We start from the raw sequence: 72,089 nt of genomic DNA, 5'->3' as shown, positions 1-72,089 counted from the left end.
CTCAGTACTAATAATCAAGTTTGAAACATGGCTTCCAAGAATAAAATTTTACTGCAATTAAAAGTACAAGAAAAAAAATGATTTCATTTCTTAGTGAAGTATTTTCCTTTTATCAAGGAATATCTTAAATACATCTCTGAATATGCTTGATAAGTTTTGGCACTCAAAATATGTCTTACAGTATTTTTATAATGGTTTTCCATAGACAAGTTGGACATAGCATCAGGAGCTATGTATTTGAAAGTTAAGGAACATCAAAATCATCTGATTTCTTGGCAATGCTCCTGATCCTGAGGTAGATCCATGAGTATTAAATAGCCGTTGGCACTTAAATAACAAAGTCAAGGAGCATATTTTTCCTTTTCCTAACTAAAAAGATTTTAGAAAAACAATCTCCAAGAAAATATTATTTTTTTCCTTCTTCAAATTTCTCTAGGGTAAATTAGTTACATATTTAGAACAAAATATCACTTCCATCAAAAGGAAGACAGTTAAAGAAACTAACAGATCATATCAAGGTATATACAGGAAGGTCAAGAAAATTATAGTAAATTTGCCATGAGAGGGTGGCAGTTGGAAAAACAAAGAGGGGCCTATCTAAGAAATATCTTGAAGTGAAAAATCAGTAAACTTTGTGATGTATTAGATTTGAGAAGCTAAAGAGTCAGTTTAACAGCAATACTTCTAGCATTGGCCCCTTGGAAGCACTGCTGATTATAGAAAGCAATACTCATTGCATGCATAAAAGTTGCCTCAGACAGATTTCTTCCTGTCTCACCCTCTGCCATATTTATTCAGTCACCAAACTAGGTTGTTAAATCATCTCTCTCAAACTTGTCCCTAACTTTCCACCTTTACAACCAACACATGAAATAGCCTTTGAACGAGTCTCCCTCTTGTAGACTGGCTGAAGTTTCACAACCATGTTAGAGATATTCCAACTGAGAAAATACAGAACTGTCATATAATTGCAATGGCTTCCCTGGACTGTCAGGACAAAATCAATCTGTTTTCTCTAACAACAAAATTACCCTTCAGAAGCTCTATCTGCCTTCTTCCTTCTCCAACTGCTTGCACTTCTCCAGATACATACAGGGATTTCATATCTCTGTCCTCTTCCATATGTGGCTAACTCTTGACACTCCTTCCCTAGTCTTCTCCTGTCAGTTTCTAATTATCTTTAGGTTTTGTTTCCACCATTCAAGAACCACCATCCCTGGGAGTCCTTCCTCTGCATTTCTCTATCTTAATCACTGATATTGCACTGAGTACAGGTAAAGATTCTAAGTATTTTCAAGATAATGAGCTCTTTGAAAATAAAGAGTGTATTTTTGTATTTTGTAAACCCAAACAGGAGTCAGACCCAATGTTTGGTGAAAAGTGAGTGTTCAAAATATATATTTAATGTACTCATTAATGAATGGGTCAAGTAATAATTATAAGAAAGTTTAAGTCAGAGACAATGTGTATGAACTTTTAAATGTCTTTGCAAAGCTTGGAGGCCATATTGAGCATATAGGTGTTCTGTAATCAGTGACATGAACAGAAGGTATATTCTGGAGATACAAGTTAGGTTTACCTGACATTTTCAGCTTGGAAGTTTGCATTTATATATACCAAAAAAAAGTTATCAACCTGTCCTGTATCTAACCCTCTGATTCTTTAAATTGTTCTCAGAAGGCCACTTAATTGTTCAATGCTTCATGTTTTCCTTTTTGGGAAAGCATACTGATAGTTCCAGATCTCTATTTCCTTAAAATGGTGTAATTAACAAATTATGCAGTCTGGTTTTCTTTTTTACTTTTTTTTTTTTTAAGATTTTATTTATTTTGACAGAGAGAGAGAAAGAAATCACAAGTAGGGAGAGAGGCAGGCAGAGAGAGAGAGAGAGAGGATGAAGCAGGCTCCCCTCGGAGCAGAGAGCCTGACGTGGGTGGGGCTCGATCCCAGGATCCTGGGATCATGACCCGAGCCAAAGGCAGAGGCTTTAACCCACTGAGCCACCCAGGCACCCCTGCAGTCTGGTTTTCTGAGAAATGAAGCAACACATCCTATATATTTATATATTTTTATATACAACATGTACTTATGTAGAACTAAATAGCAATGCAGTGTTTTCTATTTTCCGTCATACACCTAATATTTCAGAATTTCAACCAATCTCGATTGTTGCCAATATTTCTGATATCAGGAAGGAGCACTGCCGTCCATGAAGTTGCCCGCCTAACTAAATGCCATGATTTTTATTCCTCCTTCTTCATTATTTGTTTATATTTATTCACCAACTCTCATACATCCCATATCCTAAACCATGCCCATTGCCAACCTGGGCCACCATTAGTGTTCAGCCAAACTGTTGGAACAGACTTCTAGTTAACTCCCATTCTCTCAGTCATGCTCTTTTCTAAAATATTCTTGAAACTGTAGCCAGAATGATTTTCCAGTGCTCACATCTTACCATGTTATTCCTCTATTTAAAACCGTTCAATGCGGTCAGTGGCTTCCATTTTTTTAACTTAGCTTTTAAGGTTTAAGCTTTGTCTGTGACATCTCCTCACCTTGTACTCTGTACTCTTATTGTATGAAAGTTATTTTTCCTTCCTTGAATTTTCTGCTCTGTCTGGAGAATGGACTTGGGCAGGTGTTGTTGTTTCTTAGTCCTAATGCCCTCTTCTCCATCTCTTCTTGGGGTAACTTCCACTCATCATTTAGTTAAAAGTTCAAACTTTACCTTTTCCTTGAGGCCTTCCTGGTTGCTTGACTTTTTTTTTTTTTTAAGATTTTATTTATTTATTTGACAGACAGAGATCACAAGTAGGCAGAGAGGCAGGCAGAGAGAGAGAGGAGGAAGCAGGCTCCCTGCGGAGCAGAGAACCTGATGTGGGGCTCAATCCCAGGACCCTGGGATCATGACCTGAGCTGAAGGCAGAGGCTTTAACCCACTGAGCCATCCAGGCACCCCATGGTTGCTTACTTTTAGCCACCCAATCTCAGAGAACATCATACTTTCATTTTTAACACTTAGTACATTTCGTTACTTTTGTTTGTTTGATATCTTATTCTTTCCAGACGGGCAATAAGATCCATAAGGACAATGCTTTTGCTCAGTGCCTTGCAAAATGCCTGACACACAGGATATACTCAATGAAGGTTTTTATAATACAGTTAATTGATTCTGGATACACAAGACATTTTTTCTCTGCATGCAGCTGATCTAAGCAGTTGTTTCTGATAACTTTATTTACTTGAAAAATAAACATGAAAATTTTACTTAATTAATCTCTGCAAAATTCTTCATTTCTTGTTTGGAATAAAATATAAAAATATGAAATAAATTAACAGAACTCGAGTCCCCATTGCTTAAAATTTTAAGTAACCAAAAAGATGGTATTTAAGAAAACTAAAAGGAGAGCTACAAATATTACTTTAATTATTTAAAAGTGACCTAGCTCTTGTCATTTACTTTTTTTTCTTTAATTTTTTATTTTATTTTTTTTCTTTTCTTTTTTTTATTAATTTTTTATTTTTTATAAACATATATTTTTATCCCCAGGGGTACAGGTCTGTGAATCGCCAGGTTTACACACTTCACAGCACTCACCAAAGCACATACCCTCCCCAATGTCCATAACCCCACCCCCCTTCTCCCAATCCCCCTCCCCCCAGCAACCCAGACCAAATGACAGAGAATAAAGAAGCTGAGCAAAAGAGGGACAAACAGCTACTGGATCTTGTCATTTACTTTTGTCAGTCTTTTTGTTTGTCCATTTTTGTTTGTATACCTTGTAAATCTTACCTTTGGGACTCATTCTGGCTGGGTCTTCTCTTTTTTTTCTGTCTCCCTCTTTCTCTCTCCCTTCTTTTCTCTTTTTTCTTTTTTCTTTGGTGGTGACTTCCAATTGCTCGAAGCATTCCAGGGAGCACCTTGCCTGGATCACAGTTGATATATTCAGCTACAAATCCCCTCAACCACCTCTCACCAAAATGAATAGGAGGAGGAATGCCCAACAGAGGAAAAATCCACACACTGTGCCCTCTCCATGACAGCTATTGGATATGGGCATAAAGAGTATGCCAGAAAGGGAATTCAGGGTAACAATTATCCAGGCAATGGCTAGGTTGGAGAAAACCATTAATTACAACATGGAATCAATTAGGCCAGAAGTGAAAGCCACCTGGGAAGAAGTTAAAAATGTTATCAATGAGATCCAATCTAATCTAAACTCTCTAACAGCTAGAGTAACGGAGGCAGAAGATAGAATTAGTGATCTAGAGGATAAAATGATAGAGAAAAAGGATCAGGAGGAGGCCTGGAACAAATAGCTTTTAGAAACCATGAAAACAGAATTAGGGAAATAAATGACACAATGAAGCATTCCAATACCATAGTTTTGGGGTCCCTGAAAGGGAGGAGAAAGAAAAAAGGCTAGAAGATATGGTTGAACAAATTCTCTATGAAAATTTTCCCAATCTGGGGAATGGAACCAGTGTTCATGTCCTAAAGACATAAAGATCACCCCACAAGATCATAGAATCTAGAAAGACATTGAGATACCTGATTGTGAAACTGTTGAATCATAATTTAAGACAGAAGCTCTTGAGGGCAGCTAGGAGGAAGAGATTCCTTATGTACAGAGGAAGGTCCACCAGAATAATGGCACACCTGTCCACAGAAACCTGGAAAGCCAGAAAGGGCTGGAAATACATATTCAGAGCACTAAATGAGAAGAACATGCAGCCAAGAATCCAGCAAGGCTGACATTCAAAATGGATGGAGCGATAGAGCTTCCAAGACTGGCGAGGTTTAAAAGAGTATGTGACCACCAAGCCAGCACTACAAGAAATATTAAGGGGGGTTCTACAAAAGAAGAAAGAACCCAGAGGTGTCATAGAACAGAAATGTACAGAGACAATCTATAGAAACAAGGACTTCACAGCCAACATGATGTCAATAAAAACATATCTTTCAATGATCACTCTCAACATGAATGGCCTAAATGCCCCCATAAAATGGCACAAGGTTGCAGATTGGATAAAACAACAGGATCTGACAATATGTTGTCTACAAGAGACCCATTTTGAACCTAAGGATACATCCAAACTAAAAGTGAAGGGATGGAGAAGCATCTTTCATGCCAATGGGCTTCAAAAGAAAGCTGGGGTAGTGATTCTCATATCAGATAAATTAGATTTTAAACTAAAGACTGTAGTCAGAGATAAAGAAGGACACTACATCATTCTTAAAGAGTCTATCCACCAAGAATATCTAATAATTGTAAATATTTATACTCCAATACAGGAGCAGCCAACTACATAAGACACTGTTAATCAAGATAGAGTCATATTGATATCAACACATTAATAGTAGGGGATCTTAACATGCCACTCTCAGTAATAGATCTTCCAAGCAGAAAATCAATAAAGAAACAAGAACATTGAATGATATATTGGATCAGATGGGCCTCATAGTTATATAAAGAACATTCTACCCTGAAACAACAGAATACTCATTCTTCTTGAGTGCACATGGAACTTTCTCCAGAATAGACCACATACTGTGTCACAAACCAGAGCTCAAATGATACCAAAAGATTGAGATTATTCCCTGCATATTCTCAGAACACAATGCTTTGAAACTGGAATTCAAATACAAGAAAAAGTTTGGAAGGAATTCAAACACTTGGAAGCTAAAGACCACCTTCCTTAAGAATGCTTGCATCAACCAGGAAATCAAAGAACTTAAACACTTCATGGAAACCAATGAGAATGAAGACACTTTGGTCTAAAGCCTATGGGATATAGCAAAAGTTGTCCTAAGGGGGAAGTATATAGCCATCCACGCCTCCTTCAAAAGAACTGAAAAATCCAGAATATTCCAGCTCTCTTTAAACCTTAAAGAACTGGAGAATCAACAACAGATTAAGCCAACCCCACACACAAGAAGGGAAATAATATTAGAGCAGAGATCAATGAAATAGAAACTAGAGATACAGTAGAACACATCAACAAAACTAAAAGCCAGTTTTTTGAAAGAATCAATAAGAACGATAACCATTGGCCAAACTGGAAAAAAAAAAAAAGAGAGAGAGAGAGAGAGAGACAGGACCCCGAAACTAATAAAATTTTGAATGAAGAGAGATCACGACTAATACCAAGGAAATAGAAACAATCATCAGAAATTATTATCAAGGGCGCCTGTGTGGCTCAGTGGGTTAAGTCTCTGCCTTCAGCTCAGGTCATGATCTCAGGGTCCTGGGATCGAGTCCTGCATTGGGCTCTCCGCTCAGCAGGGAGCCTGCTTCCCCCCCTCTCTCTCTCTGTCTGCCTCTCTGTCTACTTGTGATCTCTCTCTATCAAATAAATAAAATCTTTTTAAAAAATAATAAAATAAAATTTAAAAAAGGAAATTATTGTCAACAGTTATATGCCAATAAGTTAAGCAACCTAGATGAAATGGATACATTCCTGGAAACCTATAAACTTCCAAAACTGAATCAGGAAGAAATGGACAACGTGAATAGGTCAATATCTAGTAATAAAATTGAAGCAGTGATCAAAAACTTCCCAAAAAACAAGAGTCTAGAACCTGATGGATTCCGTGGAGAATTCTATCAAACATTCAAAGAAGAAATAATATCTATTCTCTTAAAGATATTTAAAAATAGAAACAGAAGGAAAACTTCCAGACTCTTTATGAAGCCAGCATTACCCTGATGCCCATACAAGGCAAATGATGCCCCTCCAAAAAGGAGAATTTCAGACCAATATCCATGATGAATATGGATACTAAGATTCTCCACAAGACCCTAGCTAATAGGATCCAACAGTACATTAAAAAGTTTATCCACAGTGACCAGATGGGATTTATCCATGGGATGCAAGGGTGGTTCAACATTCACGAATAAATCAGTGTGATAGAACAAATCAATAAGAGAAGAGAGAAGAACCACATGGTCCTCTCAATTGATGCAGAAAAAGCATTTGACAAGATACAGCATCTGTTCCTGATTAAAACGCTTCAAAGTATAAGGATAGAGGAAACATTCCTCAACTTCATAAAATCTATCAATGAAAAACCCACAGTGAATATCATCTTCAATGGGGAAAAGCTGACAGCTTTCCCTTTGAGATCAGGAACACGACAAGGATGCCCACTCTCACCACTCTTGTTCAACATAGTACTAGAAGTCCTAGCAACAGTAATCAGACAACAAAAATAAATAAAAGGTATTCAAATTGGCAAAGAAGAAGTCAAACTCTCTCTTTTCGCAGATGACATGACACTTTATATGGAAAACCCAAAAGACTCCACCCCCAAACTACTAGAACTCATACAGCCATTCAGTAATGTGGCAGGATACAAAATTAATGTACAGAAATCAGTTGCTTTCTTATACACTAACAATGAAAATATAGAAAGGGAAATTAGAGAATCGATTCCATTTACTATAGCACCAAGAACCATAGGATACCTGGGAATAAACCTAACCAAGGAAGTAAAGGATCTGTACTTGAGGAACTACAGAACACTCATGAAAGAAATTAAAGAAGACAAAAAAGATGGAAGACAAGTCCATGGTCATGGGTCAGAAGAATAAACATTGTTAAAATGTCTATACTGCCTAGAGCAATCTATACTTTCAATGCCATTCCAATCAAAATTCCACCAGCATTTTGCACCAGCATTTTTCAAAGAGTTGAAACAAACAATCCTAAAATTTGTATGGAAACAGAAGAAACCCCAAATTGCTAAGGAAATGTTGAAAAAGGAAAACAAAACTGGGGGCATCACATTGCCTGATTTCAAGCTTTACTACAAACTAGTGATCACCAAGACATCATGGCACTGGCACAAAAACAGGCACATAGACCAGTGGAACAGAGTAGAGACCCCAGATATGGACCCTCAACTCTATGGTCAAATAATCTTCAACATAGCAGAAAAAAATATACATTGGAAAAAAGACAGTCTCTTCAATAAATGGTGCTGGGAAAATTGGAGAGCTATATGTAGAAGAATGAAACTCAACCATTCTCTTACCCCGTACACAAAGATAAACTCAAAATGGATAAAAGACCTCAACTTGAGACAGGAATCTATCAAAATTCTAGAGGATAATATAGGCAGTGACCTCTTTGACATCAGCCACAGCAATTTCTTTCAAGATATGTCTCCAAAAGCAAAGGAAACAAAAGGGAAAATGAACTTTTGGGACTTCATCAAGATCAAAAGCTTCTGCACAGCAATGAAAACTGTCAATAAAACAAAGAGGCAACCACAGAATGAGAGAAGATACTCGCAAATGACACTACAGACAAAGGGCTGATATCCAAGATCTATAAAGAACTCCTCAAGCTCAACACACACAAAGCAGATAACCATGTCAAAAAACAGGCAGAAGACATGAACAGACACTTCTCCAAAAAAGACATACAAATGGCTAACAGGCACATGAAAAAATGTTCATCATCATTAGCCATCAGAGAGATTCAAATAAAAACCAAAATTGAGATACCACCTTATGCCAGTTGGAATGGCCAAAATTAACAAGAAAGTAAACAACAAGTGTTGGAGAGGATGTGGAGAAAGAGGAACCCTCCCCTTCCCACTGTTGGTGGGAATGCAAGTTTGTGCAGCCACTTTGGAAAACAGTGTGGAGATTCCTTAAAAAGTTAAAAATAGAGCTACCCTATGACCCTGCAATTGCACTACTGAGTATTTACCCCAAAGATACAGATATAATGAAAAGAAGGGCTACCTGTACCCCAATGTTCATAGGAGTAATGTCCACAGTTGCCAAACTTTGGAAAGATGCCCTCCAACAGATGAATGGATAAAGAGGATATGGTCCATATATACAATGGAGTATTATGCCTCCATCAGGAATGATGAATACCCAATTATTATATCCACATGGACAGGACTAGAAGAGATTATGCTGAGTGAAATAAGTCAAGCAGAGAGAGTCAATTATCATATGGTTTCGCTTATTTGTGGAGCATAAGGAATAACACAGAGGACATTGAGAGATGGAGAGGAGAAGTGACTTGGGGGAAATCAGAGGGGGAGACAAACCATGAAAGACTGTGGACTCTGAGAAACAAACTGAGGGTTTTAGATGGGAGGAGGGTAGGGGGTTGGGGGAGCCTGGCGGTGGGTATAATGGAGGGCACGTATTGCATGGAGCACTGGGTGTGGAGCATAAACAATGAGTTTTGGAACCATAAAAAGAAATAAAATAAAGTGAAATAAAAAGGAAAAAAAAAATAAAAATGAAAGTGACCCAGCTCTCAAATTTGGAAGGCGAATTACATATAAAATCACTTAACCCTTTAACTTTAAGTGTAGCTTACACTTCCTTGCTACTTTTTCATCCCAGTGCAGTGAGCTGGTTTCCTTTTTCTAATGGAGTTTTTTTTTTTTTTTTTTTTTTTAAGGTGAACTTAAATTATGTCAAATTATGGTTGGTGCTTGAATCCTTTCCAGGAGTCTCCTTAAAATCCTTTCTTACTGGGTTTCAATCTTGTTTCAATCCCTTTGACTGGAGTGACTGCAAATTACAGTTTGAAAACCACTGACCTCTTTCTCCCTGCTAATATTGTTAGAATGAAGCTACAATGGCACCTATCAGGATAACCAAATTAGAGCAGTTCACATAAGGCAGACATGCATACAAATGTACTTTATTTACCAGATGTATCCCGCAACAGGAAAATGACAGCCATTCAGATAAAATGCTTTTATTATTTACTTTCAACAAGTATCTATAGCTGTGGCATGACTATTGTTGAATCATTTCAATAATCTTGTTATAGGGCTGGTAATAAAAGAAAAAGCACTTCAGCAGAGAGAAATGACCTGCCTCCTGACATCTTCTGAGGTACCGGATGACAGTGATATGTAGATTACTTTTCTGTTCAAACCAGCAAGAGCATTGCCAGACCTTTTTTTAGCCCAGTTTATTTCCTCAAAGCACTGATGTACGATTGACAAGAAAGACAGGAGGCACCCCTGCAATTTCACCATTGCCAGTAGGTGTAGCAGTTGGTGTAGTTTGACATGTGAAGGAGAAGATGGAGGCATCCTTGGAAAAAGCTGTCCAGGTACCAAAGATGTAATAACTTTGGCAAAGACTGTATCTTCTACACATAAGCAAGCACTGATGAATAATGATGCTTTGAAACATAAAAGGAAATTGACCTTTTAAAATTAAGCAGGGATAGGTATCTCACAATTTATGTGTATGCTTTGCATCTCAAGGCCCAATATGTAAGTAATGTTTAAGTATTTTTTCCTATGGTAACAGCTAGAAGACAGAGGTGTAATATCCTATCCATTCATCCTCAACTAAGAAGTGGCAAGAAACTTAGCAAGTCCTAACATTTACAAATTGTATTGTATCCCTCTCCTCTTTATTTGGTATGTTACTTCTCAGATAATCTTGGTATCAGAAAGAGGAGAGAAGCTCCTTTGTTGTCTCACCTTTTTCTAGTAATATCACACTGCTCCATTTGATACATGAACTATTGTCACATTGAAAAATGTAGAGTCATAGACCAGCAAATACGAAACCAATGTATCAAGTGAAACAAAACAAAGTGAACAAACAAAAAAGACTCAGTGATTTTAAGGTTGTATAACAATGTGTTTTTATCTGCATCTTTAGAACATAGTGGTTACCAACTAAACATCAACATCTTGGATCTAAAATTTCCAATGGAATTGGCCCTTTGATTATTTATGCTACAAAACATGTTCTGTTCTCCTTTTTGCACACAAGAAGAGGGAAGTTAATAGTTGGCAAATTGACTGGATTCTCCCAGTGCTCTATGTGTGGCTAGAAGGTTAATTAGCTGAATGAAAATGTCCTAAATTTACTGGTAGGTGAACATGACTTGTCCCTAAAGGAACGGAACCTAGCAACATCGGTGCTGAGAAGTACAATCAGCTCAACTAAGCTATTTCTTTCTTTCCATATTATTATAATGTATTAGTATCTTATGATAAATACCACATCATTTCTGCCTAGTAAGGTGATCATTCAGGAGACAACCCATTTCTCTGTATAAGAAATCTTAAAGCATTTACAACCCCCAATTACGAGACTAGATTGCAGGATTACTACTATACATCAAATCAGAAGACTTGGGTTCAGTTCCAAATTGTGTTATTAACTTTGTGATCTATGGCTTTCTGCATCTCAGTACTTTTTCTTTTTTTCTCCTTTTTTAAGAGTTTATTTATTTGAGAGATAGTGAGCCAGAGGCAAAGCACAAACAGAAGGAGAGGCAGAGGTAGAGGAAGCAGCAGACTCCCCACTGACTGGGGATCTCGACATGGGGCTTGATCCCAAGGTCCTGGGATCATGACCTGAACCAAAGGCAGACACTTAAACGAATGAGCCACTCAAGCGGCCCAGTACTTTTTCAATAATAAGATGATGGTAGTATTTTTATGAGGATTAAATACTATCACTAAGCAAATTATAATGAGTTATGCATCTGGTATATTTTTATTATTTTGTGGGAATTTAATTCTAATTGCATTGGCACTGCTTACCCCTTGATGGGATTTGTGATCCTAGGAACAAGAAGAGATTAAGCTTTACCAAGTATATCCTTGTCAATAGAACTGAGGAGTAGCTTTAGTTCCTAGGATTTTCCACAACAGAACTCTGAGGTAATTTTGACCCTTTATTGATGAAGGAAGAAACCAAGACCTGGAGATGTAATTACTTTGCTAGTCGTTGATACAGCAATTGGCAGAGTCAGGTTGGGCCTATTTCAATGTATCTCCATTGTACCATTCTAGAAAATAGCCATTCAAACAGCTGATACAAAGTTGCATTAAACTAAAGTGGGCTTATGAAGAACAGGCCCATGGAACAGCCCTCTCACTGATGGTAACATACCCATCAAAAAATTTACCAGATCACTGACAAATCAATAGTAAAGAGTTGATAGCCTTATATTATAAGATGCTGTTCTAAATTATGATATGATGTATTTTTGGCTAGCTTAGATATAAGCTACTTTATAGCATTAAACAGAATATTTTGCCCCAATTATTTGAATATATATCTATATATATGTATCTATAAGATATCTATACACACATATGTAACTAAAATATTCAGTATATCTAGTATAGTATGAAAAAGTGTTGATGCTACTGATAGGTATTAATATTTATAGGTATTATTATTAATATAGTTTATTACATTTGAGTTAAATTAAAATTAAAACAAGAGATATTTAACATTTTGGGGGTTATTTCTTAAATCTTGACATGACCTCATGATGAAGGTGGATAGTATATATGAAGATTAAATATTCTTATTTGATTTGAAACATGCTGGGTCAATGATTTGCGGAGGAATTAGAACACTGAGGATATTGTGTGGCTCTTAGAAGGTGCTGTGGTCTTTTGATTGAACAGCAAGAACATTTATCAAACTCATACCCTGACCTCATCTGTCTTTCTCTAGGAAGATAACATCTTATAGGAACTGTAACAGAGAGAGCACTCTCATTTCCACAGAATAAACATAATTACAATATTAAGGCTAATAATCATCCAGGAAGATCTCAGGAGCTGGGTCATCCAAAGGAAAAAAGAAATTCTCCAACTAGTGAACACCTTATGACTTGGAGTGCTGTGTGGTGACTCAAAACCCACTAGTCCTAGACTGGAACTTTATCAGTGACATTGCCAGTTGGAAGCTATCCCATTCCATCCTATACCTGAGGATTTGGAGTCTTCTGACTCTCCAATTCATGACCCATGACTACAACTTGACTCTTTAGCCACATGTGGTTATATTATTTGAGTTTTCCAAACTTGGCTTCAGTGACCAGATTCTAGAATGAAATATTGCTCCCAGACTCAATCCTCAGCAATCCTTACACTTGTTGCTTGCTTACACTTAGCTTTGCTTGTGGACTTTCCTCTCTTGACTCAGGCATCCACTCCAGCCTTATGAAACAGGTGGCCCTGAATCAACCTGGATGACTGCTTAGTATTACCTCACATGGTCCCACAGTAAAAAGTGAGATGGTATAGAAGCAGCATTTGAAACAAATTGCTAGTAATGTACTCCTTACATTAACCCAGACTTAAATATGGTAATAATAACATTTTAGAAATTATTAATATTTATTGTGCACATACTTAATACATTTCTGTCATTGTGCTGTGTGCCCTGTCTACATTAATTTATTGAATCTGTCTAATAATCCCATGGGTATGGATGTTATTAGAATAAGCCATATGAAATTGCTGGATTTTGACAATGTTTGACCTACAAAACTGGCTATTTTCACATGGTTGATGCAAATGTTAGCTCCATTTGACAGATGAGAAATCTGAGGCATGAAAGAAAATAACTTCTTGTAGGTCATAGTTGTTAGAACCACATAAAAGAAATGTATAATGGCTTTATACTTTTCTTTCCCCTGTGCTCCATGGGTTTTGTAGCACATCAGCTTCTCAATCTTGCAGAGGGCTACCCCCACCCCAATTTGAAATTCCTTTTGATCGACTGCTTGGAGTCAACAACCAACAACCAGCTGTCAAACACATAATTCCTTCAGCTAAGCAACTTTTACATTGATCGAAATAATTTATGAGAAAGAATCATGTAAAATGTGGAGTGGGCAATTTAATCAACTCAACTATAAACAAACCATCGTGCCATATACATCGGTTCAAACTATTTCAAATATTCAGCATGTGGGCCATAAATATAGCACTTATCCAAAAATTAGAAAAAGCAGCTATATAATTTAAACACAGCGTAGATTAGCCAAGTTAGACCATCCCTAATGAATGAAATGAAATAACTTTTAGCTATCTCCACATGTTTATAGCAGACTGTAAAGTAATTTCCCCTTTGTTGAGAACTTTGAGTATACATTTTCCTGTCAGACTTCTTGACTGTACAGGAAATGGAGTCCAACTGAGAGTTCTGCAGGTGATGCAACTAGTGTGGGGGCACTGTGGAATCTTTGCAGAACCGCCAATTAGAACTTAAAAAAATTATTTGCTTCTGGTACAAAGACAAAGAGATAGACAATAAATTTGGAAAAGCTGTTGTTACATTTCAGTCTTGTGTTTTTAGAACAAATGGGATATTTTCAGGCTCTCACAGCTGGTCCTACTGAGTCATATTAATTTAATCAAGCTTATGATGTACCTTTGGGTGGAACCTACTCGATGCCAAGGTGCAGTTTTATTTATGAGTTATTTCCAAAACTCTTTGCATGGGCTAACTATGACTTTCACCATGTATAGACTATAAGATAGATCCTATAATCACTTACAATAATTACAGATGTATCTTCTGGTATATAAATAAGTAATTCTTATCCCTATCATTACACTTTCTCTCTGGCCACACAGTATTTTGCCTCTTCCCAAGAAACCACTACAAAGCTGAGCCTTTCATGCCTCTAAAAATCTGATATCCATGAGACATTCAAATATAAAAGATGAGGTTATCACCATCCTTCACTAAGTTGGATCAACCAGTGACTGTAGATCTAAAAGTCAGATTTTAAGGACTGGATTATTATTTGTTCTCATTTTGTTCTTTAGAAAGGATTTTTGAGGCCTTCATGTAAGAGTCAGCTTTGACAACTCCTCCCAGAGGAAGTTCACTGTAGCTTTATCCATTGGTTGGAAAATGTGCTAATGAGGTGAAGGTCATTGATTTGATCTCACATGAGTGAGTGCAAGTATGCTTTTTTCTAGCTCTCTGCTTCTGATGGCCTCAATAACCAAAGTCAGCCATTTGTAAATGTGTGCTGCTGGTTGTAAAGGAATCAGGAGAGGGAATTCACATTTGTCAGAAAACAATGTCAATATTAAAACAATAATCACCCAAAGAACATGTCTTACTGGTGGTGGGTCAATGGTATTATCTTTACTTCTGAAGCATGAACAGCTCATAAACTTTCAGGGTGTCTTTTTTTTTTTTTTTCTTTACATTAAATGATCATTTAAAGCCACATGGAGGATTTTATAAAGTTTTTGTTTAAGTTTTTGAGTGATCCATCAAAAAGTTCTATTCGAAGGATCTATTCATTTTTATGATAACAGTATTCCATTCGCTTCCATTTACTCTCTTACTTTAGAAAATAAAAAAAAGACCACATAGCTATCCCTTCCCCAATCTCAAATAAACTATTTCAAATCAACTGTTTTCAATATTCAATTGAAAAAAATTTGAGAAACACAAAATGCTTTATACTTAATATATTTTTTTAAAAAATTATTAAATAATTCCTTTGAAATGTGAATACTGTGTGTTCGTGAGTAAGAAATTCTACCTGGAAGACTGATACACCCCAAGAGGATGAGTCTAAATTTGCATCCCAAAAGTTTTGATGAGGAAGGCCAATCAGAGTTACATCACATGTAGCCCAGTATATGTTGAATGTCAAAATACAGGTCAGCCCTTTTTATAGTTATCTATATTTGCAATGAATAACATGCTTTTCTTTTGTTTGGATGAAACCCAAGTAATTCTCAAAACCATTTAGTTAATTGTGTAGACAGGAAACCCTGGGATTTTAGGGAATTGGATTTTTAATCACATGACCATTTCATCAAACTGAGCTGCTATGATTTTAAAGTTTGTGTTCCCACAAAGTTCGTATGTTGAAGTGTAACCCTAAAGGTCATGGTACTAGAAGGTAAGAAATTTGGGAGGGATTAGGTCCTGAGGATGAAGAATGAGATTAGTACTCTTATAAAAGGAACTCAAGCAAACTCTCTTCCCCATCTGCTATGTGAGGACCCAGGAAAACTGGTTGTGAACCAGGAAGCTCTTACCAGACAGAATTAGCCAGAACATGATCTTGGACTTCTCAGTCTCCGGAATTGTGAGAAATAAATTTCTGTTATTTGTAAGCCACCCAGCTTATGGTATTTTTGCCATAGCAGCCCGTGTGGACTAATATACAAACCACCTCTCATTTTCTATACTTTTAATTTAACTCAGTGTTTACTTCAAAAAATGAAGCATAGGACTGTGTTATAATTTATAGTCGCCAGTAACTATGCCTGTCATTTTGTTCAATTTCCTTCAAATCCTGTCATGTAATAGGAAGCCATTTTTCTCCATAGGTATTGAATTTGGCATTTTATTTACATATATCCTATTATGGATTGGTTCTGTGAAATAGGTACTGTTATATTATAAAGAAGTTGGATAGAGATCAGATAGCCAACCATGGTCAAACCTGAACCTGAACGTAAATTACATTGAACCCCAAACTCATTTCTCTTCTGCTTCATTACCCTCCCTCCTTCATTGGTCTGGAGGTTTGTCCAGAATGGAACAGGGTCTTGGCACTGTCCAGTGCCTGCCAACATGCTGGTAACTGGGCCTGGATCCTGTTGCTGTTATAATACTCCTGACCAGGGTAGTAAAGCAGAGTGGGAACTTCGAGCACAATAGTGGAAAGCCTATTCCTAGGAGTCCCACAAACTTCAGTTTGAATCCTGTTTTTGCCACTTATTATCTCTGTGATCTTAGATAATTTAGTTATTTTATCTCTGTTAAATTTTATTTTCTCATGTGGAAAATGAAAAAAAAAAAAAAAAAAAAAAGAAACCTACCTACCTGATAGGGGGGTGGTATTTCACAACCTGGGAAACCGAGTTGTCAGTGATTGTTTCGTCCTATTAATAGTTATAATCAATCACAGCTCATACTGATGCCCACTTGACTTCCTTTGTTTTTCTTCTATCTGAATTATTGCTGCAGGTCCCACAGCACTATTTTGGGTTACCTCAAATATCAGCGCTTGCCTAGAACCCACTTGGTTTGCTGTGTTCCTATGTGTGGAGCAATGTCTGGGTCAAAGTGTTTTCCTGCAGTTTCTACCTCACTTTTGGAGCTTTCCTGCCCTTCCTCACAGGTCAAGTCTTTTTTCCCCTGCATCCCCAGCCCCTGCCTTCTGATTCACAATGTTAGCTAGTATATTAGTTTTCTAGTCCTGCTGTGAAGAAATTAACACAATTTGGGCAGTTTAACACAACAGAAATGTATTCTTTCACAATTCTGGAGATTAGAAGTCTGAAGTCAGGGTGTTGGCTGGGTTGCATCCCCTCACCCCCCATATCAGAGACTCTGGGGGAGAACTGGTTTCTTGTTTCTTTTAGTTTCTGAGGGTTATCTGGCATTCCTTGGCATTCCTTAGTTTGTGGCTACATCACTCCAACCTCTGCCTCTGTGTTCAATTTTTCTCCTTTCTCCTTTGTGTGTATGCCTCGGACCTCCCTTCTATAAGGTCATGGTGACTGCATTAGGGACTATGGTGTAATCCAAGATAAACTCTTCCACCAAGATCTTTCACTCAATCACATCTTTTACCATATACGGTAATATTCACTCTTACCATAAGGGTCATATTCACAGGTTCTAAGGATTAGGATGTTGATACATCTTTTTGAGGGCCACTATTCAGCCCACTGTAGGCAGCCTCAAAAAGTTTTGAAAAGGAAATCCAAATGCTCATAATTCAGTTCAGGAAACTGTTATGGAATGCCTACTAAGCACCATCACACATAGCATACAGATTACCTCACAGACCCTAGTAAGACAAATCAAAACATACGCACAGACACACATTTATGTTCATTTCTTATGACCACATATTGGAATAAAAGGAGAGACATTACAGACTGAGATAGACTGAGACCCCAGAGATTAAGACAGACAGAGTTCTGTGTCCCTTGGGCTGACACTCATTTATTACCAGTGCTAGGTAGGTATGTATTATCTTGGTTATCAGTGATACATACTTGAAAACTGTTTTGGTTTAAAAAATGGACACAGTACTAATCCATGTGGACAACATATGTACAGGTGGGAAGCCCATGTATTTGTGAGAATTCCCTTAACACATTAAGCATTATAGCCCTGATCATTCATTAAACATGTTTTTGACCACTGGTTGTAAATCAAAACAAGGATCACAAATCATAAATATGGAAGCTGATGTTGTGTAGAAGAGTCTGGCAAGTGAAGAAAAGGCTTATTCATTCTGCCTATAAGAACTATGTAAAGAAAAACAAAGTTGTTTTTTGTTTTGTTTTGTTGGTTTTTTCCCTCCTTTTCTCCAGAAGAGAGAACAGGGAGAACTGGCAGGGAAACAGCGGTGGAATGGAGAGGATGTCTAGGCCACCCAGCTGCCTAATTACTGGCAGCATCGTTGGATTTTTACAGCATCCTCTTGTGACACCACCCTTTGAAAAGCAATAATCCTGCATTGTAACAAAAACAAACAAAAAAAATATACATGCCATCACATAAAAAGCAACCCTGAACCTTCTAAGTAGCATAATTCAGCAAAGGATTTCATGTCATGAAAGACAAAGCAGAAGAATAAATAATTACTTTGCAATTTCCCCCTCTACTGTAGGGTTTTAAAAAGCCTATCCCGTGTTAAGTTGAAATACCACTTTTTAAATTTTAAACTTATTACAATTTAATCCGGCAAGATGAAAGCTTTGAAAATCCAATTTCTTTCGACACTGCTTTTGGAAGAACAACAGTGGTGATATTCATATTGTTTCGTGCAAAACAACAGCAAAAAAGCAAAAACAAAAACTAAAACAAAAAACCCAAACAAATGAAAAAGCAGTGGTCCATTGTAGCCTAGCCCTTAAGATGTTTAAGCAGAAATACTGCAGAATTATTTAGCAATTCCCCTAAGTATTCTCTGCAATTTCTTATAACAGATTCTTTAACAACATTACTAAAACTTGAGAGGAGGTAAATGGACTATAGCTGTGTCCCCATGGAAGATTCTCTGAAAAGAGAAAACAATAGTGTACGCGCACAGGGACAGCTAGCATTTATTAGCATGACTTCTAAGTTGCAGAGCCTCATCTTTATTGGACAGCAAACTTCTCCAATCGTGCTTACGTGTACACTCCTGCAATAAGTGAAACAGATGTGTTCAATTAAGAAAGAGTCTTTTCAAAAGATTTTGTTTTGTTTTTAGAATTGCTGGATATTGGCTCATCTCTTCTTTGGGGGAGTTATAATCATGGAAGCGTCACTTGGAATGCATTGATTCATGTGTTCGTTCAACCATTCATCAAACATTTCAGTGCCTTCCATAGCAGACCCCGTGAAGATTCTGGAGACGCGAAGAGAAGCGGGACATACTTTCTGTTCCCGAGGAGTCCACAGCCCAGTGAAAAAGACAAATATAAAAGCAAATTATTGCCACCAAACATGATCGGTACCATATTAGCAGTAGGAACAAGGTACTTAGAAAGCATGACCAATTTGCCTGGAGGATGAGGACAAAGTTTGGAACAGAGTTTGGAAAAATCTACAAGTAAGTTTGTCTTAGTCTGTCTGCTCCTGTGACAAAAACTGTAGACTGTGTGACTTAAACATTTATTTCTCATGGTTAAACATTTATTTCTCATGGTTCTGAAGGCTAAGAAGTCTAAAATCATAGTACCTGCAGATTCAGTGTCTGGGGAGAACCCACTTCCTGGTTCATAGACAGTTGTCTTCTTGTGTCCTCACATGGCAGGTGAGGTAAACTGAGGATTTTGGAGGGGAGAGAGGTGGGGGTTTGGGTATTACGGAGGGCATCCATTGCATGGAGCACTGAGTGTGGTGCATAAATAATGAATTCTGGAACATTGAAAAGAAAAAAAAAAAGTGCTCTCTTTATAAGGGCAGGAATCCTATTCTTGAAGGCTCCATTTCCATGGCCCAATCACTTCCCAAAGCCCCACCTCTTAATTCCATTACAATGAGGGTTAGGATTTCAACGTGTGAATTTGGGGGGCACAAAAACATTTAGTCCATAACAAAGTTATTCTAGATAAGAGGAGAGTGTCTTTTCTTTGGTAACATACTATTAGTAACAAACACAGAAGGGAATTTCCCTTTTTATTACTTTAAACCATCAAATCTCTATTAAGCGTTGGTCTCTTAAAAGGTAAAGTTTCTAGTTATGGAATGAGTAAGTCATGGGAATAAAAGGTACAGCGTAGGGAATATAGTCAGTGGTATTATAATAGCACTGTATGGTGACAGATGATAGCTAACACTTGTGGTGAACATAGCATAATGTATAAACTTCTTGAATCACTGTGTTGGGCACCTGAAACTAATGTAACATTGTGTGTCAACTACTAAAAAAAAAATTCACGTGAAATTTCAAATCTAAACAAAAAGGTAAATTTAAGCAATGCTTACTTTTAAATACTAAGTACAGTCTGACTATAAAAAATAAAACATTAATAAAAAAAAGTTCCAAAAAAAAAATAAATACTAAGTACAGTCTGGTCCTGAATATATACTACTTGAGAAAAAATGGTGTAAATTGTATAATCCTGAGTAAGAGGAAGAGCAGCATACTGTTTAAACAGAGAGTCTGAGAGAAGATTGTTTTTGTTTTAATTATAGCCTCAATACTTACTAGCTGTGTGCCTCTAGGGAAGTTACTCAACTTCTCTGTGTTTTGTTAGTTTTTTTTTTTAATCTGTAAAATAGGGTGGTAATTATATTTTCTACCTGGTAGGGTTGTTATGACTAATTCTTTACAGATGCATAATAGGTTTTTAATTAGCTTTAGCTCTCATTATTTTAAATATTATGAAATAGATTTTCTATTGTGCTAATTATTGACTAGGAATATTATAGACAAAAAAAGTTTCTATAGTCTCTTTCACTGGGACACTAATGGTATATTTGAATGAGTAGGTTTCAGTAAACTAAAAGATAATTTTCTTTTCTGAAGTACTAACTTTAAACAGCATTCGTATATAATGCTCTGGCACAATATTTTATATTTTCTAAGATGAAAGGGCTAAGAAATTCTTAGCTGGTAAATGCAAAACAAAACAAAACAGAAAACAACCCTACATATTTATTTCTTTGGGAATAAAATTTTAGTGAGCACTTTGACCTGTGGTTCTCATTAAACTTATCTCTACCTTCTTTCATTAGTAAAATGAAATGTGTTGGTCTTTTAAAAGGTAAAGTTACTCTTGGTTCCAGAGTGCTTTCATTCACTAAATGCATATTGCTGTCACATGTATCATATGTCATATGACATAATAATTGCCTTTGGAAATGCAAAATTTCACTGAATCCTAGGTGCTAGTCGTGGCCCAAGTAAAACCGTGATGGAGGTAGTATTTTCCCATGCCCTCAGGCATCTTTTTTGTGTTTTCTCCTTCCTCTCTATCCTCTCTATTATAATCTATTTTTTAGTCTTCATTTACACTAACCTGTAAAATAACTGATACTAACTTAGACTAACAGTGTTTCTATAGATCATTTGACTCCAAGTGTTCATCCCTTAGATCAGGAATTCACAAACTATGGCTTTTGGACAAAATCAGGTTTATAGCTTGTTCTTAAAAATAAAGATTGTTTGAAACACAGTTGCATTCACTTGTTTACATATTGTCTGTGCTACTTTTATATTACAAGGGCAGAGCTGAGTAGTTGCAACAGAAAATTTATGGTCCACAAAGCCTAGACTATTTATTGTCTGGTCTTTTACCATAAAAGTTTTCTGATCCCTCTCATAAATTCTAGACTTGATTCTCTGAAGGAAACTTTCAAGAAGTTGGACTTACTGCCTTCCTTATCTGTCATTAAAAAATGTCTCTCTTTCTCTGTCTCCTTATAGCTATAGACACACACACACACACTCCAAATACATATATTTTACCTAATCATACTGTAAACCTTGAGCTAACTAAAAATTCCTCATCAGCCAACTGAACGCTTTTGATAATTATTTGTCATTCTAGGGTATGGTTACAAATAGTGTGATCTTAGTTTGAACCTCCATTTTAGGACAAAATTGAATCTTTTATATTTTACACTAATTCTATATCCCTTAGTCTGTAATACCTTTAGCAAAAGTGAGGATAATATTGCCTTCATAGTTGAATCCCCCAAAGTAAGAAAAAATTAGATCTAATGAGAAAATGTATGGAAGAAAGAATGAACATAATCTTTATTATTGTTCTCTGGCTTCTTAGAAGGAAAAAAAAAATCTAAGAATAGAAAAACACTAAATGTAGGTATAGATATGAACTGAAAGTGGTCCTTATTCAGTGCTGATGAAGTATAAATTGGTAAAGCATGTTTGGCGTAATCTAGTTAATCTAAGATATACTTGCCACATGACTCAGGAATTCTACTCCTAAATATGTACCCTAAAGGGATATGTGTCCATATATATGTACCAGGGAACATAGACAGAAGTGTTCATTGCACCATTTTTTAATAATAACCAACCTCTGGAAAAAATCCAAATGTCTATAAACCAATATAAAATGTGCACAAACAGTGCTATATTCCCCAGTATTGAAAAATGACAAGTTTTATTTTTATAATTTCTTTACTTATCAATTGGATAGATCTGTGGAATTTCATCCCTATTATGGTGAACATCAGTGACTGAGTATAATGGGCTTATGTGCTCGGATCTTTGTGGTGACTACAGAAAAACTTTTCTATCTGGATGGATTCAATTTTCAGGTAATTTGGCAAGATCTAGCTTCCCTTGAAAATGTGAAGAGCAGAATTTTGTAATTCACTATTTTTTGCATCTGTGGTAAATATCAAATTCAGCACAATCTCAGTTCTGAATGATATTCATCTCTCTAGATTAGACAATGTATAAATGTTGTTACACTTAAGTTGAACAAGCTCAAATTCTTATCATCATAGCTAAGGCGGTTCCTATGATATCAGTATTCCTTAGTTACTTCAGTTGAACTATATCTCTAGAATCACATATGCTTTTCATATGTTGAAGAATTAATGTTATTCGAATCTTAAAATGTATGTTTAGATAACTACTCTGAAACAAAATTAAGTAAGGGACTGGGTTTCCTCTCCTGCCTATAAAAATCTTTGGGGAAAAAAATGTTTTTCAAGATATTGGATGTTAGGCTTCTAACATTCAGGATAGTGAATCCTGAGAGACAGGAAACAAACCAGGTGACTCTATGATGGTCATAAGAGTGTTTCCCAGCTCTGGCACAGGAAGAGGGAGCCGAGACTGAACCCAATAGAATCCCTTAGCTGAGGAGATGAAACGGACACTTTAATGAGACCAAGGTGGCTATAGTGCTGAGAACCATGAGGGGAGAGCTACACAGGGAGGGCATTCTTGAAATCTGCACTGGGTTCTCCTTTAGTATGCAGCTAAGTACTGATCAGCACATACATGTGAAGAAACTAACCAGGACTGGCAGAGCAACCCAATGAAATGGTTAGAAAGAAAAATAGGGAAAGCCCATACAGGGCCGGGAATGATGACTGTTGCCACTAGCCAGACTGGAAAAATGGATAATTTACAGGACACTGTATAGAGTACTCAGAAGGGTCATGCTTCAGCAATGGGAAATAATGAGCCCTAGACTAAACACTGCTCTGATCCCACCTAACAAATCTTCAAAGCAAGGATGAAAATGTTTCCAAGTAACTTAACTGCATACCAGAAATAAAACTCAAGGTATTTATAGAAATGCAAAAATACTCAGCTCTCAACAAGGCAAAATTCACGACGTCTGGCATCCAATACAGGCATGCAAAGAAGCAAGAAAATACAACCCATAATGAGGAGAAAAATCAATCAATTGAAATCAACCCAGAACTAACACAGATGTTAGAATTAGCAAATAAGAACCTTGAAACAGTTACTATAACTGTATTCTACATGTTCAGGAAACAATTGGTAAGATTTAACAGGCTAAGTAAACACATGGATGAATATATGTATTTGTATGAATCATAAAAAATCATAAAATCAAACTTCAGTGTTTGATAAAAATTAACTGGATGAAATTAATGATAGATTAGGCATTGTAGAAGAAAATATTAGTAAACTTGAAGACATAGTAACTGAAGCTTTCCAAATTAAACACACTGAAGGAAAAGACATGAGAGCTCTGGGCTAAACTCACACAGTCTAAAACACATGTGATTAGATACCATGAAGGAATGTGTAGGGGAAAATATGTTCAAAGAAATGATACCTAAGAATTTCCAAATTTGATGGAAATTATAAACACACAGGGTTTTAACATTTTTAAAAATTGAAGTATAGTAAACACACAATGTTACTAAACACAGAATATTAAGGAGTTCAGTGAACCCCAAGCATAGGAAACATGAAGAAAACTACAGAAAAATATATCAGAGTCAAGTTACTCGAAACAAGAGATGGAAATAAAATCTTAAAAGTAGCCAGAGAAAAAAGACACATTACATACAGAGGAGAAAGAGATAAGAGTGTTAACTGATTTTTTTGTTGAGAACAAAGTAAACAAAAGAGAGTGGGGCAGTGTCTTTAGAGTATTGGAAGGAGGGGAAGAAAGAAAAACCCTGGAATTCTACCCACACTGAAAATGTATGTCAAAAATGAAAGTGATAAGTTTTTCAGATCTATAAAATGGGTAAGAATGCATTGCCCAGCAGACCCACACTGTAACAAATGGTAAAGGTAATCTCTTAGAAGGAAAATAATACCACGTGAAAATATGAATGGCAATGGAATATGAAAACTTCTGGAAATGTTAACCCTGTGGATCAATATGCAAGTTATTTTATTATTATTTAAAAACTATGAAATGATCATTAACTATTTAAACAAAATAGTAGACCTGTAGTGCAAGTTTATATAAAATATACAGGTACAATGGATGGTAACAATAATACATGACTAGGAGAGAAGAAATGAAAGTGTATTATTATCATATTATTATACCATTCTATGAAGTAGTAAAATATCACTTGAAGGCAGCTTCTGATAAATAAAAAATTTCTATGATGAACCCTAAAGCAAAAATTAAACTAATAGGACAAGAATTATAGCTGAAGATCTAATAAAAGAGATAAAAGGGAATAATAATAAACTTAATCCAGAAGAAAGAAAAGGAAAAAAAGAACAAGTGGAACAAGAAGAAAACAAATTACAAAATCATAGATTTAAACCTGACTATGTCAATGATGATATTAATGTTTGTGGTAAGCAAAATCCTAAAAGGTCCCCACAGGATTTCCTTCCCTAATAATGGAGACTGAATATGGTGACATATCAAGCTGGTGGTTGGATTAAATTATAGGGCAAAGGAAATTATGTAGGTATCCAATCTAATTACTGAACTCTTTAAAAGCATGGAGCACTGGGTGTGGTGCACAAACAATGAATGAATCTTGGAACACTGAAAAAATAAAAATTAAAACAAAACAGCAACAAAATAAAAGCAGACAGATTTTTCTGTTGGGAGCACTAGAATTCAGAGAGAGATTCAAAGCAATAGAAAAATTCAGTGTACCATTGGAGACTTGAAGATTGGGGGTGTCATATGATAAGGACCTTGGGCAGCTTCCGGTAGCTGAAAAGATCCCTTGGCTGATAGCCAGCAAGGAATGGAATCTTAGTTCTACAATCACAATCAATTGAATTCTGACAACTTACATGAGCTGGAAGCAAATTATTCGATAGAGCCTCTAGATAAAAACCCAACATGGCCAACCCCTGGGTTTTGGTCTCTTGAGCCTAAGCAGAGAACCTACCTGAGTCTACCTGGACTTCTGACCTACAGACCTGGGAGATAATAAATGGGTGTTGTTTAAACCTGCCAAATTTCTGGTAATAAATTATGATGCAGCCACAGAAAAGTAAGAAAAAACTAATGATGTACTGTACAGTGGCTAACATAATAAAACAAAACCTATACCAATTGAAAGACAAAGATTGTTAGAGTGGATGTAAAAGCAAGAGCTTACCTGTATGAAACTCACTTTTCTACAAGAATCTTACTTTATTTTCTTTTTATTTTTTTAAAGACTTTATTTATTTAATTGACAAAGAGATTACAAGTAAGCAGAGAGGCAGACAGAGGGAGGTGGGTAGCAGGCTGCCTGCTGAGCAGAGAGTCCGATGTGGGACTCAGTCCCAGGACCCTGAGACCATGACCTGAGCCGCAGACAGAGGCTTAACCCTCTGAGCCATCCAGGTGCCCCAAGAAGCTTACTTTACATATAAAGACAAAACCATATTACAAAGTAAGGGTTGACCCACCATTTGCATTGACATGGATGGAACTGGAGGGGATTATGCTAAGTGAGATAAGTCAAGCTGAGAAAGACAATTATACAGTTTCACTTATTTGTGGGACTAAGGCATAGCAAGGAGGACATTAGAAGAAGGAAGGGAAAATGAAGAGGGGTGGAAATCAGGAAGAGGAAGAGAAGAACCCTGAGAGACTATGGACTCCAGGAAACAAACTGAGGGTTCCACAGGGTGGGAAGATGGGTTAGCCTGGTGATGGGTATTAAGGAGGGCATGTATTGCAATGAACACTGGGTGTTATATGCAAACAATGAATACCATTCATCACTGTATGGTTACTAACATAACATAATAATAATAAAAAAGTAAGGGTTGAGAAAGGTATACCATATTAACACTAATCAAAAGAGACCTGTAGTGGCTGTATTAATATCAGATAAGATTCCAGAGTAAAGAACATTATCAGGGATAAAGAAGATCATCTCCTAATGAAAAAAAAAAAAAAAAAAAAAGACAATTCATCCAGAAAACAATTATCAATGTTTACTTAATGTCAGAGCTTCTAGATACAAAGAAGAAATCAAAAAGGGAATTTGGAAATGTTTTGAACTGAAGGAAAATGCACCATAAAAAATTTGGGAATTCTATTAATGCAGAATTTGGAGAATAACTTATAGCACTAAGCAGAAAAATTAGCTCAAACTTTATCACAGATCTAAATATAAGTCCTAACACTATTAAAACCGTAGGAAATACAGAGGATTTTTGAACTTTTTGGCAAAATTTTGGCAAAGAGTTTGGCAAAGATTTCTTGGACACAACAGCAAAAGGACTATCTATATAAGAAGAAGCGATTGTTTGAATTTCATCAAAATTAAAAATATATGCTTTCCAAAAAATAAGAAATAAAAATTTCTGCTTTTTAAAGAAACCATTAACAGAATGAAAGGACAAGCAACAGACTGGAACAAAATAATTACAAATCTTACATATAACAAAGGACTTGCTTCTATTCTATGTAAAGAATTTTCAAAATTCAATAAGAAAATAACCCAGTTTTTAAAAAATGGGCAAAATATTTAAACAGATGATATATCAAAGAAGATATTTTTATGGCAAATAAACACATGGAAATATATTCAACATCATTAGTCACTAGGGAAGTACAAATTAATATGAAAATCATATGCCAGCACAGCCTATTTGAATGGAATGATTGCAGAATGAAAAACAGTTTCTTATACTAAGCATTAGCAATGATAACAATTGGAATTCTCATCACTACTGGTGGGAACGTAAAATGGAACAAATTCTTTAGAAAAAAAATCAACAGTTTCTTAAAAATTAACATGGCATATTTTATGGTTCAGACATTTCATTCCAAGAGGAATGGAAGTATATGCTCATACAAAAGTTAACCATGAATCTTCATGACCACTTTTCCAAAAAGTAATAGTCCAAACTAGAAACAATGCAAATGTCCATCAGCTGGTGAATGGATAAAGAAATCATAGTCTATACATGCAGCGGAGTACTACTCAGCAATAAGAGGGAACAAATGAACTATTGATGCAAACTAAAACATGGATGAATCTAAAAATAATTAGGCTGAGCATCAAAGACAATAAATAGTCCATATTATATGATCTCCTTTACTAAAATTTCTAGAAAACATAAACTAATTGGCGATAAAGCAGAGCAGTGGTTCCCTGGGATGGTGAGGCAGCGGGCAGAGGGGAGTGAAGGATCACAGAGGACACTAGGAAACTTAGGGCGATGGATATGTTCACAACCTAGATGTGATGGTTCCACAATGTTTTCATCTATAAGACTTAACAGACTTTGTTCTTTAACTATTTGCAGTTTGCCCTATTTTAGCTATATCTCAATTAAGCTATTAAGTATGAAAAAGTAAAAATGCTTACTTACACTTGAACATTAATCTCAATGACCTGTAAAGTCATTAAATAGAATATACGCAGACATACTAGCTTTAGCACTTTTTCTGTCAAAAATAGACTCTCGCTGATGTCACTGGGAACAAAGTGGATTTAGGGAATAAATTTACCTTGAGATCCTGATCCATTTTCTTAAAAAAATCATCTGCATCTTTAAAATATCTGTAGGATCAGATGATATGGTAGTTGCTATGGAAACTGCGTATTTGAGGCAGAATCACAGTGGGTAAAAGTTGTAAGTTATAAACACCTTACAGTAACGGCTGTTCTGCAGTTCTTGTCACCCATCCTCCTGCACTGGGAAGGAAATATCAGTTCTTAGTGAACTTAATCTTTTAAAAATACTATCTCAAAAAAGTTTTATCCACTAACCATATCCCTTACTAGAATCTAACACCCTTGTGGTATGTAAGTGACAGGTGACATTTTAAGTGACAGGGAATGAAGATTTTGCAATTAGGAATCATTTACAAGGAACTAGCATGGAAAACAGCAAGAAACCTCTTTTAGACATGGCCAACAAGCAAAAGACAATTTATATGGTAGATGAGTTTATCCTAGAGAATGAAGAGGAAATGGGAGAGCATTTGGGGGCTCTCCTCTAACGAACTAGTTTTCCTCTGGATATTTCCCGGGATAAATGTAGGAGGATTCATAGGGCTGAACTATTTAAGGAGCAAGTGAAAAAAACTGCTGGCCTTCTTAGTCCTTATAAAACAGGGTAGTGACTTTCTGACCCATAAGAAATAATTAATGTATTTCTGTTCTGTCCACACTCTAGCCAATATATTTATTTCAGACTCCAGAGTCACAGAATCTGTAGTCTCTCTGGCTAGACATCAAACATAGCCTCAAATCAGAGATATTTTTACCGCTTGGTTCACTTGCTTTGATTATACCAGGTGTCTGGGATATTTTATTTTATTGAATCTACTAGATTTTCTGAAACCCACATAAAAAAGCCTATAAAATTGAACTTAAACATGAGCTCATTTCTAATTTTAACGGTTTGAAATTGTCTCTGTTTTGCTAGTTAGGTTCGTTTCATTTTTAGGGGGCAATCAAATTAGAATTGTGTTTAGAGTACTCTGTCTTTAAGTTATTGCTCTTGGCTATGGCAACATGAATTAATACCTTTATCTTCCCTCTAAAGAAATTTCAGCCCTATACTTTAAATGTTCAACTCATACTCTGGAAACAGATCTCATGCTGGGAAGAGTGCACTTCTGTCCTCAGACCACGTTACCTCCAAAGGACTGTACTAAGCCGAAAACAGCTACTTTAAACTCTCTGCAGGCATCTTCATCCATAATGGCATCAAGTCCAAGCAGATGCAATCCTCCGTGATCTACATGGCTCTTGCCTACTTCTCCAGTGTCACTGATGACCAATCCCCTCACTGCTTCTACCCCAAAGACAGATGGAATTACTTCTATTTCTTCAAATCTATCCTGCTGCGTAACCTTTCTGTGGCTTTGCACCTGCTTCCTTTGAGAGCATTTGCCTCCTTTTCTAAATGTCAAAAACTCCTGAACTCCTCCTCCTTTGAAACTGTTCCTGACTTTCTCAAGGAGACAGCTGACCACTCTCCCTCACACCTACCTGTGTATGCATATATCCCTATTAAGACACTTCTATGGTGTATAACACATATCCCCCCCCCCCCCTTAACAGATTGCCCACACACTTTGAAAGGAGGGCTGAGTTACTCACATTTGTATTCTCTATTTCTTGCACAGGACCCAGCTCCAGGTAATCAACCATCCCCTGTCTGATGCCTCTGGTGGACACTGGCATGTGTTAGAACTGTCAGTTTTTTATTTTTATGATGGTGCTCAGTCAAGGCCATGGGAATGCTAGAATCTTGCCCTGTCGGGTTCCCAAGTCACTTTGTGTAATAAATGAAAAAGAGATGCAGAATATGAATCAAAGAACTATAATTGCTGTGCGGGCACCTGATTCCCAAAAGGAGAATTCTAGTCCAAGGCTATGTTGGACTGCATGGCTTATAGTCAAAGTCTAAGTGAGATCTCTTTTTTCCCCTCCAACTCTTCAGTTGGAGGAAGGCAGTTTAAAAGAGTAGATGTTGCAAATCCGGAGCCCATCATATTTCGCCAGCTAGTCTTATGCAATGGTTGTGAGCCCTATTAGAGCAAATGTAGTCCAGTCAGGTATGGGCTCTAACCAGTCAGGTCTTTCCTTGTAGGAAATAGAAGAGTCTAGGCAGAGACGACATGAAAGAGGCTGTAAGATCCACTCCTTCTCACCCAGAGTTCATTGCACAGTGGCTGCTATAGTTAATGATATGTTCTGGTTAGACTGCAGCGTCTTCCTAGGCCAATGCTCAGCATTAGATTAAAGTCGTTTATGGTGAATTTGTTGATAAATAGGGACAGCAAGAACACAATACAAATAATTTTCAACTGAAAATAGTAGCTAATATTTATTTAGCACTTCTTATGTGTTTGGCACTTATTTTGTACACTTTATAAAGATTTGTAAACTAATTTAATTCTCGCAATAATTCCATGAAACAAAGTATTATACCCATGATCTGGGCACAAAGACATTTAATAGCTTGTTTAAAGTTACATAGGTAAGGGGTACCTGGGTAGGCTCAGTCAGTTAGGCATCTGCCTTCAGCTCAGGTCATGATCCCAGGGTCCTGGTAGTAAGCCCTGCACTGGGCTCCTTGCTTAGTGTGGAGTCAGCTTCTCCCTCTCCCTCTGTCCCTCCCTGCACCTCTGCTCATGCTCTTTCTCTCTCAAATAAATAAGTAGAATTAAAAAAAGATAAAGTTACATAGGTAATACATGGCAGATTCAGGACTTGAAGCCAGGCCATTTGCTTTGGAGGCTTAGCCCGTAGCCATATGGCAGGACAGCTCCCACGTAGCAGCCACTGTGCCAGGTGCTGGAGACAATGCAGAGCAATATGGACATACTCTCACAATGCCACAGTCTAATGAAGGGTTTGGAGCATTATGATACATGTGATGGGAATACCTATGAAGGTCCCAAATTCATGCTTTTGAATCCAAGCTAAGGCTTGTGGAGGAATTAAAATTTGATGGACAGATTAGGTCAGATAAAATGGGTCAGGAAAGGTTTGAGTACTGGCATTAGCAAATGCCCACAGATGAGAGAAAATATGACATATTAGGGAATTAAAGTTAGAAGCAAGAATAAGCCATTTTAAAGGGTTTAGACTTTATTCTGAGATGTTTAGTTTGAGGTATCTGTGGCACAAAGCAGGTAGAGGTCTGTGTCTGTAATTCAGAAAGATTTAGACTAGACATATTTATTTGGGATTCATTAGTATAGAAGTGGAAATGTAAATCACAAGATGGGATTGGGAGGGAGACAAACCATAAGAGACTCCTAATCTCACAAAGCAAACTGAGGGTTGCTGAGGGGAGGGGGTAGGGAGAGGGTGGTTGGGTTATGGACACTAGGGAAGGTATGTGCTATGGTGAGTGCTGTGAAGTGTGTAAATTGGCGATTCACACACCTGTACCCCTGGGGTTAATAATACATTATATGTTAATAAAAAATTAAAAATAAAACAAACAAACAAAAGAATGTGTAAGAGAATAAGAAGACATAAATTAGTGTAGGTAGCACAAAAATTAGTGAATGTCAGGGAATGAAGCTCAGAGGATGAGGACACAGTCACCATTGAGAAAGAAAGATGAACATGGTACCATTGAAGCCTAGAATTCCAGAGTATTCCAAGGAGAGCAAGTGGTTAATAGTAGCCACACCAAGGGTGAGAAATGGAAAGAATCTACTGGATTTAGCAACAGGGTGGTCTAACAGATGAGAACAGCTTCAAAGGAGTGATGGAGGTAAAAGCCATTCTACTACAGGTTAGAAGGGAGTGGGAACTGAGGAGTAGATCAACACTGTCAAGTAAGCTGACTACTCCTGTGGACTGAGTAGAAGGGAATGAAATTGTGTGGCCCTGTGAGTTCTTCAATCTATCACCTGTACTAGATAATACACTTATTAAAAGCAAAGATTATGTCTTCTATTTTGTTCATCCCCAATACCTAGCTTTTTCATCCCCAACACCAGCTTAGCTGTTTAAGAAATTCAAAGAGAAATTGGTGATGGCAGTGGTTTGTTTTCCTAAAAAGCAATATTTTCCAGATGGGATAGGATTTTTGTGTTATAGATTCATACCAATTTTCTACACATCTTTGGTGTATAGAATCATATTATAGTAGTTAATAGTGATGATACCCTTGTGTCAAGAAAAGAAACAGAAACTTCATAAAGAATAAATTATATTATAGGTAGTGTCAGGATTAAGACAGACTGCATTTTTTTAAATGATAATAGATAACATGAAATTCAGTTAATTGGCATATTCAAAAAAACAATATTTAATTCCTATCTATATTAAGGAAAGAGAATTTAACTCGAATATGAGATTTCATATTTTGAGAATTATCAATGGTAAATTTTAGTCCGTATAAAACACTGTAAGTATGACTTGACAAATTACAGGCCTAAGAAGAATCCAACTTGTCTGTCTAAACTTCATCTTGAAATTCATAGATTTGAACATTTTATTTATAAGTATTGTTTTGTTGGGGAAATTTGACAGATCTTTATAAATAAAAAGAATTACTTTTATCTACAGTGATGGTCAAATAGGTGGTTTTAATGAAGTTTCTATGACTTCAAATTGAGCTTTTTGTCAGTTTTCCCATATACTATATTGTTCTCCATTGATGTTTCTTCCCATCCCTTTTAAAATTAGAAAAATGAAGCAGCAAAGACATGGCTCCACAATTTGTGAGGATTTTATGTCGCTGCTTACTAAATTAGGAAATGTCATTTCAGGCAACTACCTGCTTATTAGAAGTTGTCCAATAAAAACAATAGCCCTGGTTTGAAAGGCCACACATTGTGTTATCTAGTAGGATGACATGCTTGTAATTACACTGTCAATCATTTATGGTATTTGAATCACACAGTAACTTATAAACAGTTACCAGCTAATCGGTTGTGTTTTTTAACAGAATGTTTTCATCATAGAGAGCGATGATTTTCAAAGAACAAAATGAGCTTTAAAAAGACATTTATTGGAATAGTCCTGAGGTTTTAAGAATGTATGATGATAACAAACACTTACTTAGCGCTTGCTATTTGCCAAGAACTATCTCAAGCTCTCCCCTAACTATTTTATTTCTGTATTAGCCGGTCTTTGCTAGGTTCTGCTGCGGTAACAAACAACTCCAACTTTCAGTAGGTTACATTCAAAGATTTACAGTTTGCGCCATTATGTGTTGGCTGTATGTTTTTTATTTAGGGATGGAACTGAGGTAGTAGCCATTATTTTGGTTTCAAGGCAGAAGAAAAGAGAGAAGTAGCCAAATCATGAAATGTCTCCTAAAGCTTCCACTTGGCTCTGGTGCATTGAACAAAGCAAATTCCTTGGCCACACCTAACAATCAGTAGAATGGGTAAATGAGTTCTTCCCATAGATGGCACCATAAATCAAATGTCAACAAATCAGGATGTATCATTCTCCTGGAAGAAGAGCAGATACTATTTGAAAACATTAATATATCCTCAGTTCCTCCTCTTCATAATCATTGCTTCTCTGCTTTCTGATATTTCTCTCCCATCTCTATATCCAGTGGTGCTCCTCTTCATTCAGAGTCTTTGTTCCATGCACAAACTCAAGCTACAACAGTGAGGCATGAACCTTCACAGTCAGAAAGGGGTTCCAGCAAGCAATTCTTTGGTAAAACAACTGTCTCAAAAATATGGTCTGCTTTTCATCTTTTTTACTTTAATTACCTCCAAGCCACAATAGCAATTATGTTAATGTATGGTTCACTTTTGCCAGATAATTCTGTAGTACCAATTTCTAAATTCTACTGACTTAGCACAACAAAGGTGTTTTTTTTTTTTTTTTTCTGATCAATGTCAGTATATAATCTGTGACACTGTCCAAAATGTTTTATTTATTTGAGGATCCAGGTTTTGGGGCAGAGGTGTAAGAAATGATAACTGAACTATTCACTGATCCTGAAAGCTTCTCCTCAGAAGTGCCATTTGCTATTCTTCCTCATATTCCACTGGTTGAAGCAAGTCACAGGACCAAGTCTGACTGTCCTGACCCAGGAATGTGCTACCAGTCACTTGTCAATGGGGGAGAGGGGACGTATAATCTTCTCACAGGGAAGGCAGCAAAAATTGTAAATAAACAAACAAAAACCAATCTGCCACACTCACAAGAACCCTGTAACTTAGGTATGATGGTTGCCCTCATTTCACACATGGAAAAACTGGAACAAAGTTAACCTAAGGAGTTTGGCAAAAATCTCATCGCTGGTTGGAACCGGATTTTAAGTCTGGCTTGTGACCGAACCATCCTGACCACAAAAGTGAAGCAAGTTGAGCTGAACCTCAGAAGTGACTTTACAAGTCAACAGGAGTTGTGCTTCTCCCTGTGACCAAATGGTCTCTTATCACTGACTCTTGTGCCTTCAGTGGACATAAAGGAAAATAAATTTATAAAAGCCACTCCTTGCCCTTCCTGAATTCACAGTCTCAGCACTCAACTTTAACCTTATTAGGGTCCTCTTTCCCAGTTTCAAATTTTTGGGAAACATGATGTCAGTGGCTTAGTTATGGGATATGTCTAATGAGTTTTAGCCAGAGATCCAGTTCAGGTGGCAGGTTGCCCTCTCCAAATGGAACTGCGAGGCAGGCTATGTGAGAAGGGTGTTTGGAGTTGGAAAGAAATTATTTTGGGAAAAGTTAATTTTTGTTTTATAATGAATTACATATTAAGGGAATCTCACCTGCTTTACTTGGAAATATGAATTATAGACTGATGTAATCAAGTTCATATTTTCTTTTTTGGCAATGACTTTGGCAAGGGTTGGAAACTCAGTTTCCACTTAGGTTTATGAAGCTGGAAGTGGTAAACAAATAGTCAGTAATAAGTCTTCAGTTATGAATACACATTCACAGAGTTAAATAACCAAATAGTGTTGGAAGGATGAAATGAAAAAGAGCAGTCCCCACTGCATTTTCATAAGAATGGTGGTTAGAGACCCTGAATAACTCGTACTGAAAATAACTCTTCCACTACTGAACATACAGGAAATCTGGCTAGAAACTAAAGAACTCTCAGAGACCAACTAAAAGGTCAATTAAAGTAGGAACATGATGTGGGAGGCAGAGCCCATATCCTGAAAGTGCTGTCAAAAAAATCCAATTTTCCCAGCATCTTAGGGGGTGTGTGGGGACGGGCAGGAGAGAGTCCAGCCTTACCTAGAGTGTGCAGGGCAATTCGGCACCAAGAGCACCTCAGGGGTTCCTCTCTCAAAGCCGGGATGATCTAGAATACAATTGTTTTTTTTTTCTCTGCACCTGAGGAGGGAGAAGGAAAGTTGATGGGTCTTGAAATTGAGTGAAGAACAAATATTCTCCGAGAATTGGTAACCACAAAGCAGTCTTGTTCCCATTTGTAGGCAGAATTCACAGCGATTGCATTTTTCAGTTTTCTAAAAAATTAAATGAGCATTGAAAGTTTATTTTGGAGACTTTGATGGTAAAAACTGCTAGCTGTTCTCCAAAATCCATTTGTTCTTTTTTCTAGGCACGAGTAAGCTATAGTTTCCATGAAACAAAATGATGACCAATGAAGTAATATATGCCACTCTCCGGCTTGTAAAGACTTCCTGTGGCTGGCCCTCCAACTGTTTCCCCACAGTGTGTAACAGGGAGGCGGAAACTGTCATGAACTTGGAAGATGCTTGTGGAAGGAAGCAGGGCTTCCTTTAACCTGGGTTTCCTGAATGACTGTGCAGACAAGAGTCGTGTTCATTAGCACTAATACCTGCTATCACTTGCTAGAACAAGAAGCAATATTCAGTTATATTTGAGTATAGACGCATGTAAATACAAAACATACAAAACATACTTATTAGTATTCTGCCTTATATTAGCAAGCACTGATGCCCCAACAGAATACCTAATAGAACATACTTGGTATGCTTGCAAATATCTTTATTTTGCCTTCATACTCGAATGATTTGTTTATTAAATTTAGGTTCAAAATAATTTTTCCCTCAGGATGTTGAAGACATGACTGCATTGTCTTCTAAAATCCATGTTGCTATTGAGGATCTGATGCCATTTTAGTTCCTGTTCCTCTGAGGAGACTCCTTTCTTTTCTCTGGCAGCTTTCTTCTCAGTCTCCAGGATTCTGAAATCTCAAGATCATGTGCTTTGGGATAGTGTGCTTTTTTCCCCCCACTCCCTTCGTTGGACTCACAATGAGCACTTTCAGTCTTGGGGGTCTGTGTGTTTCACTTTTAAAATCACTTCTTCTGGGGTGCCTGGGTGGCTCAGTGGGTTAAAGCCTCTGCCTTCCGCTCAGGTCATGATCCCTGGGTCCTGGGATCGAGAAGTCCTGGGATCGAGCCCCGCATCGCTGCATCAGGCTCTCTGCTCAGCAGGCAGCCTGCTTCCTCCTCTCTCTCTGCTTGCCTCTCTGCCTACCTGTGATCTCTGTCTGTCAAATAAATAAATAAAATCTTAAAAAAAAAAAAAAACTCTTCTTCTGTTTTGCTTGTGACAATTCTCTCTCCATTTATTATCTCTAGAAGTATATATAAATGTTAGAAAATTTTTATTACTTTCTCTTTTATGTTTTTCATATTTTTATCTCCTTGTTCTATGCTGGGCAATTTCTTTGATTTTTATTCCACATATAATTTTGTTTATCAATTTCCATATTTCGTGATTTTTAAAAAGTCATTATTTTTCCTTATTCTATCTTCAAAGCATCGTTTTCTGTTGCATCTCCTCCTGTCTTATTGTCCTTGAGGGTTAAAACCATTTTAAACACAGTTACTATTCTTCAAGCAGGGTTTTAATATACAGAAGCAATAAGTGCATAATCAATCTGACATTTGGGTAATAGGGTCTTTATGAGCAAAGTTTAAGGTAAAATACAACTAGAAATTACTTGTAGCTGAAGCCTAGTGACAGGTTATGTTTACATCTAGGTAATTTCAGTATTTATTTTGCTCAGTGCCATTCAGTCAGACAGCTCCTGGGCTATGGGAAGAGCTGCACTGAAGCAGGGGACGATATCTCTCTGTGTTATTTAGGACATCTGGTCTCACACCCTTTGAGGCAACATTAGTTCTATACAGATAATGTGTATCAAGTTATGAGAAGCAAGAGTCAGCGTATTCTGGCATTTAAAAACACAGGCTTTAAAGCCTTGCAGAACTTAGTTCAAGCCCTGCTCCCGTATTCCTTAACAGCAAGACTTTGGTTATGTTTCTTAATTTCTCAGAGCTACTGAATCTTCATCTGTAAAATGGGGATTAATTGTTATCCCTACTTCCTAGGCCTGTTGTGAGGGTTAATTGAGATAATGTGGGTAATGTGTTTAGCACAGCATCAGGTAGCAGAGGTACTGAATGAGTGACAGCTGTTATTATTTTAATGGTACATAATTATACATTAACAAAAGCTATAACACACCACATATGGGGATTGTCTAGAATGAATCCAGGCATACCCACACTCATGAAATGAGGAAATATAATAACTATATAAAATATTACTTGCTTACAATAAGTATTTAATTTGTAGTGAAAGAATTCATCAGAAAAAAGGAACATTGAAAGATTTGCTCAAATTTATAGGTGTGCCAAGGGTCGTGGCGAGAAGCCGAAAGGCTCTTTACTGATATGTATAATTTATATAATATAAAGGCTTAAACCCATTGTAAATAAATAATAAGTTTTGGTAAATCATTTTTCTTTGGTTCCCTCTTATTTTAATATCTAATAAGCCCAGTTTTATTATTTTTTTATTCATAGAGGTAAGCATATGTTTCCCTCTAACTTAAACTCCAAACAAAAGTTGCAAATGAATGTAACTTTCATCTATTATAAAATTAAAGTAATTCATTGTATTGCAGTTCTCTTACTATAACAAAAATAGGATTTATTATATTATAATTATACTTTAATAGCTTTCTTCCTCATTTTAATCTCTCACATTAAAATAAATGAAACTTATGTTTGAACTACTGTTTTAAGCATGTAAGAAGAGAAAATGTAGAATTTAGTTTACTACACCAGCTTTATGTTCTTACCATTGAGATAACCACAGGGGTGAATGTTTTTAATTTTTTTTCTAGAATGTGAATAGGTAAGTTATTTTGGAACCTCGAAAACTATGTAAATATCAGGATGCAATAGAATAATAACAGCAAAAAACACAACAGGTTAAGTCTTAATTGTGTACCATGTGTATAAAATGTATTCTTTTAATTTCTAGTATTATTCCATTGTATGAATAGAACACATCTTATTTATTCTTTCACTAGTTGATAGACATTTGGATTGTTTTCATTCTTTGGATATTATGAATATTCATGTACAATTCTTTGTGTGGAGGTATGTTTTCATTTCCTCTGGGAAAGTAGATAGAAGTGTAAGTGCTGGGTCATGGTGTAGGTGTTTATTTTACTTACCAAGAAACTGCCAAACTTTTTTCTAAAGTTGCTGTCTCATTTGTGTCCTTCCTGTAATAAATGAGAATTGTACGTCCACTCTATCTCAATCAACATTTGGTGGTGTCATTAGTTTTCTCTTGAGCCATTCTCGTAGATGGGAAATGAAATGTCATTTTGGTTTTGGTTTGCATTTTCATCGCTACTAATAATGTTGAGCACCTTTTAATGTGTTTATTAACCATTGATACATCTCTTTATAACAATTCTTTTGTCCATTTTTTTATTGGTCATTTGTTTTTCTGTTATGGCTTTATAAGAGTTCTTTACTTACAGGTAAAGATTATAGATATATGTTTCAAGAAAATTTCTCTTAAAAAATATTTTCTCCTAGTGCATAGCTTATCATTTATTTTCTTTATAGAGTATTTTTTAGTTAATTTTTTATTTCATTGTGGTCCAGTTTATCCATATATTTATACTTTGTGTGTCTTCTGTAAGAAAGCTTTACCAAATCCAAGATTACTAAACTGTTCTCATAAGTTTTCTTCTATGGTTTTGTAATTTTAGCTCTTGTATTTAGGTCTATGGTCCACTTCAAGTTAATTTATGTTCATGGTGTCATAAAAGGCTGGGGTTGATTTTTTGCATTTGATACTGCTATCCAGTTATTCCAGTAACATTTACTGAAAAGATTTTCCTTTCCCCATTAGATTTAACTTGAATATTTGTTTAAAATTAATTGATCATCTATATTTGGGTCTATCCCATTTGTTTATACTTATATCAATTCCACATTGTCTTTTATTATTTATTTATTTATTTCTAAGATTTTTACTTTTTTCAGAGAGAGTGAGAGAGAGAGAGAGAGTGGGAGAACATATGAGTAGGTCGGGAGGGGCAGAAGGAAAAGCAAACTCCCCAATGTGCAGGGAGCCTGATGAGGAATTGAACAGAATGCTGGGATCGTGACTTGAGTTGAAGACAGACACTTAACCAACTGAGTCACCCAGGTGCCCCAAATTCCACATTGTCTTGATTACTATAGCTCTAAAGTAACTGGAACCTCAGATATTATGAATCTTACAAGTTTGTTCTTTTTAAGATTGTTATGAATATGCTAGGTCTTTTGTTCTATCATAGACATTTTATAATTATTTTCCTGGTTTCTACAGAAATATCTATTGGATTGGGATTGGGATTGTACTATCCTTTTCCTTGACAATGGACAAAAATATTGAGAGCAACTGTAACTCTTAAGTAATAAAAAACAACAACAACAAAAATCTGTGATCAAAACAGAACACAGACTCAACTTAGTATTATTAACACTCTTCACATCCTCTCCAAATGCCAAATAGCAGCAATGGCCACGGTCACCAAACTGTGGAAAAAACCAAGATGCCCTTCAATGGATGAATGGATAAGGAAGATGTGGTCCATATACACTATGGAGTATTATGCTTCCATCAGAAAGGACGAATACCCAACTTTTGTAGCAACATGGATGGGGCTGGAAGAGATTATGCTGAGCGAAATAAGTCAAGCAGGGAGAATCAATTATCATATGGTTTCACTTATTTGTGGAGCATAACAAATATCATGGAGGACATGGGGAGTTAGAGAGACGGGGGTTGGGGTAAATTGGAAGGGGAGGTGAATCATGAGAGACTATGGATTCTGAAAAATAATCTGAGGGGTTTGAAGTGGTGGTGGGGTGGGAGGTCTGGGTACCAGGTGGTGGGTATTATAGAGGGCACAAATTGCATGGAGCACTGGGTGTGGTGAAAAAATAATGATACTATTATGCTGAAAATAAATAAATGAAATATATATATATATGTAATCCCATTAAAAAAAAAAAAAAAACTCCTCACACCCAGCTCATCACTTCCACTTACTTGCTATAGTTTTTGATCCCAACAGGAATGAGAGCTGGTGGCTGTCTTGGCGGAGGAAGAAGGATTAGAGACAAGGGGAGCAGTCTAGTCCTGCTTGCTAGTACTAGTATTAGAGAGCTTAATTCCTTCTGGGTCTGGCAGATGTTTAAAGTTGACTCTTTCTTGGGTGATTTGTGATTCCTCAGAGGCCCTCTCTGTGTATCTTCCTTGCAAGGCCAAGATTAAGTTGAGGCAGATGAGTCAGGGTTAGATCCTGTTCTTTAAACTTTTTTTGATATTTTATTCACCATGGATTGTTACGCATTAATTCGGATGTTTTTAAAATATTGCTTTAAGTATTATCTTGATTACTGAATTTTTGTTTTTGGTACCCCCTTAAATTTTGTGCTTGAGATGAGACTTTATTCATATGACCTCATTCCAATCTTGATTCTTTGTACTTCCTGAGACAAAGAAAATGCATTCTTTTTTCCTCTTGCTGGTCACATACCTCTTAATATCTCCCCCCCTTCCCCCCCCCCCAAATTCTACACCACATAAAATTTATCTGTAGGGTCCTACACCCTCCTACATTGCCTTGTAAGGTAGAATTGCCTTGTAAGGTAGAAATCTATTGTAAGGTAGAAATGCCTTTGTGAGGTAGAAATCTCTCTCCTCTGGCCCACATCTGATAGGTAGGTTTCTTTTATAGAACAAATTCTGGATGAGCAACACCAACCCAAAATAGTATCAGTTCTTCTTGGTTCTGTTAAAGAAGCAGCTGGCCAGCCTGCTCCTACAATTTGGCTACCAGGTTGCAGGTAGACCTCAGTCTGTTGTGTCTGAAAGGTTGAAGTAATCTTCACCATTTTGTTTGTTCCTTTGTTTGGTCTGGGGGAACTCAGAGCACAGATTCAAAGAAACCTTTCCAACAGATCTTTTCCCAGCCTCCAACTCCATGGCTTCTGCTGTGGATGAAGTGTTTCAAGGGTGAAGGAAGTTTGATTAAATCATTTATTAACTCAGCATGTGGTCTACTACCTCTTGTGGAAAGCCGCATTGAGTTTCTATTGGTTGTCATGGTTGAAACCTCTAATCTGCTGTTCAGCTATACCTTCCCAGTGAACCATAAACTCCACGAAGGCAGGGACCATTTCTGTTTTTATCACTTTTAAATCCTTTGTACCCAGCACAGTGCCTGAAAAAAAATTCATACACTCTAAAAAATTTTGTCAGAGCAGTAGAGTGAATGAACTGTTTTTTCCAGTACTATTCTCAAACATATGTAAAAATAACAAGCTTCTTGGTATATTTTCTTATTTGTCAGTAACAATATATATTCTTACTTTGTAATACTGATGAAGAGTTATGAATGCAGAGTTGATTGTGAAAGATGTTGGGGGGAAAAGTGAGATGAATGGGATTCAGCAAAGATCAGCAAGAAACATTTAATGAGCAAGTGAAAGCGTGCTTATATTCTCAGAGTCAGAACATGAAACTCTTAGAAAACAGCCCGGAAGTGGCTAGTGGCAGGTTTTCACTCTACCCTGCAATAGCCTCTGCTCCTCTCCATCCTGAAACGATAAACCTTATTCTCTGTGGATTTACCTGGATGGAAACCAATCAGGCAACTGTACAAATACTACAAACACCTGCACATTGGAAAAATTTAACAGTGCCAGCACCAAATAGTTCTTTTAGTTTATCTCAAAGAATGTTCCCAGCTAATCCTCTCTTGGGGACATAGATAAACACTCTGAAGCTAATACAGTCTTAACATAAATTAAAAATAATGCAGAAAAGACATTTTAGAGCATACAATATTTTGTTACCTTTGGATTTCTATTCCCAATTTGTAAATCTCATTGTTGAAAAGAAAACATTTTCATATTATTGTTCTGAAGAGGCCAGTAACCTCAGCACTATACACTGTGGTGGATTTTTTTTTTTCCCTTTTCCTCCCTTGGTAACAATTTAGAAAACCCAGATGCTAAGCTATGGAAGAGGTTCCCACAAAGCACCTGGCTTCTTGGCAAATATCTCAGGTGGCTGAGCTAGTAGCTGCTTTTCCATCTGAATTTTGTAAAGTTGGCTTTAGATCCAAGATTTACTTCTAAATTTAAAAAATCTAGATTCTTGTCATATTGTCATTTGAAAAAATTGGAATTGTAGCAAAATTTTATCCAAGTAGAAGTTATGTTATATGTAAAAGGATATGTTATGTTATTCTGTAATATATAATATAAATGATAATGTAGAGTATAAAAATGTTACTTGATTTTTAATATAACTTTATTTTGGTAAGTGACTTGTATCTAATTATAAAAAAGTAATCCAAGATTATATATCCAATAAATCTTTCCCTCCTAGAATAATCTAAAATATCCACTGTTCTCTAACACTTTCCCTTTCTTTCTTAAAAATGAGTGCTATCAGTGAGCATCTTGGTGGTCTCCTCCTAATTAGCTATTGTTTATATCCTACCTCGTCAAGAAATGATTTGAGATGAGTGATACAATTTACACATTCCCTCTGCATGTGTATCTATCTTTCAATGTAAAAAGTTTTTATTTATATTTTCTATGATTTCTAGGTTCCCCTATCCATTTCTAAAATTCTGCACCATTGTTATTTGAAAGGTTTTCTATTAATAACTCCATTTATCTCTAAAATGCCTTGACATTTTTAGTCACTCTTTCTACAATAACTCTGGTAACATTTCCTGTATATCTCATGTGTATCTAAAATTTGATTTTACTTTTTCTTTTTTCATTTCATCTGAACTATATTTTTCTATTTTGCTGTTTCAGAGTTCAGTAGTATAACCCTGTAAAGCCACATTTAATTTTCTAATGAATGCTTTATATGAATCAAGCTATGCAAATGTAAATTTCATAGGTGCTTCCTAGAGCCCAAATAATTTATTCCTAAGATGTTTCTACAGTTTGTATTTCAGAGAGCATAATTCAAGTAGACCTTGGTAGCATAAATTTATCTGGCTAGGGGCACCTGTGTGCTCAATCGGTTAAGTGACTGACTCTTGATTTCAGCTCAGGTCATAATCTTCAGGAGCACTGGATAGGGCTCCATGCTCATCAGGGAGTCTGCCTGAGATTTTTTCTCACCCTTTCCTTCTGCCCCACACCCTACTCTCTCTCTCTCAAATAAATAAACAAATCTTAAAATAAATACAGCTTGATGCAAATAAAGATACACTGTTTAATTGCAACAAATCAAAATCTTACACTCTATAAAATAAGAAAGGATTAATTTGACTGGTTATATAACTTCACTACTAAGTTAGCTTCTCTGCTGTCTTTTTTGTTTTATGTCATCATTGAAATGTTTACCACTTATTCTTACCACTAAACATAAACACGTCTTTATTATTATTTGAGATATGGGGTAAAGTGGTGAACAAAATGTACCTTCTGGCAATAAGTAAATATGTAAGATAAGAATATTCCCAAAGTGGATCAAGCCATATCTGGGTATAGTGGATCTTATGAGTAGAAGGAATAGGAAGAGCTAACAAGAGTCAACAGTGCAGATGCCAAGGGATTGGGCTCACTGTGTGCTGAGAAATTTCCAGAATGAGTTCCTAGGTTGTATCTCCTATTCACATCAGTCTCAGCAGTTTTTCAGGGTGCAGCACACTCAAAATGTTTCAAACAAGGACAAATCCATATCGGGTTGATTTGTCATTGTTCTCAGATGTTCATTTAGTGTACTCTGAACGCTCCATCTTAACCCACCTTATTTTCTTTCCTGAAATGCATTCTGAAGTTCAGAACACTGGAGAGTGACTACAATTGTGAGGTTTCACCTTGGACAATATAAGCTATGAACTGTCATTCGGTTTCCTTGACTCTGATTGAACTGGGTGGCCTTCCCTGTCTGCTTTCTTCGAATGTACTTCAGCTTTTCTCGGTCACATAATAACTTTGCGTAGCTTGTAAGCTAAGAAGTCAATCCAAGGTTAAGCTGTTGCTTGGCAGAGAAGAAATAAGTAATTCGATATGAATGCTGTGTGTGACATGGGCACGTGATTTCAACAAAAGTGACTGAGGATATGTGATAGAGATCAATTCTTATTCCAGAATCTTTGGGTATTCTGAGACTAACTGAAGCAGGTTGTGAGAGCAGACTGTCCATAACTCAGCTTTTTGGTTCAGGGATCAATGTGCGTGCCTGTGGTGTGACTGATATAATCAGGTGTGTGAGGGCCTGCATTGACTCTTTAAGCATCTCATTTGTTTTAGAGAATCACAAAAACAAACAGGAGAACCTTGGAGAAAAGTTAAAAAAATATGGAGAAATGAATCTACACTTGGAGACTACCCATATGTTAGCTCTCTTTCATCAATTCTTCCTGAACTAGATGGGTTCTGTGAATCTATAGACATTATATGATCAGGAGATTAGGTATATTATTTATATTTGTCTCATAGATTTTTTGTGAATACAGATATATATGTCCTTTCAATAAAAAAAAAATTTAAAACAAATGAGAAGCTATGCTGTGATAATTCAACTTGGAAGGGAATGCTGTCTTACTCTAGCCTTCATTCTGATAATAATCGTGGAAACTTGAGTCCTCAGGTAGAACTCATTATTTTTCTCTCAGACCTCTTTTCTCCCTGTTTGATCTTTTTCTCTTTTTCAAATCCTTTCTCTTCCTTCCATGGAATTTACCTCTATCTCTTCATTATATTTCTTTTCTTTTTTGCTTCATTATATTTCAATGATCTATTTTCTCTTTTTCTCATTTTTTAAACTCCATATATTTAATTTTTATTAGACTAATGATGAAAATGATTCTTAGTTCAGTTTACTTAAATCTAAGTGGTATTATAATTAATTTTAAGTTATTCATATAACTTTAGTGGAATAATTCTAATTAATGATTAATATTCTCTTTGCATCCAGTATTTTTCATATTTGCCTCTTCTCTAAGTGTCTGCTAGATTCTCAACTTTGCATTTTTTACAACTTTATCAAGATATATTTCACATACCATGAAATTCACCCATTTAAAGTATACAGTGACTCTTGATATATTTAGAGTTTTGCAAATCTCATGACGATTTAGTAGTAGAACACTTTTAAACCCCCAAAGAAACAGTATCCTCTAGCAGTCGTTCCTCATTCCTCCTACCTGTCCCAGCCCCAGGCAACTCCTAATCTTACTTTCTCTGTACAGTTGCCTATTTTGGACATTTTTTATGAAAGGAATCATGCATTATGTGATACTTTGTGACTGGCTTCTTTCATTTAGTATAATGTTTCAAGTTACATTCATTGTTGCATCATGTATCAATATATTATACATTTTTATAATAATGATAATAATTTTACATTTTAAAAATGTACAAATAGCTTTTTTAACAATGTCATTATATATCAGTTCACATGCTAAAGTTCAAAATAAATTGTCTTTACATTTAATGATGAAACAAGTTATATCAACGTATGTTTCCCAATTCTAAAACATTATCATCTTACTATCTCAATAGGTGATTGTAGAGAAAAGATGTGTCCATTGCCACTAGCAGCCTTCTACTTTTCATCTGCTGAGTTCCTTATCTAATACTCTCTTCAAACTTATATTAGTAAGACTTCCCAGATGATACAATGTATTTTTGAGTAGAATAACGATATCCTTTTTTCCCCCATTCTTTCTATCCATAACAAAAATTAATTTTGTGGTGGGGAGAAATGAAAAAGCATACGTAGTCCATTTCTGTCTGGGTGAATTATAAAACAGAGAGAGTTCTACTATTTGTAGGACATAATTCAAATATCAATTGATTAAATCCAGCATTCACTTGCTCAATGAGCATTTATCCATCCTGATGCTCTCATGGAATTAGTTTTGTATGAAATTAACTTTGTGTTGGATGATAAAATGCAAGCTTAAAAATAAACTGTAACAAAGACTCTTATAAAATACCAGATGCTCTTTTCAATTTTTGGTTCTGAAATGAATACATGTCAGTTAAGGCCAAGAGAAATTTTCTCCAGCTATATCAGATTTGTCCAGCTGCATCCCAATAGATGTTTCTTCCATAATGTTTTTGCCATTTGGATACAAGAGTTTTTTGGTTTGTCCCTATAATGTGGAGTTATGAAGAGGAATCAGACCTGCCATTTCCCAGATTTAATGGGTTCTCAAGTGTACTGGAACAGTGTGTTAACAGTAACACCAGTTCAGCCACCTACAAATAGAAAAATGTGCAAATGTTTCCTATAGAGTGGAAGACTTATTTCATTAATGGCCAAATCTACCACACATTTCTGAAGACACACCTATTACTGAGTAACTGTTGTGTATTTTCACATTGGGTTGGGCGTTGGCCATGTGACTTGCTTTGGTCAATGGGATGTGATCAAAGAATCTAGAAAAAGTACCTGCTCAGGTGCTTCTGCTGATACTCTTGCTTCTGCATGACAATGGGAACATGACTGCATGGCCATAGAGTCTGAGAGAAGATGACAGACATGGGGAAAAGACAGTTACCCACAATCCACCCAGCCAAGACTTCACACGATGCTCACTACCAGATATGTGAGCAAGCTCATTCAACATAAGAAGTTCCCAGCCAAGCTGAGACTAATTCCCGACCTACAATTTCATGGGTTTCATGAATATTTATTGTTGTTTGCCATTGAGTTTTGTGGTCATCTTTTAAAAGATTTACTTATTTAGCTGAGGGGAGGGGAAGGAATGGAGGGAGAGGAGAGAGAATCCTAAGCAGACTCTCTGCTGAGTGCAGAGCGCCATGCAGGGCCAATCCCATGACCTGAGATGAAACCAAGAGTTGGATGTCCAGTTGACTGAGCCACGCAGGTGCCCCAGTTTTGTGGTCACTTCTAATGTAGCATCATTGTAGCAGTAGATAATTGATATGCTTAGGGATTCTCCAAAAATGATTCATACTTATTAATGCTATCACCAGAATACCTTCTAGTCTACATAGTAATACAGGTATAAGTTGGAAATATCTCATAAGTAGTAATATCTAATTTATCTATTATCAGTGGTGAATAACATTTTGAACTTTGGTGAGGATCTCTCCAGACAATTGAATCATACCACTTAGAAAAGAAAAAAAAAAGTGTTTATTAGCTTAACTATTTATAAAAACAAACCTAACGTTTAACAACTGGAATCCAAAATTCATTTGTGGACACCTAATCCCCAATATATGGTATTTTGAGGTGGGACCATAGAGAACTGACCAGGTCATGAAAGTGAGCCCTTATGAATGGGATTAGTACATTTATAAACAATCCTCAGACTGGCACTATGATCTTGGACTTCTCAGGCTCTGGAACTGTGAAAAATAAGTGTTTGTTGTTTATAAGCCACCCAATCTATGGTAGTTGGTTAAAGTAGCCCAAACAAAATAAGAGGTCTTTCCAAAATAAGCATCCAAAGTGTTAGAAATATGCTTATCATTTGAATGAGCAATCTCCAATTTTTGTACATTATACCAAGTATTTATATTCATGCATTACTAAGAAAATAGTCATAAATATTGAGGGAAAATTCATTTTGAAGGTTTATGTTTTGTTTTGTTTTGTTTTTAAGAAGAAAGAGACAGAGAGAACACAAGCAGGCAGAGAGGCAGGTGGGGGGGTGGGGGAAGCAGGCTCCCTGCTGAGCAGAGAGCCCGATGCAGGGCTCGATCCTACCACCCTGAGATCATGACCTAAGCCGAAGGCTGAGGCTTAACCCACTGAGCCACCCAGGTGTCCCCATTTTCAAGGTTTTTTATTAAGTAATGTCAACAGTAATAAAAGAAAATCTTTTTTAAAAGAAAAACTATGCCGGGGCGCCTGGGTGGCTCAGTGGGTTAAGGCGCTGCCTTCGGCTTGGGTCACGATCTCAGGGTCCTGAGATCGAGCCCCGCTTCGGACTCTCTGCTCGGCAGGGAGCCTGCTTCCTCCTCTCTCTCTGCCTAACTCTCTGCCTGCTTGTGATCTTTCTCTGTCAAATAAATAAATAAAATCTTAAAAAAAAATAAAAGAAAAGCTATGCCAATTAAATCATGGTGCATCTATATTGTGGAGTGCGGTAGTTATTAAAAAACATGTAAAAGAAAATAAAATGGGGAAAATTAGGGATGCATTAATTGAAAAGAAATCCTACAAAAGATGATATGTAGTATACATACATACATATATGACATGGTACCAATATTTTAAAAAGTCTGCATGCAGTTGCCCCGATGGTATAGCATACTGTAAATAGCATCCTATGTGATAGGATTATGGGTTACTTGTAGGATATTTGTCCTCTAAGCTTTCTACTTGCATGATCTAAAATAAGAGTAAATGAGTGTTGAATGAGGGTTTAGGGTACCCACATATGAGGAAAGTGCATGAATTCTACTGCATGAATTTCATGCCATATTTTCAGTGTGCTCAGATGCTTCTTTATCTCCCTTCCTGATCCTAGGTATGTATTGAGGTTGACAGATAAATTACCACCAAATAGCTCTATTATTACTCTTGGGTGATTGTACGTTGAGTAGCTCTCTTGACATTTTCCATTGCTCCTCCGTATTTCAATAGATATGCCGATTATAATACAACCTTTATTACTATCCATCATTTGATAAGCTGAATATTTTAGATATGAAATTTATTAAGTGTCTCAAACTTAATGCCCTCAGGAGCCAAGGAGGTTATGCAAAATAAGTAAAGCAGATTAGCCGGCAGCCAGTCGCAAGGAGAACAGCTACTCACAATCAACTACCTGATAATTGGCCAAAAGCAACATGGGCCTTGTGAGGCCAGCTCCAGTGATTTTTAAAGAGAAAGTAGAAATCTGATATTTAAACCTATCTCTCCATGTTTATAGCCTGGCTACTAAATCAAATATTTAAGAAGTTTACAGGCCACAGGAACACAACTGTAAGTTGCATTTGTCTAGCAAACAATTTGCAATTTCTGATGTTCAGACACATCAACATGTCAAATTTGAGAGAATTACAAGTAAAGAATTCTAATATAAATACCAATAATTTTGCAATATATAATCAGTCCTTATTTTTGTTAAGTTTTTGTTTTTGTTTGTTTGTTTGTTTTTAAAGTAAGTTCTAGGGGCCCCTGGGTGGCTCAGTGGGTTAAGCATCTGCCTTCAGCTCAGGTCATGATCTCAGGGTCCTGGGATTGAGCCCCGCATCGGGCTCTCTGCTCAGCAGGGAGCCTGCTTTCCCCTCTCTCTCTGTCTGCCTCTCTGCCTATTTGTGATCTCTCTCTCTCTTTCAAATAAATAAATAAAATCTTAAAAAAAAAATAAAGTAAGCTCTATGCTTAACATGGGGCTTGAACTCATGACCCTGAGGTCAAGAGTCACATGTTCTATTGTCTGAACCAGCCAGATGCCCCTTAATCCACTTAGTAAAGAAACATCTAGGTATAATGTGACTGCCAGTTGTCAAGGTGAATGAGATAACAAACAAGTAAGCCACTATTTTTCAGTTTTATACCCAGGTTTTTAAGTGAATCACTTTCATTTTCTTACATATATCCTTTGTACAGGAGCAATGTTAGAATCTGCAAACCTTAATGTATATGATTTCCTACTTTCAAAAATAAATGGGCATTCTAAAGGACCCTGGGAAAGAAATATCACAGTGGGCCAGAGCAAAGGATGGCCTAATTTTGGATTATTACATGTGAGGCAATGTATGGTTTGAATCTGTACTCCAGGACAAGGATATTTTTTCCCAGTGACCTCTAAGGTTGACAGTAAGTGTGATGAGGACATGCAAACTGCCTAGTAGCAAAGTGTCCCAAATTATGGGGTGCCAGTTATTTATGGGTATTGTCTGGTAATAAAGGTGGTCAACCTGGGAACCTTGAGGCTTTGGGGGAAAATTATAGTGGCCCTTTAGGGAGAAAGAAAACACCATTTCTGTGAAATACTAAGTCAATGTGCAACCTCTACCATGGAGAGAAGGGAGTGGGATTCAATCCCATCTGTTTTCCCTAGAAGGTGAGGGAGTGAGCAGGTTGATATTATTATCCAAGAAGCTCAGCCTGAGCTTCCAGGGTCACTTGGAAATAACTTTTATTGTGCCACAGTCATACGCTTTGCTGCAGATAGAGTGAGACTAGAATCTATTGCAATTTAAGGGAAATGAAGTACATAACCAGTGATGGCGTGGAAAGATAGCATGTCCTTCAAACCATTTTTGCCCCCACTCAGATGATTCTGTTACTGGAAGGGATCTTCAGAGACTACACTTTGAGAAACCTTAGAGTATGTGTGTGTAATATATATATAGGTTCGATAGATTGATACATTCAATAGATTCAAACCTCTGTATCTACGTACCCATATCTGTATCTATCTGTGACTGATTGTATTTTCCAAAAAGGCCACAACAATGTCATATGCTATGCTAGAATATTGCCATTTTCTTAGAAAGAGGTAGAGTCTAACTGCCCTTTCTTTAATTCTGAGTGGGATTTCGACTGGCTCATAACCAAGAGAATGTGCTGGAAGTGAGGCTGCGTAAGTTGCGATGCTTGAGAATGAAAGCGAATGTAGCCCCAAACCCCATGTGGGTACACGAGTGTCCATGTAAGCAGTGCCACTAACCCAAGGCTGCCCTGCTGAGAAAGTCCAACCTGGTCCATGTGGAGAGACCACATGCAGAATCTTTGTGGCTAACTGAGGAGAGAGAAGCCCTGCCAGCTCCCAGCTGCTCTGGTTCCAGCCACCATCTGACCACACCTGCATGACACCCTGAGCTAGGAACAGCTCGCCAAGCAAATGGTTTAATCCATAAAATGCATTTAGAATAGTGTTCCACACATAAAGGTGCTCCAAAGAGTATAGCAGTTATCATCACTTAGAAGGAAACACAAGGATGCCTTTAAATGCCTGGATTACATGTGTTACTCAAATTAACTGGGCCGCTTCAAATCCCCAGTTGGAAACAGACACCTGGCAGGTGGAATGGGTCCTAAACTCATGCATCAAAATCCTGCAAAATATCTGTTTATGAGTGCTGGAAACTGGAACTAGAAACTCCCCAATATCAATAGCCAAGCTTTATCTTCTTTCAGTATGACCTCAAAGTGCCAATTCTTAAAATGACAAGAGACTTTTATAATTCCTTGGTTGGTGTCTTTCAATGCATTTTCTCTCTCTCTCTCTCTCTCTCTCTCTCTCTCTTTCTCATTTTCTCTCTCTTTCCCCCCATCCTCATCCTCATCTTGTGCTTGTCCTTGTTCTCACTCTGAGTGTCACCACTGGAATCACTGGCTTGGGACAAATGTCTTATGTACTTAAAATCAGTGTCTTTCATTTCAGTATAGTTAGTGATCCTTCAACACCTGACCTGGCGGAATTTAGAATTTAATAGCATACCTTCTTAGCAGGTGACCCATATTCCTTTCTGTCACATTTTCCTCCCCCCACCCCTTTTCCCTGTTACCTTTGCCTCTATTCTGCCTTCATCTAGACTCGTCCTATAATAACTTTGTCTCCTGATGACATTGGCATGGAATTCTTTCTTCCTTCTACCATTTTATTTGCCACCAGGTAGAAATAAGAGCTATAAAAAGAGTCTATTCACACGATTATTGAAGACAATCTATCTGAGGCCAGAAACAAGGCAATGAAAAGTAATAAGACAACTCAATTAATTATAATCTTTCAGGCTTACAGGATGCATATTTCAGACCTCAATTGCTGTACTGGTTCCAATACCACTGTGCCTAGCATAGTGCCCCACTCAGGTAAGCATGCAAGAATATGTATTAAATGAATGAGAAGCATTTTAAATGATGCTTATTTAATTAATAGTGTGATACATGCTTTATGTTTGTGAAATCATTCTCAACCCTAGCTGGGAATTTTGAAAAATACTGATGTCTGGGCCCACTCCAGGCGACTTAAATCAATTTTTTTTTGTGGGTAGAGCTTACACATGGATATTTTTTGAGAAAAACACCCCTCATGATACCAGTACATGGACAGATTTGAAGAACACTAGTTCACAGAGGAATTAATTAAGGGTGTTTGAGGGGGCCCTATGGTATTCACAGTGTTTTCCCCTCACTGGGCTACCCCAAATGGCAGAGTGAAGGGCAGAAAGCTTCTTCTATGACAAGATAGCCATGACATGCATGCAATTACTTGAATTCTTGCATTTTTAAAATTAAAAATTCATGTCCTCATGGCTTTCTACTCCATAATGCATTCTGTTTATTTTGATATAAAATTTTTTTTCACAAGAAGTTTTCAAGTAAAAGAGTCTTGCAGGATATGTCACATGATGCCATGCTTCTTGACCTCTCAGTATACCACGTCTTCCCAGTTGTACAGCACTAGCTCTGGGTCCCAGAGCTCAAGCGTGGCTACCACACAGATCCAGGTTTGGATCCCATCTCTGCCACTAAGCAAGCCTTTTCACCTCCTCAAGACTTTGTTTTCTCATCTATCCAACAGGTTTGTTATGGGGATGAAATACATGAAGTACTTCGACACTGGGTCTAGTACATATGTTTTCAGCCTATGTTCCTGTTACAATGTTTTAATTAGTGAATGTGTTCTCATTCTGTATTGGAACCGGACAGAGCTGGTGCCATTACATGCCTCGTTTTATGACGAGACTGAAGGAGTTGGAGGAAATAGGCCCTGGAAGGTCAGGGAAAGCAAAGATAGTGTGGCCAAGGCTAGAGGAAAGAACAGAGGAGAAGCTTGTTGATTTCTTCTCACTTGTGTGGATAGCCTGGATGGTCTTGTGTAGAGGCTCAGGCTGGGAGTTAGGAGGAAGGAAGGTGTTTCTAAACTGGATTATGTTTTCAGTCCTACCATCTTAAGAAACTGCCCTGGGGTGTTATACAACCTCCTCCAGTGGATCTCAGTCAGGGGGATTTTCCGTTGAGGTTTAAACTGAACAGATTTCAAGTTGTAAGACCTACCTGAATGCAAATGAGGATGGTGAACACTGGGAACCAAAATGTGCTGATTTAGGTTTATGAAGCTCAAGTCAGTTGACCTGGCAGCTCGGGTGTGAGATGAAGTGGAACTTAAATGTGCAAAGTGGTCATTTTCAAGGCATCTGCCATTTGGAGTCAGACTTTCCTGATGATGAGAGTCTTGCATGTCCCTGTTGTGTTGACAGAAGTGTTCGGGCCATGGCTGGCAATAAGGAATGATAATAATGCTTATAAAAAGTCACCTTACATTTGTGTCGCATGCCACATTGAACAGCGCAGTGTCATATCCATTATCGTATTTGATCCTTGAAGCAATTCAATGAACTAGAAAAATTACTGCAGCCAGAGATTAGCCATATTCTTAAAGAACCCATGGTCACTAGCATTCATTTAGAGTGTGTGTTCCTATGCTTATATGTACAGAGACCTCCTTTCTGTTTGCTGTGTCTGTATTCTACTATTAAATTTTATTTTTTCATAATCCATTTGCCTTTTAAAATCTCCCTATCCTCTGACTCTGATTGAGAAGAGATGCACTTGGAGATTGGACTCTTGGTTGCATTTCTATTGGAAATGCTGCCTATTAGTAGGTGCTAACATTAAGTTATTTTTCTTCCTTCCTTCCTTTTATTTCTAGAAAAAAAAGTGTGTGTGTGTGTGTGTGCATGCGTGTGCATGTTACATGGGCTAAAGTAGGGTAGGGATGAAGAGTAAGGAAGAGGATGGGTTGAATTAATCAAAGTGAAGAGAACTGTAAAGTTCCCAAAGAGATCCTTACAGGTTAAAGACAGGATCTATGTAGGTGCATATTTATAGTAACTATGATTTTATGGGACATATTTCTTTTTGTGAAACAATATCATCAGGCTCTGGTTGTGCTGCTTAAATGATCTCACAAATACTGTGACAACTAAAATCAGTGATAATAAAGATTTTTTTCAATAATTTAATGTTTAGGAAAGGTATTCTCTTCCTAGGTTCAGTTATAAACCTTTATCAGGTGAATTAACATTCTTAAATGCGTGTGTGTGTGTGTGTGTGTGTGTGTGATAAATATTGCACTACAATCATCATGATCCTTTCTCTAAATGATTCTGCCTTGTATTTCAAGATCTTTATTTTGCCAGATGGTATTGAGATCACTAATACAGCAATCAAGAGTTCCCATATATGCAGAAATGTAACCATCAGAGATGGGTGTTAACAGAGTGAGAATTATATTTTTTAGACTTGTGAATTTTAAGATTCTTAGTGAGATATTCATGTTTCATATATGATATGATATTATGATATGAATGCCTTTTAAACAAATAAAAGGTTAAACATGTATCTGTCCCAAATCATTAACCTAATAATGATAACAATAGTTTGACAGAGAGGAAATCTTCAGAATAATACCTACCATATGGTAGCAACATAAACCTATTTGTCTGACACTTTTTTCCCATTTGATTTAGACTGAATTTACCAAATATTTTGATAGAGGGGAGGCCTTTTAATGGTGTGATTAAAAGCTTAGACTCTGGAGTCAGAGCTGGATTTGGCTCTTGCTTCTGTTGCTTACTAACTGCTAAACTTTGCAGGACTGGTTTTCTCATCTGTACAATGGGGACCAGATTCATAACTGTTGGGGCTGCTGAAATTATAAAATAACTTAAACAATGTGAACTGCTTAGCATAATGTTTCTCTTAAAGTCGGTGCTCAGTGAATAGTATTAATGGTATATTATTACTTATTAATAGCCACATTAATTTGGTCGGATTAGCCCATATTTGGGCTAATTGGAATATATAGTTGGAATATATGGCATATATGTTTTATTTTACACTACCTAAAAACAGAATTTTTCTGGGTCTATAAATTCCTTTACTTAATAAGTATTTGTTGGGTTAACTACTATGTGCTGGATACCTTGCCAGAAGCTAGTGTGAAATGGTGAACTAAGTAAAGTTCTTCTTTTCACAGAAATTGTGGTCAGTATGAGAAATAGATAATAAACATGCAAACTAACAAATCCACTTTTTTTTTTTTTTTTTTTGTCTGTTTAACAGTAGAATGCTGATCAGGGATTCCTGCCTTAAGGCTACTGGAAGTCAGACTCTGAACATTTGTACTGAGATATGGAACAGAGTGGGGAATTGTCAGTAGACATGAATCCAGAAAATTCACTGTTTGATTTGGGAGCTTTGGGCTCTAAGGCAATTGGTTGAACCCTGCAGTTTATGCCTTTCCCACCATTTTACAAAGTACAATTGATGCGTGCCTGTGAATTTCCTTCAGATCACCTCATCAGCGCTCAGGAAATAATATGAAATGCGTAAGTAGGTTAAGGGTCATTCTTCATAAACAACAACAACACCACCACCATAGTTCAAGAATACTCAGTATATCTAAGTCATTCCGAGCATAGACAGTGATAAAACAAATTTGTTTTCCCACCTTCATTTATCTTCCGGTAAAACACGCGATGTCTCCCCTACGCCCGACCCCCTGATCTATTTAAATCTTAGCATTTTGCGGTCTTAATGGAACTGAGAAAGGATTCTTAAAAGAGAGCTTCTGGAGTGCTGGTGCAAGGATGGGGAGGACTTCGGTTTGTGATGATCTAGGCTTCTTTAGGAAGGACGCAAGGGGACCGTTTCTGGGCATGACATTCACAGAGGGTCTTCCCGGAGTCGTTCGCCCTCTTCCAGCGCCTTGGGTCTTCTCTTCAAAACACGCTAATCAAAGCACTCAGAAGGAAGGAAAAAGTTTTCCTCCTGGCTCTCAATAGTGAATTACAAACTGGCGTTCTCTCCTCCCATTCTTAAAACTCGAAGGGTGGTAAGGCAGCGATGCTGACAGTGTGCATTCGCAGATGCCACCATATGGGTCTCGAAAAACTAGTTGCACTGATGATTCCCTGCACATGTAGGAGACAGTTTGCATTGTTGGCATCGTCCCTGCACAGAAACAAGCACAGCTTAGCAAGGCTGAGCAGATGGAACTAGATCTGGTGCCAGGGAAGCAGTGAATTAAAGGTTATACCCACCAGGTTTGATGCGGTGCCAGTTTGAATTGGTACAGAAGCTTCAGCCCACCTGCTTATTGGCCTCATGACATCTGGCATCTTTTTATTTTATTATTTTTTTAAAATTTGGACTGAATTGAAGGCAGCAAGGAAAAATGTCATTTTAAAAGCCAGTTACAAGTCAATGGATTTAAACTCTTAACCAAAAAAGGCCTACAGGTCCTTCGCATTAATGTTTCATATTAATGATTTTTTTATAAAACCTTGGGGGAATTGTACTCTGATGTGCCGAATCGGGCTGGGTTTTATAGCAGAATATAACGGAGAGGGCGGACTGCTTTAAGAAAAAAAAAAAAAAAAAAAAAAAAAAAACTGGCTCAAAGTTGCTAAATAGTGACAACAGAAAAAGGCTATTATCGTAGCCCGAGTGGTGTTGCTGGGAATCAGGGAGGAAAATAAACTTGTTTCTATTTATTTAAGGATTTTTACTTTTTTGTTTTTGTTTTTGTTTTTGTTTTTGTTTTTTTAAAGATTTATTTATTTATTTGACAGACAGAGATCACAAGTAGGCAGAGTGGCAGACAGAGAGAGAGGAGGAAGCAGGCTCCCTGCTGAGCAGAGAGCCCGATGCGGGGCTCGATCCCAGGACCCTGGGATCATGACCTGAGCCGAAAGCAGAGGCTTTAACCCACTGAGCCACCCAGGCGCCCCGGATTTTTACTTTTTAATAATTAGAAAGCATTGTGGCATTTCACCTGGAAGCACACTCTAAAAGGTGTTTTGCACCCTTAGTTGGTTCCTGTGAAGTTTTTCCTGTAGCGGTGTATTTAGTTAGGCTGTATTTCAGCTGTAATCCCCACTTGCTCCGCACACATTCGTATACTGTGTACACAAATATGCAACATACCCAGCCCCAGGGTAGCAGTGTGTGCATACTGAAACCTGTTTGTATATCTCTTCCATGTGGGATTTTCGTGCCTGCTCCCTGGGTGTGAAATGAAAGCACGCAATCGAGTTGCGCTCTGAGGTGATTAGCTTTGTAACGAAGCCTTTTGATTCAAAGTATATGTTAGACCTGGCTTAGAGCATCCACGATTTATCGATTTTAAATTGAGTTTTAAGGATATCGTGTCTCCGCATCTGCATTCTAGAGGGAAAAGAAGTCATTCAGTCAACGTATTAGACGTCTAAAATAGCATCAACTTTTTACCCCACAAATCTAACAGGTATTATGGTTCTGCGGATTTTTTTCTCTCTATGGAATTGGCTTCATTTTTTTTTTTTTTTTTTTCCTCTCCTTTAGAGGTTACAATGGCTGTGAGACTTTGTGGTAGTGTAGTCATTTCCTTTCAGGAAAAAATAAAAATCTATAGAAGAGATGTTGCTAAAGAAGAAAAAGAGGTAGGAATTCCTTCTAAGTTGTGCTCAGTGAATTCAGAGGGAGAAAGAAGAGAAACCAGGAGCGAAACTCTAGTTGTGAACAGAAGGAAAGAAATTGGAAAGCCAGTAATTTGTTCTCATGTTAAACTCCACAAACCGTCTATAGACAGACCTTGGAGAGTCAATAATATCTGTGTGGTCCTGTGAATAAGTAAGAGAAATGATAGGAGTCTGATGGAGAAATCTACGTTCATTCTGTTAGTTCTGAATCTGGAAATCTACTGTCTGCTTTAAAACCATTGACTGAATATTGTAATGACTTCTTAATATTAAAAGTATTAATTATTAATGTAAAAGTATTAAAACACATTAAAATAATTTTAAAATATTAATGTGTTACTAATTACTAATATTAAAGTATTAACTTCCAATTCTAAATTGCATAAATCACAACTATACCTCTTCCAGCAGTAAATCCAGGTAAAAAAACCATTTCTCAAGGAGAGGATATGACTATGAATTAAAAAAAAAAAATCTTCTGAGCAGCAATATTGGAAATGATGCTGGAGTTTTACAAACCCACTTGTTGTTATCAAAATCCCTAGGTTCATCTTAAGTTTAAGTCTCAAACTGCTTTGATCTAATTTAAAGGGTGATCAGTCAGCAGCATTTCACAATAGAATAAAGACAGAAAAGAATAAAATCACCCACACTGCAAGCTGTCTCCCTTACCCTGGAAGCAACTAGCATTTCCTCCTGTTCATGTTAACTAACTCATTTATATTTGATAATTCTTCATAACTCTATTAGACTGGAATTTCTTTCACAAGCTTCTTAGGCGTTCCTCTGTAATAATGCTCCTTCATTATAGTTATCCAAAGACATCTCACTGTTGTCACAGTCAAAACTTATACATTATTCAGTGTTGTTATAAATAATTCTTGGTGTAGACCAGGTACTAAATTGCTACCTCATATTCATTGCAGTGAGAGACTCTGTTTCAAAGTTCTGCAGATAAAGAGGTAACCCAAAATATTCCAGGGGAAATAAAAGAAATATGTTTTTCCACTCCTCCAGCTGAGCAGTTTTAATGAGGCAATGATCCAAAAAAAAAAAAAAAAAAAAAAATTCCCAATGAGAGATGGCACTGAAATCTGTAAATTGATAGTCACAACAAGATGATATCCAAGCATAATTTTATTTATCACATATCTGATAACATTGTCCTCTAGGCTCTCTGTAGTCTTATATATTGCTGAGTACTCTCTTCCTATATATTTACAATCTAATACTTATTGTTAACAGACACAAGGGCTCATAAAAATTGGTCTAAGATGTAAGTGAAGAGCTCTATGGATTAAATGGAAAGCAAGATCTTAAGAATTCTCTCAGCAAACCAGATTGTGGATTTTATATTTATCTTTTGAAAGATATCTTCATCATCTGTGTATAAAATAACCAACTTGAAGTCCAAGTAAGTCCCAGCTCAGGTTTTCAGAACTGGAGTTTTGTTTTCCTACTCATAATGGGTATTTCTGGACCATCCTAATTATATTCTCATACCTCAATATAATGTCATTTGTGTTGCCTACAACTTCTTTAACATCCATAATAGTTTGGGGATGTTAATCAGATCAGTAAATAAATTTATATCTTTAGATTTTTCTTTCCTCAAAAAAGTCATTGTTTTGAGTGCAGCTCTTCATGGTCATTGTGTCTTTTAAATTTCTAGTCTCTTAAACATCACCCATTTATTTATTTGGGATTCCTTTAAAGAGAAAAGGTAATCCATTTTGTTATTAATAGCCAGCATTGATTTTGAATATTTATGGCCAAGGGTTCACTTTGGGTACTTTAAAAAATAAACCCAGAAAATCAATAATTTACCCTCAAGTTAATGAAATAAAAGAAAAGGCTCTGGAGGATACAGTTTACATGGACTCGGCATGCAGCATAATCGTGTCACAGATTTAGCTCAGGCAAATTCAGCTCTACAGCTCCTATCATCATTAATGGATATTTTTGTATGGTTTACGATATGACCATACTGCAAAGTAATGTAAAATGTAGGACCCAGTACAAAATAGGAGTTCAGAGTATTTGTTTAATGGCTGTATGGATAATGAAATGAATCAGTCTTCCTTCCTTCCTTCCTTCCTTCCTTCCTTCCTTCCTTCCTTCCTTCTTTTCTTCTTTCTTTCTTTCAGCAATAATAATGGAGCATATATATGAAAGTGGCTGACAGCACAGATTGCCTGGATTCAAATCATCTCTGCCCTTTGCCAGCTGTGTGAGTCAGAACAAATTACTTAACTTCTTAGTGCCTCAGTTTTTTCTTCTGTAAAATGGAGAAGCTGTAACAATGGCTAATACCAAATGTGTGAAGCTTTATAAGAAATAACATATTTATTAAGAATTTAGAGAAATTCTGCATACGTGTAAGTGTCTTATAAGTAGACGAATAAAGATAAGTAGGTAATAACATTCCCAGCACAGAGAACAAAACAAGGCAAGGTCTTCGTTCGTAATGTGCTCAAGATATTCAGATACTATTCTAGCCTGTAAATACCTAACATTGCATAAAATCAACTTTTATTTCTTTATTTTTGTTTTTATTTATTTTTTTTAAGATTTTTACTTATTTATTTGAGAGAGTGAGAACGCATGATCAGGGACAGGGCAGAGGGAGAGGGAAAAGCAGGATCGCCACTGAGCAAGGAGCCTGATGAGGAGCTCGATTCCAGGATCCTGAGATCCTGACCCCAGCTGAAATCAAGAATTGGATATTTAACTGACTAAGCCATTTGGGTATCCCCAAATCAACTTTTAATTTAAATGAAAGTTTAGGTTTTGAGCTCAAGACGATGGTATGTGCCATATTAGTAATCAATATCTCTTTAAATCAACATAACCTATCTTTATTCTAAGAGGTAAAATTCTGAAATAATTGCAATATATGTTTATTATTCCTAGCATCTTCTTACTTTGTAATCAGTTTTCACTTAAAGGAGAAATAATCTAGTATCAGTTTATCACTCATTTTAGTTGATATTCTAGTTAAATTTGTATGTCTGTGAATCATTTGCACTGTGTCTCTTCAACCAGACTTGGTTAGATTTTAAGCCCTTTTTCAATAAAGATAAACTAAAAGCATTTCTTCCCTTTAAAAGACTTTTAGTTAGTGCCAGACATAAAAGGTTTAGGGCTCAGTGAAGGGGTCCCTGAAGACTTAATATATAAATTACACATCCTATTAGTCCCAAACAATTGTTGATTCTAAACCAGCAATATTTTTCCATTTCTATCTACATCCCCGGTATGACTGCCTTAGTTCCTGGCTTCATTATTTACCATCAGAAATTCTGAGAAGTTTCCTTCCCTGCTTCCTAGCTTGCTTGATTCCTTTCCCTATATTTTGTTATCTGTACTGAATCCAGAATAAACTTTCCAAAAGCTTCCCTGATCATGCTGCTCTCATGCTCAAAAATCTAGTAACATTGCATTGCCTCAGCAGAAGTCCCAATCTGGATTGCCCGTAATACCAACCTGGTCAAACTCTTTGTCTCTGAAGATGTTGGTTCAGTATGCATTTGATGAGCTCAGAGTCTAATTTTAGGAATTTGGATGAAATTGCTCCAAGGACCAATGTTTGAGAACCATCAGCCAGAAGAAAAAGGCAAACTGCACAAACCCTCTCCAGACTTGTCCTTGCCTATCCCCAATTCCATACATCTACTCTCATCTGGTTGGAATTTCTACTTCCATACTCTGCAGGTGCTTCACTCCTGGTTTGGCAATCGCCTCCCTTCTCTGACCTCTGGTGATGCCTCTGGAACCACTGGCAGCTTCTCCTGCAGTAGTCTCAAATGCTCTGCCTCCATTGCATTTCATACTTTCTAACTTTTACTGTTTTGAGAATTTATAAAGCATGGAGGGCTGGAATAACAGCATTAAAAGATGTATAGTTCAACTGGGCAAAAATAATTCAATGCAATAAGTCCCATTTTTTGCTTAGGTCTGTTGAAGAACACTAAAGACAGTTCCAATACAAAGTACCCATCCTTCCAAGTTTTTCTCTTTCTAGTTTTTCTCATAACCCACCTGTCATCACACCTTTTTCTTCCAGACTTCCTGGAGAGTCTTTGACTTTTAGCTTCCTTGCCCCTCCCTCTTCCTCCTGATTATGCGATTTGAAAATTCCAGAGAATAAAAGCACTTTCCTTGGAAGGCTGAGAAAGTAAAAGACAAAAAACAAAACAAAACAAAAAACCCCAACTACAGTTGTCCTTAATGCGTAAGAGTTGTGTCTGGTGGTTGTGCAGGAGGGAGATTTGCGAACAATTATACAAAATCCTCCCTCTCCCATTTCACCTTGAGTACCTGAAGATTGAGTCCATTTTAGTGATTATGACTTCTCTTTGCAAACACATATCTCAAAATATGTTAGAATATGAAGGTGACTAATGTGTTTTGAATATGTATTATACCTACTTATCAGATTTGCACTAAGGAAGATCTACCTTATTTTCTTTAGAGTAATAAGGAATTAAGAACCTAGGAAGTTATTTTGTCTCCTATTATAATTTTCTCTTATTCCTGCCACCATCTAAAGAAAAAGTTCCCTGTGTTTGTGTATACCAGTTCCAATGGTTATGTCACAAATTACTACAGCTTTCATGATATAAGCTGTGATTTCTTTGCAGATTCCTTGGGATAGGTATTCAGGAAGGACTTGACCAGGCATTTCTCACTGGGGTTATGTGATGAAAGTCAGAGGACTGCTGTTGGCTGAAGGTTCTGCTCTGGCTGGGGATGCACATTCCCAGGATGTTGTCTGAATACCTCTGCACATGGTGGCTTGGGTGCCCTTACCACATGGCATCTGGCTTCCTCCTGAATATGTGATCCCAGAAGCCAAAGCAAAACCTGCAGTGCCTTTTATGACCTAATTGTCAGAAGTCACACATTGTCATTTCTGGCCCATTCATTGCATCACACCGGACTCATCTTGATTCATTTTGAGACAGGATAGCGCAAGGTTGTAAATATTGGGGGTGTGGATCATTTGGGGTCATTTTGGAGCTGGCTGCTGAGTGTGTACTCATTTCTGAGAGAGAAACTGTATATTAGCTACAGTTGTAAGAATTTGAGAGCATGAAATATTGAAAAACCTAATATTTTATAGCTGGGAAAGATGGAGACATTATGGTTTAATCACGTATTCTTGAATCATAGGTCTAGAAGTGGTTTTAAGGAGTAGCTAATTCAGTCAGCTGATAAAGTTCACCAATAAAGAGAGGGTCAGCAAAGACATTTATGTCAGAGTTGAGATAGGTGGTCAGAGCTTCTGTATCCCAAGCCAAAAAATGATCAAAGGAAGAAAGCAAGCACACAGGCAAACGGAACTGTCTAGGAATATCTAAAAAGGGAAACTGCACACATGTTCTTTTGATGCATAAACATAATCTGAATTTGAGTCAATGTTATAAATTACTTAATTTTTATGACTACCATGCAGTATGGTTGTGACTTTGCTTGTGTAGGTGAACTGTGCCACACACTAATTTGTGTGGGTTTTATTTGCTCACAACATTATATTCTATTGACATGTTCCTAATTGTGCTATTTGCTGATCATACAATGTAGTTATTTACTGAGAAAATTAAATGAAACATTATCCATTCACTTATCTCATAAAGATTATAGGCATGTTAAAATAAAATTCTAAACTTTAAGGTAAAGAATATTGGAAAATATTTTTAAATTAATTGAATGAATTAATTTTTGACGTTAAGCAACATCTTAGAAAGCACTCAATTAGAAATCAAATTGTATAAAATAGAATGTCCTGAACTGTTTTTCATTGCCTAGAAATTATGTCCAGATAAATTTTATTTGTGTGGTTTCCTTCAATAATGATGTTCTCCTACCTAGTCTAATGGTCACAGAAAAATCTATTTTAAACTACTGCCATTCCTTCATTATTTTGACAACCTGAATTGAATATTGCAAGTTACAGAGTGCAACTGTTTTATAGACTTTCTTTGCAATTGGAATACAAGACAAATAAAAGTACACATAAAAAGGGTCATTTGATTTTGAAAGTTTTACTGCTGCAGTTAGAGATCGGCATACATAGGGATAAAAATACTGGGCCCTGCATTAGTTCTGCCATATATTTTGCTTTGGCTCCTTAAGAGAATAGGATGTGACAGGGGAGAGATATAAATTTTCAATCTGTTTTTTCTTTGGAGAAAAATACACCTATTTCTATGACCTAGGAGAACACTGTGCTGGAATAGGGCAATGTATCAATTCTGAGGTTAACTCTGTAGAGTGTTTGGGCACAACTCAGGATGGGTGTAGTCCAGGCAGCTGATTTGCTTTCTGTTCACATCTCTAAGGGTTTCTCCATGAGGTTTTATTTTTAATTTTTGAAATGAAAATAGGTATAACCAGTAAATTACTTAATCTATTTTTCTGCATTAAATATATAGATAAATGATTTTAAATATCATTTTCCTGTAGTTGTAATCCTAATAATTAGCTATTGTTAGCAGGCATTCAGCTAAGTGGTAAATCTAGTAGGAACTATGCAGAGTCCAAATGTGAATAATCATTTAATTTAGATTATTTATTATCCTTGAATTTTAAAATCATTTTACATAAAATGTTAAAATTATACTTTCCGTATCTATTATTTAATGACCCACACTGTTGTGTGTAAGTGTCCTGTTATGTATGTGTTAATCTCCTGTTATAAACCACCCACCGAGTTTTCCCTGTGTAACTGAAGGGCCATAGCGTACTCTTTCAGGGACTGTCATAACTTGAAAATGTCAGTCTTTTTAGGGTGAAGGAAATGACAATAGGAAGAATTAACACTTGAAGTTAATCTCCTATTTTGGTTGAGGCCTGTGCATGAGACAATTTTAAAATGGATGCTTTGTAAAACTTACAATGGGTAAGGGTAAAAAAGAAAATGTTAGAATGATTAATCTTTAGACAAAATTTTTTTTAATTTTAATTTTTTATTTTTTATAAACATATATTTTTATCCCCAGGGGTACAGGTCTGTGAATCGCCAGGTTTACACACTTCACAGCACTCACCATACCACATACCCTCCCCCCAGCAACCCTCAGTTTGTTTTGTGAGATTAAGAGTCACTTATGGTTTGTCTCCCTCCCAATCCCATCTTGTTTCATTTATTCTTTAGACAAAATTTTTAATGGAAGAAATGCATATCCAACAGAAAATATAAAATTATATGTCCGTTATATCTTGGTAATTTTATTTATTTATTTATTTTTATTTTTTTAAAGATTTTATTTATTTATTTGACAGACAGAGATCACAAGTAGGCAGAGAGGCAGGCAGAGAGAGAGGAGGAAGCAGGCTCCCTGCTGAGCAGAGAGCCCGATGCGGGATTCGATCCCAGGACCCTGAGATCATGACCTGAGCCGAAGGCAGCGGCTTAACCCACTGAGCCACCCAGGCGCCCCTATCTTGGTAATTTTAATATAAACTTTATTTCTTGCCTCTGACTTTAATGTTGTTTATTTTTGGTTTATTACTTTGTTATTGTGAGCTGCCTAGCACCAATTTGATACCAGTTTAAAAAATAATAAACAAATTATAAAAATGTTTTTGTTGTTGCTGTTATTGTAAAGTAGGTAATCCTGGTCCTCATTTTGTAAACTCTCCAAATGCCCTCTTCATGATCCCTGTCTATAGTTTATTTCTTTCCCGCCTTTCATGTTTGCTTTGGCTTACCAACTAGTTCCTGCCAAATGAGTTAGTTGAAATAGGAACATTAATTTTTATGCATGGAAGCATGTCAACTACAATGGGAGGAAAGGGGTGGTGAAGAGGGAGGAGCCGGGTGGAACAGAAACAACCAAGCGTGGATAGTCCACCCGACTGTGCTGTCACAGGAAAAGCTCTGGTTGTCACATTTTCATGTGAGCTTTTTATCAAAGATGCCAGTGGACAAAGGTTGCCATAATTTTCTCAAAAATCCTATTTCTTGGTTTGAAACCTTCTTCTCAACATAGGCCTTTTAGGCTGTTCACTATCCTACAGTCTGCAGTAATCCTTGTTTCAACACCCCATTATCGAGATACACCAGAAGGACATTTTAAAATGGACAACAAAGAATATAAAAAGACAGAAAAAATTAAAATAACAGGAGTACCGATTTCCCTGGTGTACCTTTAAAGTTCTTCACAGTTTCTGGTGGATAAAACAAACTATTTATTTTGGTTCTTCCAACAGTTTTCCATGGATCATGCTATGACCCAGAAATGTCTGCTCTGCTTGCTGTTGGTTGGCATTCCAGGCAGGAGAAACTCCCCAAGAGCATGACAGAGAAGCTTGGGTCCTGGAGAGAGTGCATTCTTTGGAGCTAGAAATCTTGGGAGGTAAGCCTGGGCTTCAGAAGTTACTATGTGTGAGTGTATGAATACATCCCTTACCCACTCTGACTCTGTTTCTGATCTGTCTAAAAGGTGGATAATAATACTACTAGTCATAAAATTATCCTCCCAGTCTTCCTATTTAGAAGATTTTGAAGGCTTTCGGAAATAGTAATGATGACAATAATAGGTAGCATAATGTTTATCCTAAACCCTAAAGCACCAGCCAGCACGGGCATGATTTTCTGGCTCATTATTCCAGCAATGTTTCCCACCACTTTGTGGTGTTCACATGTAAGGCTGAGTGTACACCTACGTGAGTATAAATGCTTCTAAGGCAGGGCCTATATTCTTCTTATTGTTGGTGCCAGGCATTTAATAAATGATCAGTAATGTTTGCTGAATGAACATCTAAATGAATATGATAGGTAGTCATGTGAAGAGGGACTAATTTTGTCTTCTATACTCTCCAGAAATAAAACTATACTTGTAATAGGATGTCATAGGAAGACAAATAGAAGTTCAATACAAGAAAGACGAAAATTAATCCTCAGAGAAATCCAAAAATGGAACAGGACGCCTTTTAAAATAATGTCTTTCAGATCGCTGAGTTTTTCTTAGCAGAGGTTATTGTACCCATCAGGGAAAACTAGGAAATGCTGCAATAACGAAAAATGCTAAAATTCAGGGACTTCAAACAATGTCTTTCATGCTGTGTATCCATCATGGGTTGGGAGGGATATTTTGACCATTTGAGCCACCTGGACCCAGGCTGATGGAACAACCATCCTCTTGAATGGTGCCCAGTCAGTCATCACGGCTGAAGGAAAAGGAATGTGCTGTAGAAATTTGGAAATGGACAGCTAAACGCTGCAGCCTGTGAGTGACACATTATTTCTATTTACAACTCACTGGCAAGAACTAGATGTTTGACTCCAAACATAAGGCGACCAGGAAGTAGAATGCCACAACGTACCTAGAAGATAACAATATTAATGACAACTGTACTTTGGGTTGTTGTAAAGAGAATTATGAGAAGGTCAATCCTTGACTGGTTGATTTTGCCCGTGCACATATTTTTCTAACCCTTCTGCAGTGTTTGCGGGCTTTGTTTTCTTTTAGCAGATCTCACATATGTTGCCCTTGTACTTCCAGGCCATTAAGTTCTAAATACACCTATGTTCAACTGCTTTCTATAATTACTGACTTGTATTTGTGTCTGTGACCATTTTGTTGGTTGTTTGCTGTTTGGGGGACTTTACCAAATACTAATTCTTATATTCTATCATGATTCCATAGCTTTCACTATAGAAATGATTACCAGCACCTCCCCCCACCCAGTTATTTTCTTTTTTGAATATGCACATTTAAGACAGCTTCTCATTTTAAGGGAACTGCTCAATGGCCATAATGAGAACTATTTCTTGGGAGACTGGATTGTACTTTTAAGAGTGGTTTACATTGCATGGACACCCATTATGGTAGAAAACTGAAATTCCAGGCAACATGATGGGAAAGTGCGCCTTCTAAGATAGCAACCCAGGGAGCTATTCTCGTAACAGATTGCTATTTGTGGTGCCATATTCTTGCTTTCTAATATACCTTGCATCAGCATGGGTCTGTCTGTACATGATGAACAGAAGCAGATTTTTGTGGCTCATGAGTTGTTTTAGGAAGGCTGCAAAGTTAAAGTGAACCTAGGTCCTGCCTTGGATAGAGTAGAAATCCCATGGTCAATGCATAGAATCTAGTGTTGTAGTGAATGTGTAGTTCTCTCTTTTGGCTGTTTTGTTTGATGACTGTGTGTGTGTGTGTGTGTACATGTGCACATGTGTGTAGCAGAGGGATGACTGATCATGAAAAACGGGTATAACTAAAATCAGGTTTCAAAACTCTTCTTTTTTAAATATTGTTAGATGGAATGGTGTCTTAGGAAAAGCAGGAGGCACAGTGGCACAGAGTGGCAAAGTGCCTTTTATAAGAATCCTCACAAATCCTGAACTTGGTCTAATGGCAGTTAAATCAGTCAGTCCTCCTAAGCATATCTCAACATATGGTGGCTCTCACTGTATTATTTTGTCTAAAATGTTGTGGTTATCTTGGCTTGTGGCACTGGAGTAATTACAGGGTACTACACTCCCATTTTTGCTCACTGGTCTTTAGTGAGAAGACTTAACAGCCATTTGTCTAGGCTACTCTGAATGAGAAGCAATTTTTCTCCTCTGCCTTACTGAATGATAATGAGGTGATGAGTGTGTTCCTTCTGGAAAGACATGCTGACCTGTCCATGCTGGGAGTTTGATGTGTTTAGCAGCCACTATCATGAGGCTGTGGAGAAGGTAGAGCAAGACAATATCTTTGGGGTGACTAAAAATATACAAATGCCAACGATATACAGTGGAATTTGTCCGGATAGTACCCTTAAGTGACTGTCATGTGAGGAAAGAATGTGTCAGAAGTGCCATCTCATCCTAAGCGAAGTATGTCACAACTGATAGGTAAGGACGTCACTGCCTAATGTCTCTGGTTTAAGTACAGAAGACTTCTGCAATTCTCCAAATGGTAAAGAATGGCTTAGTTTGAAGCCAGTCTCTCTCTCGGTGTGTTTGTACCCAGCAACCAGAGGAAATAGAATTCTTATCTGAAATTTCTCTCAGATGCAGATAAGACTCAGAAGAAACAAATGTGAAAGCCCTTATTGGCCCAATTTACTCGTCATGGGTTCTTACTCTTGGTGTGTGACTTATTATGCCAAATCACATGGTTGGGTAATTATAATATAATTGACAAAAGTCAGGCCTCTGTGACTATGGAAAAAGCAGAACATGGTGGTAAAATAGGTCACAACTAGTCAATTCAGAATGTGGAGAGCCAGATATAAATGCCTAGCTATGCAGGTTAACATACTTTATACTCATACACAAATAACTTTGAAGGCAGGGTTTTCACTCCACTTTATTTTTAGGAAGTCCCACGTAATCCATTAAAACTTTTACTGCAAAGATTGTGTAAGTTATACAGTGTAAATGAATCCACGTGTGCCTAGGTCACAACATGACATGCAAAACCTTTGCATAACTAAAAAGCACCATGCTTACTTTTTTCATGATCTGTTGGTTAGTTATTTTCTGGTGCTTGATTTGTTTTTACCCCACCAAACTCCCAAACGTCCTAAAACATATTTGGAATTATCTAAGGCTTATGTACTTAATGAACACTTTAATAACTGTGAAGGTATAAGATTGACAGAAAACATTATGTTTTAGTATCTCTCAGGAAGTAGACTTTGAACCTGGCAGACGGTACCAGTGGTAAAGGAATAGCTCTTCTTAGGATGCAAATCCCTCTTAGCACAAGAATTATTGATCCACAAGATGTATAATGGCTCCTTAGTTTATTATATCCAGTCCACTGCCACACAGGCATGCTTACCCTTTGTGCTTTTGAGAGTTCAGCAAAGAACACTGATGTAAACCCACTCCAAAGCTAAACGCAATCATTAGGTCACGATTCTTGTTTCTCTATCTCCCCAGCACCCTTCAGAGTATCCTGTTGTAATAATGCACATTGCACATACATGTAATTGAATTCAGGTCACAATTCAAGCCAGCTGCTCTGGAATACCAACTCGCAAGCATCACTCAACAAGAGAATATGTCTTTATTCTGCACAGAGGATACAGAGACGCTGTGCTCTAACCACGTGACACGGAGTGCTTCTGAATACCAATGGTGTTCGCTAGGAAGAGAACTTCTTCAGATGCAAGAAGCCCAACCTTTCAGGGATAGGAATCCTTAAAATAAAACTAGAGGTGCAGAGCTACAAATATGTTAATGTATGATGAATTCCAGTGGTGTACAGTTAAGAAATAAGGTTTCTTTGTGACCCAGCAACATAATCACATGTGAGGCATTGCCTCTAAATCACAGGCATTTGTTGTTCGTGCTAATTGGTGAACTAACCTATTAACAAGTCTCTTAAATGTTACACGATTTAGATAGGTGAGCGGAGATATCTGTTATGTTAGGAAATCCTGAAATTTGTGTTACTTGAGTACAAAAAGCAAAGGAAAGTACCTGCCTGGAGGCCGATGTGCTGTATTCCATTCTGACGCAAAGGAGGGCATTTGTTTTAGTCGTTGCCAGCCGCCACCCATAACTGTAAAACTCCCAACTGTGCAGGCTACAGGGTGTCATATTAAATTGTTGTCAGCATTGAACAAAAGTCCTAAGCACGGAATTCAGAGCAACTGATACAAGAGTTAAGTAGAGGTTTAAACAAAGGCATATGAGTCGGACAGAGCCTTTTGAGATATTTATTTTGAATAAAAAGTTAAACTTTGTACAGTTTGAGTACAAACCCTTTCAATGAATTTTATATAATTTGAGAGACAAAGAAAAGCGCCACTTGAGAAGGCTGATTAACTGAATCGCTCTTCATTGTGCATGTCGCCGGTGATGAAAATATATTTATCAATACACTTTTTAGTCACACAAAATGGACACCATCTAATCCGAAGAAGAGAATCAGAGATTCACAAAAGCACTGTTGAATGTCTTCTGACGATGGTTTGGTGAGTGAAATGTAAAGCCAGGATTTACAAATATTACACAAGTGAACACTGTTACTGCACTCAGGCTGAAAAATCCTGTTCAAATCCAATAAGTGGTTTAAGATGTGCAAATAGAGGCTTCTGCAGGGAGTCAGGCATTAGAAGCCACCTGGAGCATGTGCTAGAGATTGTATCCATCAATACAGCATCTGGGCTGAAATTATAAAGAGAGCTGCTTTTCATCACGCTTGTTTTAATGCATACATTTCTCCTGTCACTGGCACCCCAGGAAAACTACTAAGCACAAAAATGAATGGTGCCTATTACCTGATATTCATACTTGTGACAACAGAGGAAAGAATCACAACACAACAGTAAGCAAAAAAATTGATATCCAAATTATTTTTAAGTTGCTGCAGTAGGAGAAAATCTTGAGAACCAATTGGCATTCTTTTAATATGAGAAGTGGGAAGGGAAACAGAGTCATTTCATAGTTGATCATAAATGTCCTTCACCTCTGACACGGACAGACTCTACAATTATTTTTCAAAGCAGGGTCACATTTTAAACTCCATTTTGTACTTAAAAGAGGGAAAAGATGTCTTCTCTAGTAGGAGACTTAATGCAAAATGCTGGTTGAAGAAAATATTAGAAGCCTGTGGCTAGATCCAGCCAATTTCAGTGTTAGAGACAGAGAGACCACATTCCCTGAAGTGGTTCTGTAACCACTGGGCTGACGGACTGGTGTCCCGACCTCTCTAACCTTGTATGTGACTCATAACTAAAGAGCAAATGCCAGCTATTGCCTAATTGTGCCTTCATGATGATGGTATAGTCCATATATAACATACGATTAAACTGATGCCTTGGGAACAACACGGAAACAGCCTCAGTAATAGCTAATTATTACAAAGGCAAAACAAATCAATGGGAACAAAAAAAGAAATCGGTGCTTCCTTCGAGTCTGGGCTGAGGATGAGGTTGACTGAAAAGAGGCATGAGAGACATTTTTGGAAAGATGGAAATGTGTTCCACCTTTGTTGTGACAGTGGTTACACAGGTGCATACGTTTGTCAAAGTTCATAGACCTGTGCAATTAAAATGGATGCATTTCATTGTGTATAAATGATCCCTTAATAAAGCTGATCTTTTTTAAAGGATCAGGATCGGAAATATCATTTCAGTTTGTTGTAGTTTGATAAGAAAAGTGATATATTATATAACCAACCCCCATGTTCTCTTTCTCTTTTCATTTGTTGAATATTTAAAATTCACGTTTCACCATTTGTTGAGGTGGTTGCGCTTTACTCAAGAGTGAATTTGAGTTT

This window comes from Mustela nigripes, chromosome 3, assembly GCF_022355385.1.
Source record: "Mustela nigripes isolate SB6536 chromosome 3, MUSNIG.SB6536, whole genome shotgun sequence".
Classification (NCBI taxonomy): Eukaryota; Metazoa; Chordata; class Mammalia; order Carnivora; family Mustelidae; genus Mustela; species Mustela nigripes.
This window is presented reverse-complemented; position numbering follows the sequence as displayed.